This window comes from Symphalangus syndactylus, chromosome 6 (genome assembly GCF_028878055.3).
Source record: "Symphalangus syndactylus isolate Jambi chromosome 6, NHGRI_mSymSyn1-v2.1_pri, whole genome shotgun sequence".
Lineage (NCBI taxonomy): Eukaryota > Metazoa > Chordata > Mammalia > Primates > Hylobatidae > Symphalangus > Symphalangus syndactylus.
The window spans coordinates 83,758,605-83,830,693 of record NC_072428.2 but is presented as its reverse complement, the minus strand read 5'-3'; the positions used below and the strand labels follow the sequence as shown (position 1 = coordinate 83,830,693).

General features: G+C 36.1%; 1 pseudogene; it reads right to left on the bottom strand.

Moving 5' to 3' along the window:
- Positions 1-53,131: 53,131 nt before the first annotated feature.
- On the bottom strand, positions 53,132-66,610 carry LOC129485397 (suppressor of cytokine signaling 5-like; annotated as a pseudogene).
- Between the last annotated feature and the right edge of the window lie 5,479 nt (positions 66,611-72,089).

The following is a 72,089-nucleotide window of genomic DNA, read 5'->3' as shown; positions in this document are numbered from 1 at the left end:
CAATGCTGCTGAAAAAATTGCTTTTCCTTGGCACCTACAAAGTTATCCAAATTTGTCTAAACTACTCTGATCTCCAATCCTCCTTTCATGTTGAGTTTTTCTACTTGGTCCATGTTTATTTGATCTTAAAAGAATCTTGTTCTACTGTAACTATAATTTAAAAATGACTAACTTTACATTTCAGTTCAATTTTATTATATTAAAAATCCGTATATTGAGCCAAGAATTGTGCTCAGCTGTGGTGATGAGTAGGCCAGCAGTGCTCTATAAGAATTGCTCTTAGATTAGAGAAAATAATAACAAGGGGAAGAGGCAGGAAAACAAAAGATTGATTATTCATTGTATTAATGATAGTAATGGTATAACAGAGTTCAGAAATCATTTGCTTTATGTGCGTAAAAGAAGATGCTGCTACTAATTTCACATAAGAAAATCTTCATATTTATGTCTTGCCCATAACCATCTGATTGTCCCATATAAAGCTGTAATCTATAAATCTATCTATATAATATGTCCAAACATTGGCTGTATTGCAAGTTAAATTGTTTTATTTTCTCTCTTCAAACATTATACGTTTTAACTATAACATTTGATTTCTTAAGCCATTCTATTAAGAAGAGTACATTATACATTGTTTTATAAGTGTATTAGAAACTATTTCTATAGTTATCTTTGTTTCAAGCCAAGAATCTGAAATTATCTATCTTCAACTATTTTGAAAGTTCTGAGGAATAAATAGTTATAGATGAATTTGAAACCATCACATTTCCACCGTAGTTTTCTGTTACTAAAGGAGGCACACTGAAATCTGAGATCAGCTAGCACATTTAATTTTGGAAAGTTTAAGATAATATTGCCAAATATTTCTCATATATATATATATATATGAAAGAAAAAATGAGAATAAGAATCTTAAGTTATTTTTCTTACATCATTGGTTATTGTTACCCAATCTTCATCATTTAAATGTAAGTTTGGTTCTTATTTCTTTTTTAAAGCTATTTAAAGTCTTGTTAATGAGTTGTAATATACATGTAATGAATTGCACACATCTTAGCTGTATAGTTTGATCCACTTTAACAATGGATTCATTCAATGCAACCCATATATCTTTCAAAACAGAACATTGTCTTTAACCAAGAAAGTTTCCTCATATCCTTTCCCAGTTAATTCCTGCTTACTCCAAAGAGTAATCTAACCTGATTTGAATCACTATTTGTTAATTGATTACCACTTTTAATTTTTAACCTATTGTAGAATTTGTAAAAGGAAATAATAAGAATATGTATTCTTATGTGACGATTTTTTTCTTAGCTTATTTTTACATGTTATTTTTAATGAAAATTGTATTATTATATTTATCCATGCATTTGCATATCTCATTGGTTTATTCTTTTTTATTGCTGAAGATTTTTTAATTATATGAATTATGTGAATATCAAATAGTTTTTCCATTGCCATTTCTTCTTTGTTTTCAGTTAGAGGCAGGGTCCTACACTGTCACCCAGGCTGGAGTCCAGTGATGCAATCACAACTCACTGTAACCTCGAATTCATGGACTCAAGCCATTTCCCAACTCAGCCTCACAATTAGCCTAATTTTCTAAATGTTTTGTAGAAGCAAGGTCTTGCTATGTTGCCCAGGCTGGTCTCAAATTCCTGAAATCAAGTGGTTCTTTCACCTCAGCCTTTGAAAATTCTGGGATTACAGGAGTAAGCCACCATGTCTGGCCATCCATCACCCTGTTGATAGACACCTGGACTGTTTCTAAATTGGCTATTATAAATAAACCTGCTATGATTACTATTATACAAGGCTTTTTGTGGACATATATTTTCATTACACTAGGGTAAAACTGAATCACAGTGAAGAGGTATGTATAACATTTTAAGACACTGGCTAGAATGTGGCATAGCGGCCCACCTGAGACCTACATCGGGCAGGGGAGCCCCAAACTTCAGCCAAGGGAGGTGAGGTGGTGAGTGAGCATGCTACCCAGCTAGGAAAACCATGCTTTTTCCACGGAACTGTGCAACCCACAGGTCGGAAGACCCCACTTGGGACTCATGCTACCAGAGCCTAGGGTCCCAACCCTGGAGCTGCGCAGATTCTCAAAAGCCTCTCAGCTAGAATCTGCTTAAGCCTGTGAGTTCCCAGGGGAAGGGGCAACCAGTACCACAGCTGTGGCTGCTTGCTGTCTAAGCCTTTTGAGCTCCTTGAGGGAGGGTGCAGCAGCCAACACTGGGACTCATAACTGCCTAACATGCTAAGCTCCCTGGGTGAGGGAAGGGTGGCATCCATTGTTATAGCTCCAGGACACACCCTTCTCCCACTGGAGCCAGGGAGGCTGAACAGCTTAGTCCTAGGAGTGAACCCCACAACCCAACATACCGGCTGTGGAAGAATGAGAACAGAGCACCTCTTCAGGCCTGACTCTGACCCATCCTTACTCACTGTGTGGGTCTCCCACTGCAGGAACCCCAACAACTCCAGCCAGAGGCTCAGGGACAGAACCCTGGGCCTGAGTCCATAGGGGGAGGGCTGGCTGGAGCCTCTGCAGACCAGAAGACTTAGCCTTTCCTCCTGGTAGTTTTGAGGAATTCAGGCGGCCCAGACGAGTAGGTATCCCCCCAGCGAAGCACACTCCCTCCACGAAGGGACAGTCAAAGTGCTTTGTTAAATGGGCTCTGTTCCCCATGACCCTCAACTGGGTGAGACCCTCCAACAGGGGTTATCAGACACCCTATACAGGAGTAATCCTACTGGCATCAGGTTGGTGCCTCTCGAGTTCAGAGATCCCAGAAGAAGGAGCAGTCACCCATCTTTGCTGTTCTCCAGGCTCCTTGAGTGACATCTTCAGGCACAGGAGTGAACCAGAAGAATAAGATCTCAACTGAACCCCCAGCAAACTGCAGCAGCCCTACAGAAGAGAGACCTGATCATCGAAAGATAAACAAACAAAATGAAAACAACAACAACACCATCAACAACAAAAAACGTCCCGACAAAAGTCCCTTCCAAGGGTCAAAAGTCTCAAAGACCGAAACTCGACAAACTCACAAAGATGAGAAGGAATGAACAAAAACACCTCTGAAAACCCAAAGGTCAATAGTGCCTCTTCTCCTCGAAGTGACCACAATTCCTCTCCAGCAAGGGTGCAGAACTGGATGCAGGATGAGATGGATGAATTCACAGCAGTAAGCTTCAGAAGATGGGTAATAAAAAACTCTGCTGAGCTAAAGGAGGATGTTCTAACACAATGCAAAGAAGCTAAGAACCTCAATAAAAGGTTAGAAGGCTGCTAACTAGAATAACCAGTTTAGAGAGGAACATAAATGGCCTGAGGGAGCTGAAAACCATAGCACGAGAACGTTGTGAGGCATAGAGAAGTATCAATAGCCAAATCAACCAAGTGGAAGAAAGATATCAGAGTCTAAAGACCACAAGGCTGAAAAAAGGCATGCAGACATGATTAGAGAAAAAAAAAAAAAGAATGAAAAGGAACAAACAAAGCCTTCGAGAAATATGGGACTACATAAAAAGACCAAACCTATGATTGATTAGAGCACCTGAAGGAGACAGGGAGAATGGGAACAAGCTGTAAAACACATTTTTGGACATTATCCAGAACTTCCCCAACCTACCAAGACAGGCCAACATGCAAATTCGGGAAATACAGAGAACGAGAACATCACTAAGACACTCAATGAGAAGATCAACCCCAAGAAACATAATCATCAGATTCTCCAAGGTCAAAATGAGGAAAAAAATTATTAAGGGAAGCCAGAGAGAAGGACCAGGTCACCTACAAAGGGAAGCCCATCAGACTAACAGTGGATACCTCAGAAGAAACCCTACAAGCCAGAAAAGATTGGGGGTCAATATTCAACATTCTTAAAGAAAATAATTTTCAGCCCAGAATTTCACATCCAGCCAAACTAAGCTCCATAAGCGAAGGAGAAATAAAATATTTTCCAGACAAGCAAATGCTGAGGGATTTTTTCACCACCAGACATGCCTTGCAAGAGCTCCTGAAGGAAACACTACATGTAGAATTGAAAAACCAATACCAGCCACTGCACAAACACATCAAAATATAAAGACCAATGAAACTATGAAGAAACTGCATCAACTAGTGTATGAAATAACCAGATAGCATCATGATGACAGGATCAAATTCACACATAAAAATACTAACCTTAAATATAAATGGCCTAAATGCCCCAATTAAAAGACACAGACTGGCAAATCACATAAAGAAACAAGCCCCATTGGTGTGCTGTATTCAGGAGACCCATCCCACATGCAAAGACACACCTAGTCTAAAAAGAAAGGGACCAAGCAAATGGAAAGGAAAAAAAAATCAGAGTTTGCAATCCTAGTCTCTGACAAAACAGACTTTAAACCAGCAAAGATCAAAAAAGAAAAGAAGGGTATTCCCTAATGGTAAACGGATCAATTCAACAAGAAGAACTATCCTAAATATATATGCACCCAACACCTTGGGTGCATATATCAAGGGAGCATAATATCAAGGGTGCATAACATCAAGGGAGCACCTTAATTCATAAAACGAGTTCTTAAAGAGACTTATAAGGAGACTTAGCCACAATAATAGTGGGAGACTTTAATACCCCACTGTCAATATTAGTCATATCAACAAGACAGAAAATTAACAAGGATATTCAGGACTTGAATTCAGCTCTGGATCAAGTGGACCTAATAGACATCTACAGAAATGCACACATCCACAAATGCAAAACGAACTGAAATAATAACAAATAGTCTCTCAGACAACAGTGCAATCAAATTAGAACTCAGGATTATGAAACTCACTCAAAACCACACAATTTCATGGAAATTGAACAACCTGCTCCTGAATGACTCCTGGGTAAATAATAAAATTAAGGCAGAAATCAAGAAGTTATTTGAAACCAATGAAAACAAAGAGACAATGTACCATAATTTCTGGGACACAGCTAAAGCAGTGTTAAGTGGGAAATTTATAGCATTAAATGCCCAAGTCAAAAAGCTAGAAAGATCTCAAATAGACACCCTAACATCTCAATTAAAAGAGGTAGAGAAGCAAGAGCAAATTAATCCAAAAACTATCAGAAGACAAGCAATAACTAAGATCAGAGTGGAAGTGAAGGAGATAGAGACATGAAAAAGGCTCCAAAATATCAACAAATCCAAGAGCTGTTTTTTTGACACAATTAACAATATACATAGGCTGCTACCTACACTGATAGAGAAGAATCAAATAGACACAATAAAAAATGATAAAAGGGATATCACCACTGACTCCACAGAAATACTAACTACCATCATAGAATACTATAAACACCTCTATGCAATAAACTAGAAAATCTAGAAGAAATGGATAAATTCCTGGACACAGACACCCTCCAAATCTAAACCAGGAAGAAGTCGAATCCCTGAATAGACCAATAACAAGTTCTGAAATTGAGGCAGTAATTAATATCCTACCAACCAAGAAGAGTCCAGGACCACATGGATTAACAGCTGAATTCTACCAGAAATACAAAGAAAAGCTGGTACCATTCCTTCTGAAACTATTCCAAACAATCAAAAAGGAAGTACTCCTCCCTAACTGATTTTATGAAGAGAGCATCACCCTAATACCAAAACCGGGCAGAGACACAACAAAAAAAGAAAACTTCAGGCAAATACCCCTGATGAACATCAATACCAAAATCCTCAACAAAATACTGGCAAACTGAATCCAGCACCATATCAACAAATTTATTCACCCCAATCAAGTTGGCTTCATCCCTTGGATTCAATGCTGTTTCAACATATGCAAATAAATAAACATAATCCATCACATAAACAGAACAAAAGACAAAGACCACATGATTATCTCAATAGATGCAGAAAAGGCCTTTGATGTAATTCAACATCCCTCATGTGAAAAACTCTCAATAAACTGGGTATTAATGGAACATATCTCAAAATAATAAGGGCTATTTATGACAACCCCACAGCCAATATTATATTGAATGGGCAAAAGCTGGAACATTCCCTTTGAAAACTGGTACAAGACAAGGATACCCTCTCTCACCACTCCTATTCAACACACTATTGGAAGTTCTGCCCAGGGCAATCAGGCAAGATAAACAAATAAAGCATATTCAAATAGGAAGACAGGAATTCACATTGTCTCTGTTTGCAGAAAACATGATTGCATATTTAGAAAACCCCATCATCTCAGCTCCAAAACTCCTTAAGCTGATAAGCAACTTCAGCAAAGTGCCAGGATACAAAATCCATGTGCAAAAATCACAAGCATTTATTTACACCAACAATAGACAGGCAGAGAGCCAAATCACAGATGAACTCCCATTCACAAATGCTGCAAAGAGAATAAAATATCTAGGAATACAGCTAATAGGGGATATGAATGACCTCTTCAGGGAGAACTACAAACCACTGCTCAAGGAAATAAGAGTGGACACAAACAAATGAAAAACACTCCATCTTCATGGCTAGGAAGAATAAATATCATGGAAATGGCCGAAGTATTTTATAGATTAAAATGCCCAAAGTATTTTATAGATTAAGTGCTATTCCCATCAAACTACCATTGACATTTTCACAGAATTAGGAAACAAAAAACTACTTTAAATGTCCTATGGAATCAAAGAAGAGCCCATATTACCAAGACAATCCTAAGGAAAAAGAACAAAGCTGGAGGCATCACGCTACCTGACCTCAAACTCTACTACAATGCTATGGTAACCAAAACAGCATGATACTTGTATCAAAACAGATACATAGGCCAATGAAACAGAACAGAGACCTCAGAAATAACACCACACATCTACAATGATCTGGTCTTCACCAAACCTAACAAAAACAAGCAATGGGGAAAAGATCTCCTTTTCAATAAATGGTGCTGGGAAAACTGGCTAGCCATATGCAGAAAACTGAAACTGGACCCCTTCCTTACACCTTACACAAAAATTAACTCAAGATGGATTAAAGGCTTAAATGTAAAACCCAAAACCATAAAATCCCTAGAGGAAAACCTAGGCAATACCATTCAGGACATAGACACGGGCAAAGACTTTGTGATGAAAATGCCAAAAGCAATTGCAACAAAAGCCAAAATTGACAAATAGGATCTAATCAAACTAAAAAGCTTCTGCACGGTAAAAGAAACTAGCTCCAGAATGAACAGGCAACTTAGAGAATGGGAGAAAAATTTTGCAATCTACCCATGTCTAATATCCAAAATTTACAAGGCACTTAAACAAATTTACAAGAACAAAACAAACAACCCATCAAAAAGTGGACAAAGAATATGAACAGATGCTTCTCAAAAGAAGACATTTATGTGGCCAACAAACATGAAAAAAAGCTCAACATCACCGATTATTAGAGAACTGCAAATCAAAACCACAATGAGATACCATCTCAAACCAATCAGAATGGTGATTATTAAAAAGTCAAGAAACGGCCCAGCCCGGTGGCTCATGCCTGTAATCCCAGCACTTTGGGAGGCCGAGGCGGGCGGATCACGAGGTCAGGAAATCAAGACCATCCTGGCTAACACGGTGAAACCCCGTCTCTATTAAAAATACAAAAAATTAGCCGAGCGAGGTGGCGAGTGCCTGTAGTCCCAGCTACGAGGGAGGCTGAGGCAGGAGAATGGTATGAACCCCTGGGGGCGGAGCCTGCAGTGAGCCGAGATCGCGCCACTGCACTCCAGCCTGGGTGAAAGAGCGAGACTCCTTCTCAAAAAAAAAAAAAAAAAAAAAAAAGTCAAGAAACGATAGGTGCTGGAGCAGCTGTGGAGAAATAGGAACACTTTCACAGTGTTGGTGGGAATGTAAATTAGTTAAATGATTGTGGAAGACAGCATGGCTATTCCTCAAGGATCTAGAACCAGAAATACTATTTAACACAGCAATCTCATTACTGAGTATATACCCAAAGGAATGTAAATCATTCTACTATAAAGAGACATGCACACATATGTTTATTGAAGCACTATTTACAATAGCAAAGTAATTGAACCAACCCAAATGTCCATCAGTGATAGACTGGATAAAGAAAATGTGATACATATACACCAGGGAATACACGTGTATCCTGCAACTAAAAGTAAAATAAAATAAAAGACACTGGCTAACAGTTTTTAACAGTGGTTGCATGCTTTACACACCCAAATACTATCTATGAGACATCTAATTTCTCGACATCTTCTCCAATATTTGGTGGTGTTCATTTTCTCATTTTATTAGCCTAATATTATGGTGTCTGTGTAGGGATAATACTTGTGATTTTAATTTGCATTTCTTTGATGACTTCTAATGTTGAGCAAATTTTCTTATTCGTTTGTGAAGTGTCTGTACAATGCTTTGCTCATGATATATTAGATTATTTATTTTTATTAGTGAGTTGGAAGAGTCCATTATATATCCTGGAATCAAGTGCTTTTTTAGACATACGTGTTGCAAAGATTTTCTCCCTGTGACTTGTGTATTTATCTACCTAATGGTGGATTTTGTTTTGCAGAAGTACTTAATTTTGATAAAGTATAATTGCTGATCTTTTGAATTTTTTTTTCTGTTATCATTTCTGTGGAATCTTTGTTTATCCCAAATAAACATATATATGTCCAATATTTTATTATAGAAGCTTTTTATTTTTGGTTTTATATTTAGCACAATTACTCATTTCAAATTAATATTCATGTATAGTGTAAGGTAGGGGTCAAATTTTTTTGTTTGTTTTAATTGTTTTTACTCAAGATAGATACATAGCTGCACCAGTATCACTTACTGAGGGATTATTCTATTTTTAACAAATCACTGTGGCAAGTTTATTCAATTTTAACTGGTTTGTGTGTGTGTGTGTGTGTGTGTGTGTGTGTGTGTAGATATAGGTCTTGACCCTCTGTTGGGTGTTAATGATCTATTTGTCTGTTTTTTCTCTTAAACAACACTACTTTTATTACTGTATCTAAACAATAAGTATATAAGTGAGGTTCTGTTAGATCAACTTTGTTCTTATTTTCAAGATCACTTTGTTTCTTTTAGGTCATTTGGGTTTTCAGATATTTTAGCACCATGTTGTCAAAATCTATTAAAAGGTCTGCTGAAAGAGTCTTCACACTATAGGTCAAGTGTGGGCAACAACTGCCCAAAGATCAAACTTGAACTCAGTGTTAATAAACAAAGTTTTATTGAAACACAACTGTGCCCATTTATTATATATTATCTGGTTTGGGGCCAGATAATGGCTGGTTTTGTGCTACAATGGTATAGGGGAATAATTGTGACAGAAACCACATGGTTTGTGAAGCCTGAAATATTTATTATCTTTCTTTTTACAGAAAAAAATTACTGACACCTGTTATAAGTTAATTTGGAGAAATAAACATACTAAATGAGTTTTCAAATCCAATACTTTTAAATTTCATTTCTTTAGATACTCTAATTTATTAAAGTTTTATAATTCCAGTGTAGAATTCTTGAATATTTGTTGAATGTAACCATATATATATATTTATTTATTTAAGTACATACATTTATACATTTATATGTACATATATTTTGTTTTATATATGACTGTTAAATTTTAGTTTCTCATTATTTATATAATATACTATGCAAAAATACAATTAAATTTTATATTTTGATTGTGCACCTTCACTATTGCTGAATTCATTTATGAGTGTTAGTTGTGTTTTGGGGTGTTTGTGAGTTTTCTTCTTTTACATACTTCTTAAAATTTCTAAGTACATAATTAGGACTTTAAAAAATAAAAGTATTTTTCTTTCTTTCTTTCTACTCCATATACCCTTTTCTTTCTTCGTTTTTTTTTTTCTTTTTTTTTTGCCTTCTTGTGCTAACCAGGCCTTCAATAAAATATTGAATTACTCTGGTAAGACTGGAACACCTTGTCTTCTTCCTTATCTTTAGGGGAAAGTGGTCTCTATTTCACTATTAAGTAAAATGCTAGCTGCAGCTGCAGGGTCTTTTGGTTTTCTCGTGTTTTATATTGAAATTTTAAGGATAAAAATATATCACTATTCCTACTTTATTAAGAGATTTTATCATGAATGGTTGGTGAATTTTCTCAAATATGATTCTGCATCTTTTGCAGTTGTCATATAATGTTCCTCCTTTTTATTAAGGGAATAAATTAACTCATTTATATAGAATGATTTTTTTCATGTTAAGACAAGTTTATCTTGCTCTGATTTTAACTTGTTCTCCTTCATGTAGCCTGTGTGTGTGTGTGTGTGAGTGAGAGAGAGAGAAAAGAAGAGGAAAGAGAAGAAGAAGAAAGAAAGAAAGAAAGAAGAAGAAGAAAAGAAGAAAGAAAGAAGAAAAAAGAAGAAAGAAGAAGAAGAAAAGAAGAAGAGAAGAAAGAAGGAGAAGAAGAAGGAGAAGAAGAAGCAGAAGCAGAAGCAGAAGAAGAAGAAGAAGAAGAAGAAGAAGAAGAAGAAGAAGAAGAAGAAGAAGAAGAAGAAGAAGAGGAAGAAAGAAGGAGAGAGAGAGACTTGCTATGTTATCCAGACTGAACTGCAGTCATGTTATCATAGCTCACTGCAGCCTCAAATTCCTGGGCTCAAGTGATCCAGTTGGCCCAGCCTCCGAGGTGGCTAGGAACACAGGCACACAGCACTATGCCCAGCTAATTTTTATTTTTTTTTGTAGAGACAGTGTTTCACTGTGTTGCCCAGGTTTGTCATGTCATGTAGCTTTAGAATGCGAAAGTTTATATCATTGAATTTATATATTTTTCCTTTACTCTTTTTGCATTTAATGCTATAAAACTAAGCACCAATTAACTCATGACATAAATTTCAATAAGTTGTGTTTTCATCATTCAATTCCAAATATTTTCTTAATTGTTTAAAGATGTTTTTCTTTAAGCCATAATCTATTTAAATATGTATTGTACAATCTTCAAGCATGTGGAAATTTTCTAGATATATCATAGTTATTAATAATTTAATGTTGCTGTTCTTCAAAAACATACTCTATTCAGTTTCTACTATAACAAAACTTTTGAGTTATTTTATGTCCTACTATATGGTTTATGTCACTGAATATTTCATTTACATTTGAGAAGAAAGTGTATTCTAAAACCAATACATGTGGTATTTTATAAATATCAATTAGATCAAATTGTTTGGTAGTGTTCTTCAAATATTCCGTACATATCTCACTGATTTTTTGGCCTAACTCTTTCATCATTTACTAAAATAGTCATACCAAAGACTCTCCCATTACTAATTTATAACTAGGTTTTCTTAAATAAAGAATTGTTATCTTTGCTACATATTTACTTTTTCATGCATTTTCCATTACTTTCCTCAGAATCAGTGTTCTATATGTTAACTCTTCTCTTCATTCTAAAGAAAAGTTTCAACACTTTTTAATTTGGCAAGTCTGCTGGGAGTAATTTATTTCAGATTTTTCCTGAAATGCCTTCATTTATTGATTCTTCCTCTGGTGTTTCTGAATAAATCTTCATGTCTAATGTGTGATCTTTTTAATTCTGTCATTTCAATTCAGCATTTCGAAAATGATCATATCTGCTGAAAAGCATCATTTGTTCTTATTTGTTACCTTGTTTCTAGATTATTTAAGATATTTATGATAGTTACTTTAAGATCATTTTCTGATAATTTTAACTGCTCGTCATTTCTAGATCTGATACTATTGACTACTTTTTCTCTTAACAATTATAATATGGTCTTGCATTTTATAAAGCTTCATTGAATGTCTGATATTGTGTACAAAAGAAAACAAAAGTGATGTAAATAACAGCATTTTCCATAAAAATTCAGTTCTTTCCATAGTCAGATAATTAGTATAGGATTCAGGGGTAAAAGGCCACTGTCTGATGCTCTCCGTATAAGGCTCAGATTGCCTGTTAGCTTTATCGTTGTTTCTTCACATACTATCTCGGATTTCATCAGACCCAATGCTGCCTCACTGGTAGCAAATTTCCCTAATTTCTCCTGTTCCAATTCCCACAACAGATAATCATTCCCTTCGTTAAAATTGCAGCTGTTTTTTTCTTACAAGCATTGTATTTGTCCATTCTCACACTGCTATTAAGAACTTCCTGAGACTGAGAAATTAATAAAGACAAGAAAGATGTATAATTAATGCATAGCTCCACATGCCATACAGGAGGCATGGCTGGGCAGCCTCAGGAGACTTACAATCATGGCAGAAGTGTGAAGGGGAGGCAAGCACATCTTCACATGGCATCAGGAGAGACAGTGAAAGGGGAAGTGTTATACACTTTTAAACAACCAGATTTCATGATAACTCAGTCAACTCAGTCATGAGAAGGGAGAAATCTGCCCCCAATACCCAATCATCTCCCACCAAGTCCCTTCCCTGACATTGGGGATTACAATTCAACACAAGATTTGGGTGGGGACAGAGAGCCAAACAATATCAGGCATCTAACATAGCTTCTTTTTCCTCCCACTGTTCTTTCAAAGATTAAATCTACCACGGAACTTATTTAGTAGAAGCTTGTCACATTTTTAGATTTTAGTTCATTAGGTTTAAATTCTGACCTCAGTTTTGTAATGGCTGAAAATAACTATGGTTTTCAGTAATATGTGTTTTTACTCATTATTTGTTTCAAGTGGTATTATTTTCTACTGATTATTCACCAGACTAGTACTGTTTCAATATGGCATTTAGAAATCAGGTCTTAAGTTAGCCTTTCTCTTCTATAAATTAAAATATTTGTGAAATTATGGAAATGAGAATAAAAGCTACTATTGAAACTACAGTGAAGATCAATTTATCAATACTTCTGCTAGAGCAGTCACTGTGGGGAATAACTTATTTTGTGCTGATATTTATAATTTTCTTGGGTAAAGTGATAGAAATTTGAGAGAAAAAAGAAAAGTCTGTGTAGCACATATATTGAAGATTATAGGCTTATACTTTTCAGAGAAGCAGACAAAATGTATTTGAAATGGAGTAGAAACTGATAAGAATACTTTACAGTTAAGAAGAAGTGGGCTAGCTTATGTAAACACATACTCCTCTTTAGAAGGGCAAATAGGAAGAAATATGATGGAATTTACACATTGGAGGTCATTTTACGGAAAATCCGTATACTTTGTCAAATACGTATTAATCTAGCTACCCTTATTATATACTATGTACATAAGAAAACAAGGAAACAATAAATCAACTAAATTAAATGTCTTGGGGGAGCCAGGCCATATATTGCAAAAGGAATTTGATATAATAATCAGAAGATAACTTAGAAAGTGGATTAAAGTTTTGTAATAAAAATTTATATATATTATATATAAAACTTTATATATGTAATATATAAATATATATATATTAAATATATATTTACATATAATATATAATATATACTATATTTTTATATATTATATATAATATATAATATATTTTTATATATTACATAATATATAAAACTTTATATATAAGACTTTATATATAATATATATAAAACTTTATATATATAAAAACTTTATATATATTATATATAAAACTTTATATATATAAAAACTTTATATATATTATATATAAAACTTTATATATAATAAATTAATCCATAATATTCAAGTAGAAAATTATGAGAAAAGAGAGACAAAAAGAAAAAAATAGAATATAAAAGATAGTTCATTATGATAATGAAGAATGAAAATTATTTAGAAATAAAAACTGTATTAAACTCTTTATTGGAGAAAGTTGGAAGCAGCATCTTAGCTATAAAAAATTAAATCATATATACACTGACCACTGGAAACAAAGAAAGTGAGAAAACAAAATGATTCACATGGAGAAAATTAAGCAAATATTAACTTTCAAGATAAAAATTTTCTTAAAGGTAAAAGATAAAATAATCACAATAGAAAGAAAATAAATCATAAGTTAAATAAATTGAAATAATTGCATATAAAGCTTAAAAATTACTTTTTATTATTTGTAATAAACCATACTTTTTCTAGAAAAAATTATAAAGTACAAAAAAATAAGAATTATTCTTGTTCTCATCACACCTAATTATTGTAACTCTTTTCAGCCACCCATTTTTAAAAAACTATAATCATATCAAATACTTTATTTCCAAATATAGTTATTGCTTCTTGTAATTCTTAAATTCATAATGTCTATGGTAAAGACATTATTTTGTCTACTATTCAGAGCCTCAAACAGTAACTTTTATATAGTAGATATTCCCTAAACATTTCCTTCTTTTTTTTCCTAAACACTTCTGAATGAGTAAATAAATCAATACATATTCATTGGTTTAAAAACTGTTAGAAATATATGAAAACACAAAGAATAAAAGTCTTCTATAGTCACATTGCAGTGATAACCAATGTCAATTTTATATATACATATATATCTGCCCAGATTTTTTTATTACATATGTGTATGTATTTAAAATGAGATATCTTGTATACACCAAAATACATATTTAACGTGGTTTCAGTTTTTCTTCAGTCTTTTTTTGTAAGCACGTTTTTTCAGAAATTCTCAAAGCCCAGCCTGGGTTTGAGAAGGGAGATGTTTATCTTGGAACCATGGCAAAGGCAAAGTCACAAAATTTGAGGAGCCAAACAAAGACCATTGAATGAGCTTATCCACCTTCCTCTAATCTTACACATGCTTGAAAAAGACCTCTGGTGTTTTCTTAAGATCAAAGCTAAATTTTATCAAAAGAAAAGCACAAACAGGAGAGTGTTGCAACAACTATGAATTATGTATTAAATTGGTTATTTTCTTTATAAATACATTACTTTCTATTTAGAACACCTGGTATTATATAATAAATTCATTTTCTTATATAAGATTTTTACTTTGAATACCTCAAATAATTGTTTAAGAATATGATGTAATGCTTTATTGAAATACATGGAAATTTAATTCAGTTTTAAATAATGGGTATTTCTTCCAAGAAAGGAACTTTATAAGATTTTCCATAGGAAATGGCTTATGCATTCTGTATCATCAGATACCAGCCTAGTTTAATGTTTTCCTAGTGTAATAATTTTGTAGTGATCATAAAATATGTTATCCTAAATATTCTTTACTGTAAAAAAATTTTCTTGAGCTCTAGATCCACATAGCACCTAAAGCATCTGATAACACAGTGACTGATTGAATCTGATCTGAATTATAGTATTATGATCAAATGCACTGTGCATCTGACAAATACACTAAAGAATGCATTGCAATGTGAAGCCAGAAGAGATATTAAATCCATGATTTAACTATCTACAATTTATGCTCATAAGATTTATATCTTAACTATCATTAAATAAAAACAGCCATACTGATGGTAGTAAAAAGTGTTTCCTATTTAAGTGTGAATGAGAGAAGACAGTAAAATGAAGTAGGAATCATTTCAGCTCTTTTCTCACAGTACATCACCTTGAGAGGTAATGTGATGATTCTCATGAAGTACCAGAATGTTTTATATGTAGTTTCTCTAGAAATTGAACTGTTAAATCATGTATGACTAAATGAACTCTAATTAATTTATGTCATAGAACATTAATCAAAAACATGCCCATGTATAAGTTGGTCTGTATCTCTAAAATAAAACAGAATGAAAAGTGCAATTTGGAAAAGTAACAAGTTTAACTAATACACATTTTAGAATACACAGAGTAATGTGTATATTTCTTTTATAGATAAGGACATTACAGTAAACATATAAACACCAATTTCAAGACATTGTTTATATCTGGGTTGGGTAAGAAGGATTTTACCTTCCATTAAGGGAAAGTCTATAAATCATAAAGATATAAAATAAGTCCTCTAAGGTAATTCAGGCAGATCATAGAGAGTTAGTGTACTTGTATTTCAAATTTAAATCTAATTATAGTATATAGTAGTCTGTATTAATCCTTTGTTAGCAAAGAATACTCTTCGAGCTATTTTCTGAATAAACGTGCTACTGAGTACATGTGCAAATTTCAGATATAATTTCTACATAAGAAATTATAGCAGGCCAAGAAGTATTTTCTCTAAATAAATGAAATAATGTCTGTACCAAGTAAATGACCTTTCTTTAGTTTTTTCATATTTTATTATCCAAGACCTTCTCATATATTTTCTACCTATCTTTGCATTATTTATTTTGGTAGAAACATTTCTATAGAAATATACCACTCTAGATTTACAGAGATGCTTGTAATTTAATTATCATTGTCTATAAATTCTGACCTGCTCGTAAGTAATGTAATAATTGAGTATATTTAACCCCAATATTCTTTAAACAGTTGAAGTAATTACCATATGCTTAAGACCTACTTTTTTCGTCTACTGGGGCAAAACGATCTCGACATTTACTTTTAAAAAGTTATGTTACTTTGAAATAATTATCGGCATGTAACAGCACTCAAGTTTCCAGTTTTTAAAAACAAATCTCTCTCTGAAGTAGTATCTTAGTTCCTCTAAAAGTCAGCATGAAAATCTCAGGTTAGAAAAACTTAAAACTTATTTCATACAGTATTATTGCCAATACGTGTGTATGTGTGTATGTGTGTGTGTGATGCACGTTTTAATAGAAAATATACAAAGATATCTGGTGTTAAACATGATATATGATTATCATAGTTAAGCCTTTCAGGAGGTAAAAAATTAAATGACTTGTCTTTATAAATACTTGTTTATTGACATGTCACATATCTGAAATTTCAGCATTAAAAATATTCTTTGTGTGGCTTAAATTATTGGATCTTCCAAAACCCTTTTTAAAATAGAATTGATTAACATGGTTTACCTCAGCTCCCCAATACGGTAACATAAATGTATTTCATGAAAATTAGCATGGTTTAACACTTTTCTAAAATCTAGTTTTAAATAGCAGGTTCTTGATACATGGTTGAATGGATAGATACATTTTATAACAAACATTAGGGATCTGAAAGACATTCCAAGGTCATGGTGACAGAATGTCATTATATTAATGAGAATATCAAGAAACATAATTAAAACCCAAGCTTTGTTTTGAGAAACAAGACGAATAAATTAGAATATGTTTGTTCCTTATTTTCTACATAATGCATATATGCATATAATAAGCCTACTTGTGGATGCATGTATACACACATATAGATATATGCACTGACTTTCTAAAAATCAAAAAAAATTCTTCTACCTAAATGTATAAAATACAGTGATATTCAACAGGCGATCTGATTGTTTTATGTGTTTATCAATTAAAAATGTTAAGTGTTTCTTTACATCAGAATACTATAAGTTAACTTTAATTCGAGGTTAGATTATTATTCAAAAATGAAGAAACCCACTTTAAAAGAAGGTACTCACACACGAATTACTCTATCAGTTCATACATATAAATTATACTTAAGATTTTCAATATTTATTTGTAGTTATTCTTTTTAAGGAACATTTTGTTTTTAGTCACCTTTTAGTTTTACATTTCTTATCTATTCCAGTTTTCTAAATTATAATATAAACGTGTGTGTGTGTGTGTGTGTAATGTATTCTCTCTGTTCTAATATCCCTAAAAAATTCAAGTTCCATGTTTGTTGGAAGTGTCTTTTTTCTCTCTGTTTTATCTATAGGGCCTAAAATACAGGGTTGGAACGTAGGGGCCACTTAGAAAACATATGTTGAAAGGTTGAAAGAGTAAAAAATGAATACAAATGGCTCATCTTTATTTGCATTATATCTCAAATACATCTTGATCTCTTTACAACATATAAAATATATTATTTCTATGCAACTATACTTGCATCTTTCCTATTTCTGGAAAGATATGTTACATAAATACCAGTGAAATATTTGTATATTATACTAGGAAAAATACAATTTGACTAAATGTTACTAAAGCATGTATATTTTTGTCTATCTAAAATATCAGGTGTTAATAAAACACTTTTAATTTTAGAAAATTTTCCTAACATCAATACAGTTACATCACTGAACATGTATACTGTGGTCCTATGAAGACATTAAAATGTGATGAGGTAATCCAGCCCATGTGAAAAAGAGTTTGTGAATATATAAAACAGGTTTTGATAGTTGATGCTTAATCTCATGAATTAGTAGTCTTGTCACTTATATAAAATTTTTGTAGAAAGAATAAGCATGAAGATAAATAGTTTACATGAAAAATCAATACTCAAAAAAAAAGTACCTTTGGGCCAGATGGATAATGATGTGAAAGTAATTTAAGACCAGATCTTAAGGTTTCAAGTTTTCCCACCATTAATTTTGTAGGAAATTTTCATTTTTCTTAGTAATACTAGCCAGTATCCAGGTGATTTCTGCATGTCCAACTGCAGTACCAGGTTCATCTCAATGGGGCTTGTCAGACAGTGGGTGCAGCCCACAGAGCAGGGAGGGGCGTCGCCTCACCTGGGAAGCTCAAGGGGTCTGGGAATTCCCTTTCCTAGCAAAGGGAAACCGTGACAGGAGGTACCTGGAAAGTCGGGACACTCCCACCCTAATAGTGTGCTTTTCCAATGGCCTTAGCATTGGCACACCAGGAGATTATATCCCACGCCTGGCTCAGAGGGTCCCACACCCGCGGATCCTCACTCACTGCTAGCACAGCAGCCTGAGATTGAACTGCAAGGCGGCAGCGTGGCAGGGGAGGGGCATCCACCATTGCTGAGGCTTGAGTAGGTAAACAAAGCAGCCTGGAAGCTTGAACTGGGTGGAGCCCACCACAGCTCAAGGAGGCATGCCTGCCTCTGTAGACTCCACCTCTGGGGGCAGGTCATAGTTGAATAAAAGGCAGCAGAAACTTCTGCAGACTTAAACGTCCCTGTCTGACAGCTTTGAAGAGAGTAGTGCTTCTCCTAGCATGGAGTTTGAAATCTGAGAATGGATAGACTGCCTCCTCAAGTGGGTCACTGACCCCCAAGTAGGCTAACTTGGAGACACCTCCCATCAGGGGCCGACTGACACCTCATACAGCCAGGTGCCCCTCTGAGACAAAGCTTCCAGAGGAAGGATCAGGCAAAAACATTTGCCTTTTTGCAATATTTGCTGTTCTGCAGCCTCGGCTGGTGATACCCAGGCAAACAGGGTCTGGAGTGGAACTCCAGCAAACTCCAACAGACCTGCAGCTGAGGGTCCTGACTGTTAGAAGGAAAGCTAACAAACAGAAAAGACATCTACACCAAAACCCAATCTGTAATTCACCATCATCAAAGACCAAAGGTAGATAAAACCACAAAGGTGGGGAGAAACCAGAGCAGAAAAGCTGAAAATTCTAAAAATAAGCGCACCTCTTCTCCTCCAAAGGAACACAGCTCCTCCCGAGCAAAGGAACAAAGCTGGACGGAGAATGACTTTGACAAGTTGAGAGAAGAAGGCTTCAGACAATCAGTAATAACAAACTTCTCCGAGCTAAAGGAGGAAGTTCGAACCCATCGCAAAGAAGCTAAAAACCTTGAAAAAAGATTAGATGAATGGCTAACTAGAATAAACAGTGTAGAGACGTCCTTAAATGACCTGATGTAGCTGAAAATCATGGCACGAGAACTAAAGGATGCATGCACAATCTTCAGTAATCGATTTGATCAAGTGGAAGAAAGGGTTTCAGTGATTGAAGATCAAATGAATGAAATGAAGTGAGAAGAGAAGTTTAGAGAAAAAAGAGTAAAAAGAAATGAACAAAGCCTCCAAGAAATATGGGACTCTGTGAAAAGACCAAATCTACATTTGATTGGTGTACCTGAAAGTGATGGGGAGAATGGAACCAAGTTGGAAAACACTCTACAGGATATTATCCAGGAGAACTTCCCCAACCTAGCAAGGCAGGCCAACATTCAGATTCAGGAAAAACAGAGAACACCACAAAGATACTCCTCAAGAAGAGCAACTCCAAGACACATAATTGTCAAATTCACCAAAGTTGAAATGAAGGAAAAAATGTTAAGGGCAGCCAGAGAGAAAGGTCGGGTTACCCACAAAGGGAAGCCCATCAGACTAACAGCTGATCTCTCAGCAGAAACTCTACAAGCCAGAGAGAGTGGGGGCCAAAATTCAACATTGTTAAATCAAAGAATTTTCAACCCAGAATTTCATATCCAGCCAAACTAAGCTTCATAAGTGAAGGAGAAATAAAATCCTTTGAAAAAAATGCTGAGAGAGTCAACACCAGGCCTGCCTTACAAGAGCTCATGAAGGAAGCATTAACCATGGAAAGGAACAACCGGTACCAGCCACTGCAAAAACATGACAGATTGTAAAGACCATCAATGCTAGGAAGAAACTGCATCAACTAACGAGCAAAATCACCAGCTAACATCATAATGACAGGATCAAGTTCACACATAACAATATTGACCTTAAATGTAAATAGGCTAAATGCTCCAATTGAAAGACACAGACTGGCAAATTGGATAAAGAGTCATGAATCATCAGTGTGCTGTATTCAGGAGACCCATCTCAGGTACAGAGACACATATAGGCTCAAATTAAAGGGATGGAGGAAGATCTATCAAGCAAATACAAAACAAACAAAAAAAAGGCAGGGGTTGCAATCCTAGTCTCTGATAAATCAGACTTTAAACCAACAAAGATCAAAAGAGACAAAGAAGGCCACTACATAATGGTAAAGGGATCAATTATACAGGAAGAGCTAACTACCCTAAACACATATGCACACAATACAGGAGCACCCAGATTCGTAAAGCAAGTCCTTAGAGACCTACAAAGAGACTTAGACTCCCACACAATAATAATGGGAGATTTTAACACCCCACTGTCAACACTAGACAGATCAATGAGACAGAAAGTTAACAAGGATATCCAGGAATTGAACTTGACTCTGCACCAAGCAGACCTAATAGAACATCAACAGAACTCTCCACCCCATATCAACAGAATATACATTCTTCTCAGCACCACATTGCACTTATTCCAGAACTGACCACATAGTAGGAAGTAAAGCACTCCTGAGCAAATGTAAAAGAACAGAAATTTTAACAAACTGTCTCTCAGACCACAGTGCAATCAAACTAGAACTCAGGATTAAGAAATTCACTCAAAACCGCTCAACTACATGGAAACTGAACAACCTGCTCCTGAATGACTGCTGGGTAAAGAATGAAATGAAGGCAGAAATAGAGATGTTCTTTGAAACCAATGAGAACAAAGACACAACATACCAGAATCTCTGGGACACATTTAAAGCAGTGTGTAGAGGTAAATTTATAGCACTAAATGCCCACAAGAGAAAGCAGGAAAGATCTAAAATTGACACCCTAACATCACAATTAAAAGAACTAGAGAAGCAAGAGCAACCACATTCAAAAGCTAGCAGAAGGCAAGAAATAACTAAGTTCAGAGCAGAATTGAAGGAAATAGAGACACAAAAAACCCTTCAAAAATCACTGAATCCAGGAGCTGGGTCTTTTAAAAGATCAACAAAATTGATACACTGCTAGCAAGACTAATAAAGAAGAAAAGAGAGAAGAATTAAATAGATGCAATAAAAAATGGTAAAGGGGATATCACCACCGATCCCATAGAAATACAAACTACCATCAGAGAATACTACAAGCACCTCTACACAAATAAAATAGAAAATCGAGAAGAAATGGATAAAGTCCTGGACACATACACCCTCCCAAGACTAAACCAGGAAGAAGCTGAATCCCTGAATAGACCAGTAATAGGCTCTGAAATTGAGGCAATTATTAATAGCCTACCAACCAAAAAAAGGCCAGGATCAGACAGATTCACAGCCGAATTCTACCAGAGATACAAAGAGGAGCTGAAATCATTCCTTCTGAAAGTATTCCAATCAATAGAAAAAGAGGGAATCCTCCCTAATTCATTTTGAGGCCAACATCATCCTGATACCAAAGCCTGGCAGAGACACAACCAAAAAAAGAGAATTTTAGACCAATATCCCTGATGAACAGTGATGCAAAAATCCTCAATAAAATACTGGCAAACCAAATCCAGCAGCACATCAAAAAGCTTATCCACCACGATCAATTTGGCTTCATCCCTGGGATGCAAGGCTGGTTCAACACATGCAAATCAATATACAGAATCGATCATATAAACATAACCAAAGACAAAAACCACATGATTATCTCAATACATGCAGAAAAGGCCTTTGACAAAATTCAGCAGCACTTCATGCTAAAACTCTCAGTAAACTAGGTATTGATGGGACACATTTCAAAATAATAAGAGCTATTTATGACAAACCAACAGCCAATATCATACTGAATGGGCAAAAACTGGAAGCATTCCCTTTGAAAACTGGCACCAGACAGGATGCCCTCTCTCACCACTCCTATTCAACATAGTGTTGGATGTTCTGGCTAGGGCAATCAGGCAGGAGAAAGAAAGAAAGGGTATTCAATTAGGAAAAGAGGAAATCAAATTGTCCCTGTTTGCAGATGACATGAATGTATATTTAGAAAATCCCATCGTCTCAGCCCAAAATCTCCTTAAGCTGATAAGCAACTTCAGCAAAGTATCAGAATACAAAATCAATTTGCAAAAATCACAAGCATTCCTATACACCAATAACAGACAAACAGAGAGCCAAATCATGGGTGAACTCCCATTCACAATTGCTTCAAAGAGAATAAAATACTTAGGAATACAACTTACAAGGGATGTGAAGGAACTCTTCAAGGAGAACTACAAACCACTGCTCAACGAAATAAAAGAGGATACAAACAAATGGAAGAACATTCCATGCTCATGGATAGGAAGAATCAATATCGTGAAAATGGCCATACTGCCCAAGGTAATTTATAGATTCAATGCCATCCCCATCAAGTTACCAATGACTTTCTTCACAGAATTGGAAACAACTACTTTAAAGTTCACGTGGAACCAAAAAAGAGCCCGCATTGCCAAGACAATCCTAAGCCAAAAGAACAAAGCTGGAGGCATCATGCTACCTGACTTCAAACTGTACTACAAGGCTACAGTAACCAAAACAGCACGGTACTGGTACCAAAACAGAGATATAGACCAATGGAACAGAATAGAGCCCTTGGAAATAATACCACACATCTACAACCATCTGATCTTCAACAAACCTGACAAAAACAAGTAATAGAGAAAGGATTCCCTGTTTAATAAATGGTGCTGGGAAAACTGGCTAGCCGTATGTAGAAAGCTGAAATTGGATCCCTTCCTTACACCTTATACAAAAATTAATTCAAGATGGATTAAAGACTTAAACATTAGACTTAAAACCATAAAAACCCTAGAAGAAAACCTAGGCAAAAACCCTAGAAGAAAACCATGCCCTTCAGGCCACAGGCATGGGCAAGGACTTCATGACTAAAACACCAAAAGCAATGGCAACGAAAGCCAAAATTGACAAATGGGATCTAATTAAATTAAAGAGCTTCTGCATAGCAAAATAAACTACCATCAGAGTGAACAGGCAACCTACAGAATGGGAGAAAATTTTTACAATCTACCCATATGACAAAGGGCTAATATACAGAATCTACAATGAACTTAAACAAATTTACAAGAAAAAATCAAACAACCCCATCAAATAGTGGGCAAAGAATATGAACAGACACTTCTCAAAAGAAGACATCTATGCAACCAACAGACACATGAAAAAATGTTCATCATCACTGGCCATCAGAGAAATGCAAATCAAAACCACAATGAGATACCATCTCACACCAGTTAGAATGGCCATCATTAAAAAGTCAGGAAACAACAGGTGCTGGAGAGGATGTGGAGAAATAGGAACGCTTTTACACTGTTGGTGGGACTGTAAACTAGTTCAACCATTGTGGAAGTCAGTGGGGCAATTCCTCAAGGATCTAGAACTAGAAATATCATTTGACACAGCCATCCCATTACTGGGCATATACCCAAAGGATTATAAATCATGCTGCTATAAAGGCACATGCACACGTATGTTTATTGTGGCACTATTCACAATAGCAAAGACTTGGAACCAACCCACATGTCTATCAGTGATAGACTGGATTAAGAAAATGTGGCACATATACACCATGGAATACTATGCAGCCATAAAAAAGAATGAGTTCATGTCCTTTGTAGGGACATGGATGAAGCTGGAAACCACCACTCTGAGCAAACTATTGCAAGGACAAAAAACCAAACACCGCATGTTCTCAATCATAGGTGGGAATTGAACAATGAGAATACTTGGACACAGGATGGAGAACACCATACACCAGGGCCTGTCCTGGGGTGGGGGGAAGAGGGAGGGATAGCATTAGGAGATATACCTAATGTAAATGATGAGTTAACGGGTGCAGTACACCAACATGGCACATGTATACATATATAACAAACCTGCACGTTGTGCACATGTACTCTAGAACTTAAAGTATAATAATATTTTTTTAAAAAAGTAATACTACTCAGTATCTCATTGAAATCTTCTTCTAAAATAAATCAGGCAGTACCCTGTGATCTCTATTTCTGTGTTAATAAGTCACATTGAAAGCATTCTGATAAGAGAAAACCTTGGACTGTGAGCTCACCAAACAAAATCAATAGCTCTATATTATTCTCAAGGTAAAACAAACCTGTGGAGAGACAAACAGTATTGCTGACTCAAGAAATCTTTACCTCTCAGACTTGTACTCAATTTTCTAAATATGATTTTATGTTAGTGATTGGCTAACATTATTAACGAAATAATTTTAGATTGTATAGTTTACCCTGAAAAATGGAGGTTTGTTTATAAAATTCCTCCACAAAGCTGTGATGCTTTGTTTATGCTTCATTTATGCCCAGTTTTTTTTACTATGTATTAGAATGGATTCATCACCATCTAAGACAGTTATAATTTGCTCTAGGCAAGATGGTGAGCATTTTTGGGCATAGCTCCCCTTTCTTCCAAGGCTCAAACTATGCACAGCAATAACCACAAATGAGTATGTTTCTAGGAATGATGCATTCTAGGATATAACCCATCCCATTTATCACATTAGTATTATTTCCTAGTAAACTGACTATTCACCTGCATACACATACTAAAAGGTTAGACAAGAGCAGGGAAGCTTCTTACTAAGACTTTGAGTGCATATATACCATTTATATAGTGCATTTATAAATATGGTATATTTGAAGTCTTGTTATATCTCCAAACATATTTAATTTACCCAACAACACTGGTACTCATATTTTGTAAAAACTGAAACTCAGAAAATTTAAGCCATCTGTTGAAAATCACACTGACAGTAAAGGCCAAAACCATTCCACTCTAAGCCTCACAATGTTAACCAAAAGATTACAATGGAAGTTCTACTTTACTAGTTCCAAATTGGTTTGAGTAGAAAATAAAATCTAGTAGTAGCCTTACAGGGAAGATTGATTCTTTTACTAATAATAAGAATAATTATGCAGTGAATAATTGAGGAGTTTATATTATCAAAATCAAGGTTTTGTATGAATTAAAATGCCACTAGTAGGTTTCAAGAAAAAAGTATAAACCCACAAGAACCAAAGAAAATGGGAGAGATGATAATAACCATGAAATTTAAGATGGGAAGCACATTATTAGTAGAACAACAAACAGAAATAAAAAAATGCAAGAAACAACCAATTTCAATAAAAGATAATCGAGAGCCTTAAAAGTTTATGGCATCAAGTACTTGTGCAAGTAAGGTTGAGGATGGCTGAAACAGGAGAATATTTTGAGATTCTATTTAGGTTTAAGGGTGTGTGTGTGTGTGATATATATCTTTATAATTAAATACAGTCTGTTTATGAGATTCCAATAATGTTATTCATGCCTGGTAAATAGAGGAATTATGTCACTATAACACAGAATATATTTTGGTTTACATGAGAATTTTCATATTTTATGCCAAGTACCAGTAGTTCAACACAATGCACACTGTCAGCTGAGAGAAATAAACCAAAGAAATGTTGTACATATATGATGCAAAGTCACCCCACATTCCTCCCCTTTGCCACAGGCTTTGTGCTGTAGGTGTTTTTGGGTGGTCTTTTCAAATCTTTCCACAACTCAACAGCTCCAACTCTTCTTTACATTTCCATCTATGGAGGTAGCTTTATAGTATTTTAGGTAAAAACATATATTTATCATAGTGCTTCATTATTTGATAATTTACTACGTATTTAACTGTACTTGTAGTTTTCCTTAGGAATTGTTGTTGTTAGCATTCTGGTTTTTATTTTCACTGATATTAAGTAGGCTGTTCTTAATTTTATTTTTTCTTCATAACTCTATGTCTCATTTTGCATGAAGAGAAAAGTTATAGCAGCATATAAGTTACCTTGCATACACAGCAAATAACATGTCCAAACTATTGTGGGGAGATTTTCAAAATAAACATAAAATTTTAAAAGGGTGATAAATAAGCAACAGCATACATGGTGTGATTCCATTTCTATATGAAGGAAGAAAGATGAAATCACATATAGACTTGCTTTTGTATCACAGCATACATATTTTTAAGAAACCTTCCATGTAGAAAAGACAATGGCAGAAACCTATGAATAGTTCTGCATATTTCAATATTTTCTCCTAAAACAAAATAGAACAAGAAGAAAATAAAAAATTCACTGAAACCATGCATTCAGCTTAAGTTGAAAGTAGAGAATGCCCAAACTTAAAAATAACTGAAATAAAAGTTTGGGAGAAAAAAGTAGAGAAGTCACCAAGTCTTAGTGCACAATGTCAAGTCTTTATAGCAAAAGGGGTAGCCCATAAGAAAGAGAAGAGTAGGGGTAAAGAAAGAAAGAGAGGAAAGAAAAGTGCTAGGAAGAGAGAAGAGCTACCAATAGGACTTAAAGTTATTCTGAAACTAATGTCATTATGAGTGCATTAACTATAATGGTGACAAATTTTAAAAAAGGTGCTCTGGAAAGATAACAGCATTATTTACATAGAAGAAATTTAAAGTTCTCCCTATGTGAAGTGGCAGTCTTTGAAACACACTGCAACTGAGAAAGGAAAAAAAAAAAAAGAAGAGGTACCAATTATGGAAAAATAATGAAATATAACTAACATTTTAAGATCTGTTCCTAAATATTTTCCTTAAAAAAGTAAGTACCTAAATCTACAAATTGAAAAGGGAAACAGGAGAAAATTAATTAGAATGATTAGTACCTATAAGTATCCTAGTAAAGCTATTAAATGTGAAGATAGAGATTTAAAAATACTGAAGCTCTTCAGTTAAAATGATCAAATAATTTACAAGGAAAAAATAATTAGATTGATGTTCAATGTTTCTAAAGTGACATTCAAAGCAATCCCATAATGTAGTAGGATTTTCAAAAAATTAGTAAAATAAAGTGTGAACCAAGTATTTTGTATCTAGTTAAGAATTCCTTAAATAGAAAGGTTATAGAAAAATTTAAGCACACATGAGTTTAGGGAATGCTCTACTAATGAGACCTTTTAGAGAAACTAGAACATGCTCCATCTAAACAAGAGATGCCTGGGGAAAATTCAGCCAGAGAACTAATAGTGAGCATTTTAATTTATGCAATTTAAATTTAATGCTAAAACAAAAGTAAGGATGAAGGTGGACTACTAATGTACAAGTTCCTTATGTTTTGATAAAGTATAATTTTTTAATGGAAGGAGAAAGAAAATATAAAGAAGAAATTTGAATGCATGCATTGATTGTTGTATAGACAATGGGAGGTAAAGGAAACCATTGAAAACTGACAAACCAGGTAGTAAAAAATAAGCATGACAACTGGGAACTAAAGGCATTAAAAGGCCATAAGTCTAAAGGTAATAACTAGAACAAAGTTTAATCCTTCCAAAATACATCAAAGAAAATTTGATCTTATTATATGGAAAAAGTAACTAAAATTATAACATAAAACACATAATTGTAAAGTGTTATGACAGAAATAAGACCAAACATATCAGACATGTCAATAAACGTGAACAGCCTTAGTTCACCCATTAAAAGAAAAATATTTTCAATTTGCTCATTGCTCATAAACGGAGACTTAACTACATGAGTATGTTATATTCAAGAGGCAAACCCCAAAAAAGTGCCTTACAAAGGCAAAATATTAAGGGATGGACAAAGACATATGAGGCAAATAGAAACAAAATAGAAGGGTTAACAATTTTATCAGACCTACTATAATTTAAGCCCACAAGCATTAAAGGTAAAAGGAGGTATTATTAGAGCTAAAAGTTCAGTTGACACAAAGATGTTAATAAATCACAATAATGGGGATAAAGGAGAAAATAACCTAAAGAAATTACCTTCTTGGCTATCTAAAATAGGCATACAAAATTACTGTAATTTAATTATTAACGTTTTTTTCTACATGGATATGGTGTAATAATTGAGATTTTGCATATGTGAGGATTAAGCAAATTAATACATATGTTTTAATGATGAAACGAAAAGTTATTACCATTGAAGAATGTAGTTGCACATAAATAAAAGGGAAGGCCCTAAGGTATTGGTCTGCGCATGACCAGTAACAGTAAGAACTTACAATTTTCTATGTCAATGACACCGTAAGAAAAAAGAGCACAACTATTTTCCTGACGTTGGTTTCTAAATATAGGCTCAAGTAAAAGAAAACAAGGCTACTTACCAAAATGGTTGATTCCAAGACTGAGGCAAGGGAAGCACAAGTCTGGAATATCCTGTTGTAGAAAAGAGGTAGAGAGGAGTCAAAATTAAAAAGGGGCAGTTCCAACAAAGAAAACATCATTTTGGTGAGATTCATATATGTTTGTACTTGTAGTTATACTTCATACTCATTAGTGCATTTGTTCCCATTGTATGAATATACCAAAATGTATTTCATGCACTCTCTGTTGATGGGCATTTGAATAGTTTCCAGTTTGGGTCTATTAAAATTATGTTGCTATGAACATTTTGTACATGTCTTTTGATAAACATGTACACATTTCTGTTTTGTTCATATTTATAAGAAGGAATGCTAGGTCAGAGGGAATAAGTATATTCCATTTTGATAGGTACAAGTAATCATTTTTCTAAAGAGGTTTTACCCATTTACTTTCCAAAGAGCAGTCTATGAATTCTAATTACTCTATATTCTATCCAAACCTCACACTTTTCTGCCTTTTTATATTACCTATTCGGATTTTTAAAGAAGTCAGTAAATTGAGATACATTATCTCAAGTAATGACTGTTAATTGGCAGCTGACCTCAGCGCAATTATACTCTGAAAGTCAGGAGACAGTAGAAAATTTATCTTTAAAAAGATCTTCCAGCTTCTGTTCCAGACTTCTTAGAGCCTATCATTAGCATAACCAGAATGATTTTAACAAAGCATTGTCAGGTCATGTAACTTCTCACTTCAAAACTGTCCAAAAGTTTTCTATCTTATTCTAAATAAAGCAAACAACCCACCCCAAAAATTCTTAATATAATGAGATCTTAATGAATTAGCACCCTTTTATAATTCTGACCTTCTTTCCACCTCCTTATATGGCCCCAGACACCTAGACCTTTTCTCTGTTCCGTGACCACACACCAAGCATTCTCCTATCTCATGGTCTTTGCAGTCTGTTTCTTAACATGAAAAACATTTTCCCCAGATGTTCACATGGCTTCTTCATCAGGTCTTCTCTAAAAATTATGAAACATCAATCTTCCTATCACTTTCTACCTTTTTTCTTTTTTTTTTTTCTGGAAGCAGAGTGTTACTCTTGTCACCCAGGCTAGAGTACAGCAATGTGATCAGTGCTCACACCAGCCTCAATTTTCAGGGCCCAGAGTACAAAAATGCAGGTCCAATTTTAAAAACTTTAAAAAAATATTTAAGTTTTCTGGACTCAAGCAATCCTCCCGCCTCAGCCTCCCAATTTGCTGGGGCCACAGGCACATGCCACCCCATCTGGCTAATTTTTAAAAAACTTTTGTAGAGACAGGGTCTCCTTATGTTGCCCAAGCTGATCTCCAACTGCTGGGCTCAAGCAGTCCTCCTGCCTCCAACTCACAGTGTGCTGGGATTACAGGCATGAGTCACCAGGCCCAGCTACTTTCTCTCTTTGTTGTATTATTCTATTCCTTAGAATGTATCTCCATGTAACATCTTAACTTTACTTCTTGATATTATGTGTCTGTCTCCCTTTATTAGTCCATTAAGCAACGCTTTTTTGTCAGGTTTTAAAATACACTACTGTATAGCCATGGGTTAGAACAACAACCAGCACATAGAAAATCGTGAATAAATTAACACATTAATAAGTTAATAAAACCTAACAAAACATTGGTCTTCAATGTTTTGATATTATTTGTATAGTTTTAGTTTTTCTTTGGACTTATACTGCTTTGCATTCATATTGATTTTTGGCTTGACGAATTTCATAAGTTTTGGAAATTTTTCAGCTTGCATTTCTTAAAACATAAATTTTTCTTTTTCTCTTTCTTTCCTTCTGGAACTATAGAGACACGTAGTTTAAACTTTTATGCCATATTCCTATGTCTCATGCTTTTCTCTGATTTTTATTTCTGCAATTTCTCTGTATTTCTATCTGGACATTTTCTATTTCTCAGTCTTAAAATGTTATGAATCAAAAAAAAAAAATTTACGAATCTTCCCTTCTGTTATCTCTTAAACACCAAAATATATTCACTATATTTTTCATTTCTATGAAGTGTTTGCTTCCTATTTTGTGGATTCAAATTATCACATGAAATTAATTTCTTACTTATTTTATTAAAATTGTCAGTTACATTTAAATCCCCTTTTGAAAATTCCAGTGCTTCGATCACTTGTGGATTTGCTGCTTTATTTATGCTCTTGATTTGTGTCATTTGGTCCTTATTTCCTCTTAATTCTGGTAATTGTTTTAATTTCACATGCATGATTAATACTAAAGACCCTAGATAATTTTTTTTCTCCATAGTGGATTTAAATTTTTTTTCCTATAGGCAGATGAAGTTTGGGAAGATTATCTTACCCCAGATCAGGTATGCCATTTTTTATAATCCCAGAGTGTATCACTTTTGAAGTGAAACGTAAATAAAAACTTGAATTCTTACTGTAGTTCTGCATATGGTCTCACGCTCCGCGACTGTCTCACCGCTTGCCAATAGGTGAAAGTCCCATCTGGGTCGCCAAAATGTGTCCGGAATTGGTGGGTTCTTGGTCTCACTGACCTCAAGAATGAAGCCGCGGACTCTCGTGGTGACTGTTACAGCTCTTTTTTTTTTTTTGAGGCGGAGTCTTGCTCTGTCACCCAGGCTGGAGTGCAGTGGCGCGATCTCCGCTCACTGCAAGCTCCGCCTCCTGGGTTCACGCCCTTCTCCTGCCTCAGCCTCTCGCGATCCACCCGCCTCGGCCTCCCAAGGTGCTCAGATTACAAGCGCGAGCCACCGCGCCTGGCTGTTACAGCTCTTAACGTGGCGCGTCTGGAGTTTGTTCCTTCTGATGTTCGGGTATGTTCAGAGTTTCTTCCTTCTGGTGGGTTCGTGGTCTTGCTGGCTCAGGAGTGAAGCTGCAGACCTTCGCAGTGAGTGTTACACAGCTCTATAACGCAGCGCGTCTGGAATTGTTCGTTCCTCCCGGTGGGCTCGTGGTCTCACTGGCTTCAGGAGTGAAGCTGCAAACCTTCGCGGTGAGTGTTACAGCTCATAAAAGCAGTGTGGACCCAAAGAGTGAGCAGTAGCAAGATTTATTGCAAAGAGCAAAAGAGCAAAGCTTCCACAGCGTGAAAGCAGACCTGAGGGGGTTGCCAGTGCTGGCTCAGGCACCCTGCTTTTATTCTCTTATCTGGCCCCACCCATGTCCTGCTGATTGGCAGAGCCCAGTGGTCTGTTTTGACAGGGTGCTGATTGGTGCGTTTACCATCCCTGAGCCAGACATAAAGGTTCTCCACCTCCCCATCAGATCAGTTAGATACACAGTATGGACACAAAGGTTCTCCAAGGCCCCACCAGAGCAGCTAGATACACAGTGTCGACTGGTGCATTCACAGACCCTGAGCTAGACACAGGGTGCTGATTGGTGTATTTACAATCCCTGAGCTAGACATAAAGGTTCTCCACATCTCCACCAGACTCAGAAGCCCAGCTGGCTTCACCCAGTGGATCCTGCACTGGGGCCGCAGGTGGAGCTGCCTGCCAGTCCCGCGCTGTGTGCTCGCACTCCTCAGCCCTTGGGTGGTCGATGGGACTGGGTGCCATGGAGCAGGGGGTGGCGCTCGTCGGGGAGGCTCGGGCCGCACAGGAGCCCATGGAGGGGGTGGGAGGCTCAGGCATGGCGGGCTTCAGGTCCCGAGCCCTGCTCCGCGGGAAGGCAGCTAAGGCACGGTGAGAAATAGAGCGCAGCGCCGGTGGGCTGGCACTGCTGGGGGACCCAGTACACCCTCTGCAGCCGCTGGCCCGGGTGCTAAGTCCCTCATTGCCCCAGGGCGGCAGGCTGCTCTGAGTGCGGGGCCCGCCAAGCCCACGCCCACCCGGAAATCCAGCTGGCCCGCAAGCGCAGCATGCAGCCCCGGTTCCCGCCCGCGCCTCTCCCTCCACACCTCTCTGCAAGCTGAGGGAGTGGGCTCCGGCCTTGGCCAGCCCAGAAACAGGTTCCCACAGTGCAGCGATGGGCTGAAGGGCTCCTCAGGTGCCGCCAAAGTGGGAGCCCAGGCAGAGGACGTGCCAAGAGCAAGCAAGGGCTGTGAGGACTGCCAGCATGCTGTCACCTCTCACTGGGATATCAGTTTGTCTTCCAGCAGCACTCAATATTCTGGAAAAAGTGGTTATTGTTATGGTCGTTTTGGAATCTGTTTTATGCTTTCTGAGCCTCTCGCCCAATACATGAGCTCTTAACAGTTGGTAAATAGGCCGGGCAAAATGGCTCACGCCTATAATCCCAGCACTCTGGGAGGCTGAGGTGGGTGTATCACGAGGTCAAGAGATCAAGACCATCCTGGCAAACATGGTAAAACCTTATCTCTACTAAAAATACAAAAATTAGCTTGGCGTGGTGGTACCTGCCTGTAGTCCTAGCTACTAGGGAGACTGAGGCAGGAGACTCGCTTAAACTCAGGAGGCGGAGGTTGCAGTGAGCCGAGATCATGCCACTGCACTCCAGCCTGGCAATAGAACGAGACTCCATCTCACGAAAAAATTAATTAATTAATTAATAGTTGGTAAATAAAGATAAGATTATGTGGAGAATTTCAAGGTTACTCAATTTTCTTTTCCCAATAATGACACTCTCGTAGTCCCTGACGTCCTTGTTTTCCTCTTATTTAAATACATTTTTTAAAACTTTAACTGCTTCTAGTTCATGCCAGGACAGTTAGTTTAAAGCAAGTTAGGGTATTATTGCTAAATGTAAAAATTTCTCTGAAGATATATTTTGGATTAAAATATGCAAGTATTTCAAATAAAAGAAAGCTGTGGTCTGAAAAATGAGAAAAAAAAATTCTCCTTTCATTTCTAGGCCAAGAAATATTAATGATAAACCCAAACACCCTTCTTTCATTGACAGATTTTTAAATTTAATAGCAGAGAAGGTACTGATACCCAATAAGTATCATAGAAATTTAAAGTCCTTTTTTTTTAACATAAAGTTGATAAGGAAAAAATTCTATTTTTTTCTCACTGTATAGCTATCTATCTTTTCTTTTTTTCTTTCTTTCCTTTTTTTTTTTTTTTTTTTTTTTTTTGAGACCGACTCTTGCTCTGTCACCCAGGCTGGAGTGCAATGGCATGATTGCAGCTCACTGCAACCTCTGCCTCCTGGCTTCAAGAGATTCTCCTGTCTCAGCCTCCCGAGTGGCTGGGATTACAGGTGTGAGCCACTACACCCAGCTAATTTTTGCATTTTTAGTAGAGACGGGGTTCGCCATGTTGGCCAGTTTGGACTCAAACTTCTAGCCTCAGATGATCGACTGCCTCGGCCTCCCAAAATGCTCCCAAATACAGAGATATCTATATATCACTAGATAGTGATATATAGCCTCCCAAATACAGGCATATCTATATGTCTTTATAGTGAGTAGAATAGAATATTTCTAAAAAGAAAACAAAACAAACAACCACAACAAAAATAGTTCTCTGTATAAAAAAAGGTAAAACAAAAAGGAAGACTGGCTACATAATCTTCAGGGCCCAGAGCACAAAAATGCAGGTCCAATTTTAAAAACTAAGAATTTTAAAATACCTATAGCAGAATATTAAACATGTTTTAGAGACTAGTATATATTCCTCCTTTATTTCTAAAATTCATAAATAGAAAACGATTCAAACATTTACCTCATTGTAATGTTCTAAGTGATTTGTATGGTGCACAATATGTATACATGCGGTAACACTATCCACTGGGGAAAACATTCTATACTATAACAATATGTACATGAAGCACTTATTCTTTTAAAAGGATATATGTTAGCTGGTAGAAAAATAACTTACACTGCTCTTGATATAGCAAAAAAATGTGTTTTCTATAGTAAATATAAATCTTCTTGAGAGCTCTTCTGAGAGCTGCCACTTATGTGCATGGAGCCACTGTTTTCATTCTACTATTAATACTTTATTTTGAGCCCAAACATTCACCAATGTTATCACTTCTTTCTCATATCATGATACATTTTCTTGGTAAAAATTAAGTTAAATGTAAAATCATACAATGGAACATTACGACTCCTCCAATTTGAAATAAATTTGACAAAACTAGGTATCAACCATTGCTTAATAATTTAAAATAATTAAAAATTTGCTTAATAATATTGCTGATTACTTAACATTCTTCCCATTCATCATGCTCTCTCATACTTTTGAAACTGGTTTTTCTATTCCTTTCGCTTGGAATGCTTTTATCATCCTCATCTAACTCTCAATTCCTTGGCCATATTTCAGATTTGGTTTAGACATAAATTCATAAAGTTGGAACTTGCTGGCTGTGTTCTGGCTGACTCTCTAGTTCCATAGCACCTGCCCGAGCATTGATGGGCCATTGGATATAGAATACTAGAATAATGTGTCTTGTATTATCAGTACATCTGTTCCTCATGGCAGATCCCTGCTTTTGTAATCTTTGTATTCCTAGCATATAGTAGGTGTTCAACAAATAGCAGTTTGACCAAACTGACCTAAAATACACCAATTTTGTTTGTAATTTTATTCATCAAACATTTCTCGAATACCTAGCACTTTTCAAACAGTGGACAAATACCAGTGAGAAAGACAGATATGGTTACTGCCCTTACATAACTAAAAATACCAGCAACAAAGATTAAAAATGAAAAAGAAATCTACTATGATCATAGCTATAAGGAGAGGATAGGGTATCAACAGGCGTGTAACAGTGATCTTTGGATTCCAAGATTACTTAGCATAAAATGATGTTGTTAAACAGATGTCTTTAGTATTTGTATTAAAAAAATTATCAGAAAGATTGTGCAATGATCAATCTTGTTAAGCCTATTGTTTTATTCTTAGTGATGTTATCCCCCTTTTCAATTTTAGACTTTATTTATTTTAAATTTATATTATTAACCAGCTTTCCAATGAACCACGTTTACTTTATATCTGCTCTTTGACAATATTAAAATGTATAATATGTTGATATGAAGTGCAAAACATATTATCTTATTGTTAAGCCTTCTGTTTTAAGATGTAGATGTAATTTTAATGACATATATCAAATGATATATAATTAAATGATTATACATCAAATGATTACAAAGAAGCTTTGTTAGAGAACTCCATTCCAGTGTTAGTATAAAGTAGAATCACACGAAGTTGTAAGTGACATAGACTCTAAGATTATCTTGTCCAGTACTATAATATTTATATCTCTGTCTATTTGCATACCTATAGATGAAATATTTATTTTCAAATCTGACTTTACTTAACACACATAAGTGTGCTCATTTTTACTACTCGGGCATAATTTATATTAAAAAATTGAACAATTTATTGTCATCCTCATAAGTAAAAGGAGCATACACTGTCTTGACTACCAATGATCTCGGAACAGAAATAGCATCTTGGCGGACGTGTTAAATGGGAAATAGTGCTTTTTTGTTTCCTATACTTACTATTCTTTGTCATCTTATGTTATCCAAACCTGAGATGCCTAGACATGAGTAATTTTAGTAACTCAATCTCACTTATTTTGGAGAAACTGCTATTCAGCTTTGGAAAATTAACTTTTGTTCATCAGCCATATTGCTTGAGATGGAGACAAGTTTTCGATCTTCATGAAGAAAATATTTGGACACATCCTATGCATTATTAGCTTCCAAGTACAAGGTTTTTAACTAGTTACAAATTATAGTGAAGCAAAGTCATCCAAAAAAAGGAAGAAAATTCTAATTTTTAGCTACAGTAAGATGATCCACATGAGATAGGCTACCTTCTGTGCAAACCTGTAAGTGTTCTCTATGAGTTAGTAGTTAACTAATTACCTATTAGTAGTTAATAGTTATGATACTAGTTATTAGTAGTTACTAGTTAGTATTACTAACTAGTACTAGTAACTACTATTAGTTACTAGTTAACTAACCAGTGAGTTGTGGCCTTGGGATAACTTTAAAGTCTTCAAATTCTAATACTTAAGTTTATTTCAAATGTGGACTTCTGAGTTATTTTTCAGAGATACTATGAACAACTTATTTATTACTTTTTCCTAGGTTTCTTAAAAGACTGAGACCCAGATGAATAATTTCATTTTCCCTACCCATTGGAGAAGGTAGAAAACTACCAAATGTGCGTAGTCTAGCCTTTGATCCTGGAACACTAGGACACAATTAGTTTAGAAAAATAAATATATTCCAAATAAGCTAAGATTATTTCTTCCTGAGAGCAAAGGAATAATATAGCAAGTTAGGTTTTCTATATTAATTTAAAAGCCCACATGGGCATGGATATTAAATGACATGTCTCTGTTAAAATTGTAAATACGTGGCAAAAATCTTCTTAGCAGTGATAAAACATAGAAATACTTCAGTTTTTAACCTCAAAAGATATTACTTACATGTGCATATATTAGTCCCTGTACCATATCTGAGCTATAAAGAGTGTCAAATAATGTCTTCTATAAATAAAATAGAACCAATTAAAAAAAAAGCTAAACAAAAATGTAAACTATTTATAAAACATCCTGTTCTAAATTATTTTAAATATTTAAAACCTCTAGTAGAAACTACTATTAATATCAATTTTGCTTTCAGTCTCTAGAGACACAAAAAATAAAAATCACAGAAAAATAAACTTGAAAAAAAAGTTCAGATTTCCAGAGAATAAAATTAATACTTCAGATATTCTCCCAGAGATTTGTACTTGTATTTTCTTTCTAAGCATATCTTTTGGTTGAAATCAACGCTTACATATAAACCTGTCTATGTAATTTTCAGGGCTCAGTGCAACATAAAAGCTCCATGTTAAAGAATTATTAATAATTACAAGATAGCAACAGCAGAGGGTTAAACTAAGCATGGTACCATCTTCGTATTGGGTCCTGTGTGATTCTGAGGTTACTTGCCTAAGAAGTGGGCCGTGCTTATACTTTCTCTCCATAGTTGCTTCTCATTCTATAATTGCTTCACTTTTATGCCCCTATTTCCATTTCAAACTCATGTTGGGGCTTATTACAAAGTATATGAATATTTATTAAAAATATTGAAAATGTTCATAATTTTATTTATTTATTTATTTATTTATTTTGAGATGGAATCTCGCTCTGTTGCCCAGGCTGGAGTGCAATGGCGCAATCTCTGCTCACTGCAAGCTCCGCCTCCCGGGTTCACGCCATTCTCCTGCCTCAGCCTCCCGAGTAGCTGGGACTACAGGCGCCTGTCACCACGCCCGGCTAATTTTTTGTCTTTTTAGTAGAGACAGGGTTTCACCACGTTAGCCAGGATGATCTTGATCTCCTGACCTCGTGATCCGTCCGCCTCGGCCTCCCAAAGTGCTGGGATTACAGGCATGAGCCACCGCACCTGGCTGAAAATGGTCAGAATTTTAACGCAAGAAAATATGTTTGAATACATTGGTTAATGAATTGTTGGTCAGCATGTATAGTTGAGAAAATTGTCTTCGGCTGATTCATTATAAATACTGCAGGAAATAAAACAAATGAAAGTCTTTTTTGGTTAGTTCGTATCAATTGCCCTTGTATGGATTTATGTAGATGAAATCATTTAGTGTTTGTAGTGTGCATTGATAATCTTGAACAAATTATTTGTATCTAATACTGTTGTAGTGTGGGCTAAGCTTTGCTAAGTACCCACAAAGAAATTAAGACCAATAAAATGCAATGAAGAAATGAGCACTACCTATTATATTAATGTGGAAAGTACTCAAATTTGATCACAAGTAGAACATTTGAGAAAACTGCTATTTAAAGTTCCCTATTAAAAATTACATTTGTCCTATTTTTAAATTTTGAGGCTGGGCATGGTGGGTAACGTCTGCAATCCCAGCACTTTGAGAGGCCGAAGCGGGTGGATCACAAGGTCAGGAGATCGATTTTTCTTCCAAATCTGGAAGAAAAAAACATATTGGATAAAAAGGAATATACGGAATAGAATAAGGCTATACTAAAGAAGCTCACATTACTTCACTCAATAAGGACAAAGCACAGATTCGAAATTCTGGGAAAATAAAGCAAACCTGATCCTAATATAAAACAACCGTGGCAAACCATACTTTTTAGCTGAAGTGTAAGAAAATATAATCAATTTCGACAAGATGTGGCTTGCATTCTTCAGTAGGTCAGAGATACGAAATTGAACCAACAGAGAAGGAAGTTCGCCATCACATACTACTGGCTATGCGAGTGGCTTGGTTACAAGTCATTTATTAGTTTTCACCTTGTTTAAAAACTTCAATATTCATCCACATAAATTTTATTAACCTAGACAACATAAAGGCAAAGCTGTAACTCTCAGAAAAAGAACAGTGGGAAGGGAAATTAACATCTGAGAGTCAAATCAAGAGATACTATCTGAAACAGTACAAAAAATGGAGGTTGAAGAATTAGTAGAAAGAAATAAGGGAAGATGAATATGATCCAGAGTCTCAGCTGTTAAAACAATAAGTCAGGAGATAATTTCTAATGATGAAAAATTTAAAGACCTGTAGAGCATACTGTTTAATAATTTGGAGGTAATAAAAAAGTTTTCTGGGATGTGTCCCTGGGCAGGGGTGAAACTATTCCATTGAACTATGGTTACTTTAGTACTGTTTTATTTTCTACTATGCATATACACATTGCTATATTTTAAATATTACAGAAACAAATTAATGCATGATACACATCCACCTTTTTTGATAGTTTAATATGAGATTGTTATTACTAATATATCTAAAATATAGGTAATAACTTATTTTTAACCATAATACAATAGCTTTCCTATGTGAATTTCAATTTTTTTTTTTTTTTTTTTTTTTTTGAGACAGAGTCTCGCTCTGTCTCCCAGGCTGGAGTGCGGTGGCACGATCTCAGCTCACTGCAAGCTCTGCCTCCCAGGTTCACGCCATTCTCCTGCCTCAACCTCCCGAGTATCTTGGACTACAGGCGCCCGCCACCATGCCCGGGTAAGTTTTTGTATTTTTAGTAGAGACGGGGTTTCACCATGTTAGCCAGGATCATTTTATAATCAAATAATTGAATATATTTTACATTTTTTTGTATATTCTATCATGATTGATGAAAATCTGATGTAATCGACATGTATTTTCACTCTGGAAACTTAGTGTTCTGCAAATTCGAAGTCATGTATCCAGGTATAGTCTTATTTACTTGTATTTTCCACCTTTTCAAAAGGGGACTTAGCAGACCCTTCCCATTTTGATATTTTTTCTTTATTTTAAGCTTTTATAAGTTAGTTACCTTCCAACAGTAGTTATTTACTCTTCTCCATATTTTTTCCTATTCTCTCCTTATCAAATTCTGTAATTCATATGTTGACACTATTGGAATGTTACATTATGCCTCTTTTCTCTCAAAATGAACATTTTAAAGTTTTTATTTAACTCTAAATAAGATTTTCTTTCCTTAATTTCTAATCTTTAGGATTTTTTTTTCTTTTCCCTCATAAATGCTTAATTTTATTTATATTATTGTTGTTGTTTAGGGACAGGGTCTCACCCTGTTGCCTAGGCTTGTGGTACAATGGCACCATCATAAGCTCACTGCAGCCTTGAAATCCCAGGCTCAGTTGATCCTCCTGCCTCAGACTCCCAAACATTTAGGAATACAGGTATGCACCTGGCTATACATGCTTAGTTTTAAAAGTCACTTTTGCCTTCTCTCCACCCACTCCCCATCTATTTTTTTTTTTCTCATTTTTTTATAACATCATGTTCTGGCTTTATGTAATCAACGTGTTCTTGAATCTTTCTGAAAATATAAATTTAAGATGTTTAAATTTTTGTTTGAGGGCTTTAATTCTGTCTTCATTCTTTTTATTGCTCTTTATTCTTTTTGACTTTCCTTTTTTTGCTCTGCTGCTGATTTTTATCATATGTATAACAATCACTATAGATATCCCCATTTAAATGTATGGACAGGGACATTTTCTAGGTAGCTAGAATAGATTTCCCCTATTGTTGAAAGGAGGAGAGCACCATATACATATGTAAGGATGCTGACTGACTCACTTCTTTTTAGGATGAATAAACTAAAATTCTGGATTTAAGCCAAGGGCCTCTCAAAGGTCAGAAGGCTTTAAACATTGGAGCCAGCATCTACCCTAGGATCTCTAATTCTTTTAGGACTTTTGATAAATCTTTCATGTGTCCTTTAGGTCTCCACTGATCCAGATAAGGCGTAAGTTACTTAAACTCCCTGTATAATCAAAAATGGCCAGATACAGGACAAGGGGTATAAATAGAGTGAAGTCAACTCTTCCAGTTGTTCCCTATATGGACAGTCTATTAACCACCAACACCCCTCGCCCTCTTCCTACAGTTTTATACCCCATTTGATTCTCCTGCAGACTCATATCCAGGTACATTTTTGGTCCTGTTCTGACCAGACATGTTCACTGCCTGCCAAAATTGGCTGCATATTTTCTTTTGCCATTTTCTCCCCTACTTCATCAGTAGAAATGTGTCAACAATCTATTTTCTTAGACATGGGTTAAATGTATTACCCAACCAGAGTTGCTCATTCCCAAACCACCCATGCATCCCCAGATTTCTTGGCTGGCGCAAGTCCATTTGCTTACCCTCATTGTAAATGGACCTTAGGAAGGATAAAAGACAGTGTATATTCTCAGAGCACTCTTTGATGATTGTCTTTGTTCCTATTTTATGCACTCCTCTAGACAAGTTACATTTTTCTATTTATTCCCTCCACAGTTATTCTTAAAATTAACAAAAAATACATGTTCTAACCTCCCATCAAAAATGTATCTAATTCCATTTTTAAATAAACTTCATTATTATAAAGTCATTGCTTATTTATATACAATGCAGTAATTTTCACTCTCTTTTTAAAAGTTATCATTAGCTCTGTCATCATTTCTTCCGAAATTCCTTTCCTTCTTTCTGGTTCTTGTTATTTTTGTAATAGAAAATTGTTTATAATTCTGCCCACCACAGTCTGCAAGTAGTGAACTTTCTCATTTATTATTTTGTCTAAAAATGTTCTTTTTATCTTAATTTTGAATGATACCTTAGCAGCATATGAATATCTAAGTGTTAGTTATTATCACTGAGCAATGGAAAATGTTTTCCAGTGTCTCTCTGTTGCAAATATAAATACTTTTATTGGTGTAAATTTTATCTCATTTTTATAATGCCTGCATTTTCTTCCTGTTTTAAAATTCCTCTATCTTTTGATATTCTGCATTCTGCACTTTCTATTTTAAAATTCTTCTTTGTTTTGATATTCTGCATTCTGCACTTTCACTATAATGTGTACATATGTGAAGATCTATCTCTGTATCTATCTACTATTATATATATAATGTGTGTGTGGCTATATTTACATACTTTTTATATATATACGTCTAAATATATACACATGATTTCATATATATATATATATACAACTTTATATATAAATTACTTAAGCTTCTTCAGTTTGAGGATCAATATCTTTTAACAATTCAAGGAAATTATCAGCTATCTGTTCTAATATTGCTTCTTACAAGGCTCTCAAATTTCTTAAAGTTCTATCATATTTATATTGTACCTTTCATCCTATATTAGTATTTCTTAACTTCTTTTTTCCTATTTTTAATTTTCTTTTAACACCTATTGTTTATGTTTATGTTAATGTATTAATAGCTATTATGTACTTACTTTTCAGAATTTATTAATAATTTCTTCAGTTTTAATGTGTTTTTAAAACATTTCTGCTAAAATTTTTTACTTATAGCAGCTCTATTTTCATTTCTAGAGATTCTACTGGATTTATTACAAATCACTTGGCAATTTTCTTGGGGTCTAATTTTTTTTATTTCATTTCTCCTTTTATACCTTAAATAACTTACCTCAGTATTCTGAGAAATACTCTCTCAGATTTTTCAGTTTCTTAAGTTCCAGGGATGCTATTCCTCCTTGGCTTTCTGGGCATATCTTCTGACTTAGTATCATTGTGGATTCTTTCATTATTATTATTATTATCATTACTATGGATGTGAACTAATCTTCAGTGGAAATTGCCTAATGTTTGGAAATAATGTGAGACCTGGATTGTGAAAAACAAACACTGTTTAACAGGTTTATTTTATTAATATCTTAGCTTGGTAATATGAATTCATACTCTAAATTTTCATAGCATGGATTAGAACGTTGATTTCTTTCACAAGTAAAAAATGTTCTTTCTGTGTTTATATTCCCCTCTGAAGAACCTTGGCCCTAGGTGGAGATTAGCATCCTGGATGTCTTTATAGACAGTGCATGGAGAGTTCTAGTCTCTTCTGCTTAGGGACAGCCTCGTGAGAATCTGTGTAGGAGTCTCCCTTGCAGTTCCCTACTATGTGCACAGGCAACACCTTGTTTATAATTTGCTTTTATTTTATCCAGTATTTTAGGATCTTATAGCAAAAACAAAATTTTGTATTACTTCGGTTCACCATGTTGCCACATTGTTCTCTATGGTAGCTAATATCCTATTTAAACTTTATAAATCTGTTTATTATGTAAAGAAAAATGTGGTTCTAGATCCTGGGTCAGCAAACATTTTTCTTTGAACGGTCAGATAGCAAATATTTTAGGCTTTGTCAATCATATGTTCTCTGTTTCAACTATTCAACTCAGCCATTATAGCATGTAAACAGACATAAACAATACACAAACAACTGAGTATGACTGTTCTAATAAAATTTCATCCATTAGAGGAGGTAGGTTAAATCTGGGCCATGGGCCATTGTGCTGACCTCCGATTGAATCACAGATTCTTACTCTTTTTTTCTTTTGATTCATATTAGTGTTGGTGTCATTTGGTTGTCCTTCTATTTTTTATTTTTTTATTTCAATAACTTTAGGGGTACAAGTGGTTTTTGATTACATGGATGAATTGTGTGATGGTATGAAGTCTGGGCTTTTATTGTACCCATCAGCTAGTGTTCATTGTGTAGATCACTGATTCTTATTCTGATTTCATGTTCAGAATTCAGGAACATCCATTAGCCTCACTGAAAATGTCCACAACATAACTATGAGAGAGTTTTTGTAAATATGTGAGTCTGCATATATGTTAATATGTGTGAGTCTGAATATATGCAAATGTGAGTATGTGTGTATGTGTATGTTTGGTGTGTGAATACATAGTTGTGGATTAGAGTATGGGATCATTCATATTCACCTATAATTATTTATTTTCTGTGGAAAAAGGCTACATTTTCAAACATTTTAAAGATCCAAGGCTCTGAAAACATTAGTTAAATCATGCAAATATCCCTGAATTCTAAAGCTCTAGAATTGTCTGATAAGCTTTTCTCTTAACATATTCCCTTTCTCGTATAAAACAAATCTACTAGATTTTAAATAACTTTAAAGTAATATTCTGGGACGCTTTTTTTTTTTTTTTTCAATAGGAGATGTGGGAGAGGGAGGCTGATACAGCTTAATACTACCATTTCTTTTGATAATTCTAGAACCATGCCATGACATATAAATAATTTAAGGTCAACTTATTTAACAAAGTACTTCCTCTCCCCCTAATTTTAACTGCTAATTTTAACCTCCTATCATCAAACCACTTGATGTTCAACTGCCGATGGAAAAACTAATCACCACCCATCTGGATGCACTCTATTATGTCCATATATATGTTGGCTCCAAAAGTATAAAAATAGTGCAACCATAGCTTTACCTTCTGAATAGAACATAATCTTTTTTTTTTTTCTTTTTGATCACTCGGGCTAAGACAGAGACACAAATAAATGCTAGTGCTTATTTCTGGCTTTTAGCCAAAGTTTCTGTTTAAGGTAGTTTAGGTCATCACTGGCAGGCATTTTTGGTTGAGATTGTTTCTGAAAGAATAGTTAAATTAGTAATGGTCTAAAATTTATTTCTGAGCTCTTGTAATGGTTTCTCATTTCTATGTATTATTAGATAGTTACTCATTAATAATTATAAGTAATACATTATGATTTTGCTCATCTGTAAATATAGTTGGAAATATCAAATTAATATTTGGAAGCAATATAATAATAGCTATTGATAAGGTATAAAAGTCTACCTTGGTCAACAGTCTGACAGTCAAAAATGAGTTCTAAAATACAATTTGAATATTATCTTTTTGAAAAAAAAACAATGAAACTAAGGTATTCTTAGAATGATAGATTTTCAGGATTATATTTTAAATTCTTCCAATAACCAAACCATACTGTTTACACATAAGAAATCATAAACATATTATTTCCTTCAAATTAAATAGAACTAAATCTGGAAATCTAGCTCATCCAATTTTACCCATTGGTACCTCTAGAGTAATTTCAGTCAGGTTATTTAGATATTTTTTAAAATTTATTTTGTTGTTCTTCTCATTCAGTTATGTCACAGGACCTTTAGGGTGTTGCTTCACCAGCCAGATACCTCTGTGGTGGGTGGCACCTTTGCCTGAGTTTTGCTTGGGCCTGCTGTACTTCTCCCACCCACTTGGCCTGACAGGCTGCACTCAGCTGTCACTACCAGCCGAGATCCCATGACCGTCAAGGGGAAGCAAGGCACAGAACCATGAGGGGTACATGAGTGAGTGAATGCAGGCTCAGGTCACTGCGCACAGCCAGGCACACTGCTTGTGGTGGGGCAGTCAGCTCCAAACACTGGCAAAAGCACCAGTTCCCTGCTGCAGCTGGATCAGGCCAACCACAAGCAGCTTCCACTGTAGGCACTGGGGAACATGGTGGCGGCCAGAAGCTTGTAGACACCAGGAACCACAGAGCCCCAAAGAGGGTGTCACAGCCCTGGCTGAGGGAGCTCCTAGGTCTGGACTCCACAAAGGGCCACAGCTATTCTTTCTTTCTCATTCCCCACAACATGGTGAGGAGGGGACGTGTTTCAGCCCTGTTGTGTTGTAGATTTTTCAGTCTCACCATTTGGCGGGTCCCAACTTCTTGTCCCACAACCAGGAAGAATGAGGTATGTGAACAACTAGAGGGTGAGCAAGGTGAAGAGGTACTTTATTGAGCAACAGCACATCTCTCAGGAGACCTGGAGTGGCTAGTTCCTATCCACAGTCAGGTCATTGCAATAAGTAGACAGCTCTCAGCAGAGTGGAGACCCACAGTGGGTAGCTCCTCTCCACAGGAAGATCATCCCATTGAGTCTGCAGCCTGCAGCCCTCAGCAGAGAGGAGACCCAGAATGGGTAGCTCCTATCCACAGACAGGTCATCCTGACATTTCTGCAACCCTCAGCAGAGAGGAGACCTGGAGTGTGTACCTCTTATCCACAAGCAGGTTGCTGCAATGAGTATACAGCTCTCAGCAGAGAGGAGACCCACAGTAGGTAGATCCTCTTCATAGGCATGTTGTCCTATTATCTGCCTGAGTCTGAGTCTGGGATTTTTATGGGCTTCATATTGGAGGAAGTGCATGCTGATTGGTCCATGGGCAGCCATAGGAGAGTCCAAAAAAGGCACGATAAATTCTCACTCTTATCCACAAAACTGACAGCCCAGCACCCAGACTTCAGACTGTTATTTGCTTGAAGGTGGAGTATCAGCAGAGACCTGCCCCTTTCCTCCTAGCAGCCTGTCTGCCTCCTGCTGCCATTCCTGGCACCTAGGCTGCCCAGGCCAAAGGGTACCTGCAGACCCGTGTGAGCCACCCTCAGTCCCCCCTCAGCCTCCATCTTGTGCTCAATTGCATTCAAAGTTTGGAGGGGGCTGAGGCAGCAGGGGCCTGGCATGTCACTGCCACCCCAAGCATGTGTACACCTGGCCAGGTCATGGCAGTGCCTGGGTTTGGCCACAACTGTGCTCCAAAATTGGAGTGGGCACTGGCACTGGAAAAAGGCCAGACAGTGGGAAAAGGCCAGGCAGCAGGAGCAGGCACTTCTGAGCCTGTAGGGGCAGAAGGGTTCCTTAGGCCCGCAAAAGCATAGGGATATCCAGGTCCACAGCCACAGCTGGGCAGCTACAGCTGTGTCCAAGAGTGTGGGGTTCCTGTCCCACCAACTCAGAAAAGGGCAGTGCTACCACCTGTTCCTGGATCCTGCCAACTCCATGGAGCAAGCAGCTGCAGCCACACCTCCCTCACTGCAGCTGGCATCATTGTGGCAGCTGCTCCCGACAGGCCACTGCTGCCATCAACTCCCCCTCTGGTACATCTAACTGATGTTAGGACAGGGACAAATGACTGATCTTATCTGCTTCATGCTGACAGGGGGTGTTGTTTTGAAGAAAATGGCAATCAGATCTCTCTCTGAGGCCTATCTAAGGGTCTCTGGTAAAAAGAGAGCCATCATCCAAGTCTCCAGTGTATGACTGCTTGGAGTTTGATGACCACTAATTAGAAAAAAAAGAGGTTAAATATGTGAAGGAAAAAAATCTAGTGCCAAATATAACAGAAATATGTAGTAAAATAGACTAATTATTCTGAAAACACTGTTGTGGGAAGAATGGTTTCGCCCTGGTAGAAGATATTACATCCTGTACGGGGGCCATTAAACTTTAAAAGAGAAATAACTCTTTAAGGGAGTAGATAATCCCTTGAGAGTTCAGGATTAAAGGGTCCTTGACAATGATGTCTTATGGTAAGAAACAGAACAAAAGTTAGAACACTAAACATAGGATATCCACGGAGGGTTATTAGCACTTATCTTTTGTGACTTTTAACTTCAGGTCCCTGATTTATTCATTTTTGTATTTTGGGTGCTCTTCTAGGTCAACAGAGGTAATTTCATCAGTTTCCCCGTCCTTCATTCAAGTATAATGAATCCCAGAATCTATTCCAGTGACCCATACCACTGTAGGAATAGAAAGAAGTACAGTGTAAATTTCCTCCCATTCTGGGCCTAGAGAGAGAGAAAGGGAAGGAAGTGCCTTTACTAGTACTAAGTCTGCTGGGTTGAATAGAGGTGGCCCTAGTTCTTGGGATTAGGCCTCTGAAAATTGTTTCAGTTCATGTTGGAAACCCGCCAAAGAAGTTATATGTTTAATTAAATCAGAGATTTCTTGGTATAGCAAGAAATCATTGGTGAGGAAAAGACATCCATACTTCATTTCAAAGAGACTTAAACTCAGCTTCAAAGGAGAATTTTTAACACATAGTAGGGCTATGGGGAGAAGAGTAATCCAGGGGACATGAACATCTTGAGACAATGTTCTGAGGTGCCTTTTGATAATATCATTTGTGTGTTTTACCTTTCCTGAGGATTGTGGTCCCCAAGCACAATGAAACTGGTATTGCATACCTAGTGTCTTTGAGATGCCCCCGGGTGAAAGCTGCCTTGAACAAGGGGCCATTATCACTCTGGAGGTAATTAGGAAGCCCAAAGTGAGAAATGATTTCATTAATTAGTGTTTTTATCACCTCAGAAGCTTCCTCTCTTCGACATGATAATGCTTCTACACAGTTGATGAAGGTATCTACCCATACTAGGAGGTACGTGCTGCCCCTTGTCTTTGGCATATGGGTGAAATCCATCTGCCACTCTTCCCCTGGGTAGCCTCCCATTCTCTGGGTTCCAGGAGGAGAAGCTATGAATTGAGGTGATTATTTTTAAAGCAAGTCTCACAAGCATTAATGAACTGTTTGACCATTTTTAGCAGGTTTTTACCTGAGACCAAACTTTGGGCCACTTGATAGGCTTTATTGTTACCTGGGTGGAAGGCTAAGTGGAGGATTTTAAAAACTTTCAATTGGCTGGAAGCTGGTAGGTGAAGCTTGCTGTCCTGTGATTGCAACCATGCTGAGGACTGAAGTGTGTATTCCTGAGAGGTAGCCTATTATATCTCCATGGAGGAATACTGAGGTTTTATTTCTTTTATGGAACTGTCCCAGATCAGAGAGGCCTCAATTTGATTAGAAATCTTGGGCCTTCTCACTGCTGATTCAGCAGTTACTGATTTAGTGTTACTGCCACTTTCTGTGGAAAGAAGACCAAGGATAATAGTCTGATAATAGTCTGGTATTTAATGGGAGGCCCATTGGCTGTGAGGTAGTGTCATGGGCATGGAGGACTAGGAAAGCCCACTTAGAATCAGTAAAAATGTTAATTACTTTCTCTTTGCTTAATCCAAGTTCCCTTGTGATGGCAATTAGCTCAGCTAGTTGAGCACTTGTGCCTCACGGGAGAGACACACTCTCAATAACATCATTCAGGGTGACTATTGCATACCCTGCTGTACTGATCCCTTGCTCTACAAAGAAACATCCATCCATAATGAGAGTCCAGTGTGGGTTCTGAAAGGGGGTTTCTTTGAGGTCCTCTCTGGCCACATAGGTTTGAATTACTATCTGTTTACAGTCATGTTCAAGCTCCACAGCTTCCTCTGGGAGGAAGTCGGCTGGGCTTAGGGAGGAACAGGTTCTTAACTGGACTGCAGATCTCTCTAATAGCAGAGCTTCATATTTGAGGATGCACTAGTTCATTAGCCAGAGACTCCCCTTAGAAGACAGCAGCCCTGCCACATTATGTGGGGTATAAATAGTTAAGTTATTCCCCATGGTTTACTTAGTAGCCTCCAGTACTAGCAAAGCTACCACTGCAACTGCCCAGAGTCAGGCCAGTCATTCTTTAGCTACCAAATCAAGCTCCTTGCTTGTACCAAATCAAGCTCCTTGCTTCGGTAGCCTACAGGCTGCTGGGATGGACCTTGGGCCTGGGTTAGAACACCCAGTGCCATTCCCTTTCTTCATTTCTGAGAAATAAAGATTGAACATCTCCCTAATGGGAAGAATAAGGGCTGTGGCCTCAAGCATGCTTGTTTTAATTGGTCAAAGGCCCTTTTAGCTTCTGGTTAAGTTAGGGAGTAGGTCTTAGCTGTTTGAGTTTCCTTCATTGGATGATATAAGGGACAAGCTATTTCACCATACTGAGATGTCCATAGCCTGCAGAATTCTCTAATGCCAAAGTCTCTTCAGTTGTTTGAGAGTTTGGGGAGGGAAGAGGAGAAGATGGGCTTAAATTTTTCTTTGCCTAGTATCCTGATCCCCTCTGACAAGACTAGACCTGGGTACATCACTGAAGTCTGACAGAGCTGAGCCATAGATTTTGAGACCTTATATCCTCTGTTAGCCAGAAAATTAAGAGCCTTATTCCCCTCCTGAAAGATTACCTCAGTTGGGACACAGAGGAGAATGTTATCTATATATTGTAAAACTTTAACCTGAGGATAAAGGAACAAAGAGAGGACTTTGGACAATGTCTGCCTAAACAGGTGAGGGCTGTCTCAGAACCCCTGAGGTAAAACCATGCAGGATAACTGGTTGGTCCGGTAGGAGGGACCCTCAAATGCAAACAAATACTGGGAATCAGGGTATAACAATGATATGGTTTGGCTATGTCCCCACCCAAATCCATTTTGAATTGTAGCTCTCATAATTCCCACGTGTTGTGAAAGGTACACAATGGAAGAGAATTAAATAATGGAAGAGAATTAAATATCTTTGGTTGATATAACCTACTGATGATGTGATCATTAGCATTAAATTTGAATCACAAGCTTATTATATTTATATTTTCCCTTAATTCCTCATGCACTTTATAAGTTTTGGAAAGTGAGGATGGTCTTGGCCAACTGGAGGAAAAAATTAAAGAAAAGTGTCCGTTACTATTTAGATACATTTGAAAACCTGTCCTCTCGGTCAGTATTTCAGGACTTCAGATTAAGAGATATTAAAAGGAAGGAGGTCTACCAAATAAAGAGTGAAATAATTGAAAGGGTTGTAATAAATGAAAGTGTTTAACTTAACCACAAACCTCCATTTTTCATTCATTCATCTGTTCATTAATTCATTTGACTAATGCTTATTTATTACCTACAGAATTTTATAATCTATTCTAGGAAGTGAAAATTAATAAGTGAATGAAAGAGACAAGTGTCTAATATTATATAAAGTTTATATTAAATTGAAATAAGTCAAATCAAGAGGTAATAAAATTCACGAATAATATTCAAATGATCATGAGTGTTCTGGGGAAAACTATAAAGCAGAGAAGGAAGATAGGTTGTATGTATTAGGAGGGCCCAGGGGAGACAGAGAGGAATCATATATGTATTAAAGCAAAGGCAATGAGGAATGGTGTGGGAATTCTGGTTTCTTTGTGATGACCTACAGAAATAGGGTAGAGAATTGTAATAATACTAGGCTGGTGGCCTCAAGGCTGATAACGCCAGTGATCTTCAAGACATAAGGAAAACCCTTGGTAAACATTTGCCTCTCTTTTGTCTCTCAGCTTTTCCCAGTGACTTGAGGGAACTCTTTTTTTTTTTTTTCTTCCCTTCAACTCTGCTTTAGTAGAATTCTTATCTCAGTTCTCGGTTAGCACAGGTCCTATCATAGTACTTACTTATTGGGTATCATACTTACAGTTCTCGACATTTTATATGTCACATACTGCTTTAAAGCCTGTAGAAAGGTCTGCTTTTTTATTCTACTAGTAAGCTAACAATTTAGCCTACCACAATTTTATAGATACTAGCAGGAGACAGGGACTCCTGGGCCAGAGATGAAGGAGCACAGCACAGCAGGCAACAAGATGTGATTAGTATTGGTCAGGAAATCATCAACTTTATAAGAGGGATGCTGTAAGACCTGCCCTATCTTTCCCCTTGAAGGAGACATTATCTTTATTAACCTGGTAAAAAAATTAATCTACCTTCTGCACTGGAAGGAAACACTATTTCTCTTTTCAAAGGCTGTTTGCTATACAAAAATCCTTGAAAAAATGGTTCAGAACAAAGCTCTCAATGGCTGTTTACAAGATGTGTACAATCACCAGAATCTCATGGAGAACTGTCTGCCAATGGCTACATGATTGCTCACTCAACAGTCTTATACAAATTACCAAAATTTTCATGCTTACCATTGAGATTTGCAATTCTGAGTCTCTTCTCTCCTGGTCAAACTGTGTTGACTCCTGAATCCAATTTCCTAATTCTATGGTTTGTCCAAATCCACTCTCCTATATATCATATTCATATTATAAAATTTAATTAAAATTATATTAATATAACAGATAATCTTAATCTTATAGAAATTGTGAAGTAGCCGAAATTTTTATTTCAATATTCTCAAATTTTCCTACCATATATTTTTTTCTTTATGTCTTGATAATATTTGTTTTATTATCGGCTTTCTTGCCTTAAGGAAAATAATGTAAAAACAATTTATTCTAGTGTTAATAAAATAATAGACTGATTTAATTACCCCTTCAAGAACATTTGCACTTTAACAAGTGTACAGTCATAACCAAAGTAATTGTTATTATTTGTACAAGTAATAAAGGTTAATTGAAAAGCTGTGTTGAGGCAGAATAAGCTTTTTGTGTCTCCATCTAATTCAGAAAAAGATTCCATTCTGTGTGTGGCCTCAGGTGCATGAAGCAGACCCAAGAGACCAGGACCTGTTTTATCCTGAGCATCTCTGCTTTTATCTATGTTATATATTGGACCAGCACCAGAAATTTCACTGAATTAAAAGCTTTGTAGCTAAAGATAGAAAAAAAATCATCATCAACAAAACAAATCTGAAGGTCACTGGTCTAATTTATTTATGACTTGGAACTCACCATACCTTGAGTTCTTTCATTTTTACTCCTGTCATTTGTTTAAACATTATTAATTAAGGCGGCATCATTTAGTACAGATTTTCTATCTATGATTTATCTTAACCAAAGAGCTGTTTTCTAATCTGAACTTGCATTGGTAAAATCTGGGAAAATATTAGTTCATGGTGATTAATGATTCTATATTCTAGACAACAAATGCTGTTGTTTACATAGAGTATGTAAATATATTTTAGGATATTCAGATTACGTGAGGAAAATATTTCTTTCAACTTGCTTAAGGGGCATTTACTTCTAATTTCTATATAATTAGAGAAGATGCATTTTCTATTTGTTGTCACAAAATGTAGTGTCTGTGAGTACTTAAAACTTCTGACAATCTAAGAGTGTGAGTTTTGATTTGTAGAATAGTGTCAAGTATCATGGGCATTATTGGTGGGGATTTGCATTATGATTTTCCAGAAAAAAAAATGGCTCTTGTTTCTATGACTGTATTCCCAGAATACCCAATTACTTCAGCTCAACAAGAAATACCAAACACTTCTTTCAATCTTAGTGACTCTATCATTAAAACTGCATGACAGACATTTTCTTATAATATGCAATAGGGAATTAATATTCCTCAGAATTAAAATATTGCTTGTCTTTTCTTTAGGGTTTTTTCTTTTCTAAAAAATGCATTAAAAATGGGTATTTTTCCCAAGCAATTATGTTATTAAAATTCAAAGCTAATTTAATTTGATTACTATTCTTAAGGAAAAGAAACTTTAAAAAATTATTAAAGCTTTGTGAATGTTTTTGATGTTCACAGAAATTTAAATATTCACAGTCTACAGCAAATTCTCCCCAGTCAGCCTTGCAGCACTGTCCCTCACCTTGAGGGCATGTTTGGCTTTAGTCTGCATGATCATTTGCTAAACACATTGTTGTGATCTGTCTACCTTGGTTGACAGCCTTGAGTCCTGTCTAAGGCTAGGCTGCATTCCTCCAGGAGTTTCAGAAATAAATCACTGACACTTCTTCTACTGCCTACAAAACCTAGGAAATCAATAGGCTTCTCTCTATGTGTGGCCTTCCAGAAGATTTCTTATAAAAATTGTCAAATAAGTACTGCTTGATAACTGAACTAGGTCTAATATCAAGCCTGTAAAGCTGCCATTCTGGAACATACTGTAAAGTAAATGCTAATGTAAATTTGATCTGTACATTTAAAAAACACCATATGTTCTTCATAGAAATTCCGTTCTAGTAAGGCCTCTATGCCCTAAAAAGTATATAGCCTTCTAACTTTTGTCTCAAGAGTATTCTGACACTTATTCTGTATATGTCTAAGATTTCTCCTCAAAAATTTTAGCAAATGTTTGTGTATTTATTTGCTTATATTTTGTCTTTATTTCATCTTTATTATATGGTACTGAAATAATTTGTTTCGTGATTCTTTAATCTTTAATAAAAATATAATTTTCAGAAATTTTTATATTTATTTGTATATTTTATATCTATAGTTTAAAAATTTACCAGCATAAATTTTATTTATAAAACTATGTTAATTTTTCAAGTGAATTTTCTCTAGTTTACATTTATCAATTTTATTATGAATTTGCTGAAGATTGAACCATTTAACCATTCTTTTAATAGTGATTACACTTGATTACATTTTTTCTGGCTTATTAATTTGCGTTTTGTATCTATTTTTAAAAATTTGAGCTGAAAACTAATGAATTTTAAAACTTGTGAAATGCAGCTATGCTTAAAAGGAAGTTCGTAACTTTAAGCTTGTGTATTAGAAGAAAGTACATGCTGAAAATACATAAATTAATTATCTAAGAAAGGAAACTAAATAAAAATGTAAAATAAAAAATTAAATAGATAATTAATGATATTGAAAAATATACAAACAATGGACAAGATCAATCAAACAGTTGATTTTTAAAATCACTAACAAAACTGATGAGGAAAATAAAACTACTAAAAAGGTTAAAAGTATCAAGAACTTTAAAAGATGTAATTGCTGTTTATAGTCTGTATTACTATAAAAATTTTAAAAAGGTATAAATTTATGCCATAACTATAAAAATATACCATGTACATATTTCTAGAAAAAATGCATTTTACTGAAACTAACTCAAGAAGATTTGAAATCTGATATTATTATAACTATTAAAAAGTGTAGTGCATAATATCAAACCTTTTCTCAAAGGAACTATTGAATCAGGTGGCATTACTGGTGAATAAATAATGTTAATCCTACAAATACTACTGCAGATAATAAAGCTTTGACAAGATCAGCATAAACTTGTTATCTAAACACAATTCAGTTTATACAAGTGTAAATATTCCTCAAGTTACACTGTAGATTCAATGTAATCATAATGATTCAAAGCTTTTTGCGTTTTTATGTGCAACTTGACAAATGATTTTAAATTTATATGAAATTTCAAAGGCCAAGAGTAGAGATTTTTAAAATAGAAGAAGAATGAGGGAAATGTGCTTTACTGGACATCTAAAGTTTGTAAATCAGTCATTAATCCTGGGTCTTATTGGTGATAAATGTGTATGAGAGAGAGAGAGAGAGAGAGAGGAGAAATAGATTAGAGAAACTGAAAATGGAGTGGAAAAACAGATCTGGGAACTGATTTAGAAAAAAAATTAGCTACAAAAGCGTTGGGAAGGAATGGTCCTTTTTAGTAAATGGTGCTAGATCAACTGGATAAATTTGTGGAGAAAAAATAAAACCTGATGAACCACACCACATACACAAAAATAAATTGTGGAAGTGTTGTAGATCAATATATAAAATGCAAAATAATATATTTTCAGAAGTTAATATTGCAGAATATCTTTATGGCCTTGTGGTAGACAAAGATTTATTAAATAAGACATTACAAATGTGCTGAACATAAAGGTATGGACTGATAAACTGATCTACCTCACAGGTAAGAATTTCTGTACATCAAAAGAAACTATTAAGGGAATGAAAGTTCCAGGCACCAAATTAAAAAACAAATGTATTTGCAACACCTGTGAAAGTTTGTGCCTAGAATATCTAGTGAATCATAAAGTAATATATGATTAATAATGAACTAAAGTCTATTAAAAATAGGTGCAAAAGACTTGAAAAGGCATTTCACAAAGAGACATTCAAGTGGTTATTTAATATTTGAAAATTGCTGAACTCAGTTATTAAGGCAATAAAAATTAAACCTGTAATGAGATACAAATGCAAAACACAACAGAATGGCTAAAATTAGAAATCTGAACATATCAGATGTTGGCAAATATGTGGAGTAAGGGAAACTCTCAAACATTACTGTGGAGTGTGTACATGGATTCAAATTCTGTGGAAAAAGTACTTTTCCTGCTAAAACTGAACTTAACACCCAGTGATTTCACTCATGGTTTTACATCTAACAGAACCATGTGCAAAAGATGAGCTCCAAGTTATACATAACTGCCTTCTATATTAATAAAAATTAGAAACAACCCAACTTCCTCTGAAAAGTAGGATGAATAAATAACCTGTGTTTTATTTACAGAATGGGGTACTACGCATCATTAAAAAGCAGGAATTGCAGTCATATGCAACAACACACATTAATCTTTAAAATAATGAGTTTGAAAGAAAGAAACCTGACCAAAAATATACATCCTGTATGATTTCACTTATATAAAATAAAGGGCAAAGCTAAAGAATGGTGTTTAGAGATTAGAAAGTAATTGTTACAAACCTCAATATAAGGTGTAAAATTGAATGAGATAATGATAAAAATTGAGTGAGGGTTTTAGAGGAACTGTGGTGCACTAGACATAATCACATATTTACTTTGTGATATATCATTAAGCTGTAAAGCTCTCTTTTGTCCTCATTTTAGTTTACTGTATGCAATACACAATAGGTTAAGAGGGAAAAGATGCAATGGGAGAGAGGAGAAATGCAGAGAGAGAGAGATAACTAGGATATACAGATGGTGTTTCTTTTTAACTTTCTTAAAATATTTAAGTGTGATTTATTACTTTTAGTATGTTTAAATTAGATTTTTCAGATCTTAATTTAATCCAGGTTCACCTTTAACAATATTCAGAAAACTGTAAAAAATGGCTTATTAGTGTTATCTCTTAATAACATATATTTATTCAAAAGAAAACTGCAAAACTGATCATCAGCACCAAATGTATACTATTTATAGTTTTGGCCAGTTACTATCATTTTTTACTTTGTAAATGTCCATGTTTCTTTTTGGTTTCCCAAGAGAGTCCTGAAGATAAGAATTAAACTATGTTATCAAGAAGCACTGTAATTTTTATCAAGTATAATATTAAAAAGAGAAAACATCTTCATGTCTTAGTTATTGGGTCCTGCCTCTGAACCCAAATGAAACAATGACTGACAACTGATACTACTGTTAAGTCCTTGTGTTTTCGTTTATAAGATTTTTACATTATTAAAGCCAAAATAAGTTATACCAAATGAAATTTGACAGCTAAATGACTATTTTCCAATTCTAATTAGATATTAGATATGTAATAACATTTCAGATTTAAAATCTTTCTAATATTATTTTAGATTAAAAGTCCTTCTTTGACAGAAAGAACACCTATGCATGCACCAGCACGATGGTGGGCATTTGTAGTCCCTGGGGAAGCTGAGCCCAGACTTTGAGTCCAGCCTGGGTAACATAGTGAGGGCCCATCTCTTAAAAAAAAAAATAAGTAAATAAATACAAAAGAAAGAACACTTACACAGAAGTGCAATATGTAGAATGGATTAAAATAATGATGTTTTTCATTTTGGAGGCAATGACCAATAGTCAGAACCTCAGCTCGCCTTCCATGATGCAGGTGCACAGTTTGAAAACAATTTCGTGAATGCATTTTCTAAATGTTAGAAGTTTCAAAATTTAAAATTTCAATATAATCTTAGAATCAGTACAGGCAATCCTTCACTTGGAAATAAAAACATAATTTTGAGTGACACATCAGCTTTCTGATGATGGCAATTGGTTTATTCAGCTTTTCTATACATTTGATTTGTGACATGACCTTCTGGGGTTTTCAGCTGCTTTTAAGAACTAGTGCCAAATAGCAGCTTCATGTAAACCTAAAAATGACTCTAAAACTGAAAAATCCGAGTTGATTAAAGGCTAACGACAACAGGAACTATTTTTAGTAGAGGGTAAAATTTACTAGTTATTTATTTGATTTAAATGTATCCAAGAGCTAGCAAAACATATTACTTTGTATTTAATTATCTTGCAAACTGGCAGTATAAAGCAAACAAAATCTGACAGAGTATTTTCCAGATCATAAAATCTGTGCGTTTCATTGAAAGGTGTTTTTTTTTTATTTTTAAAAGCTGGCTTTGCTTTTATTATTTATGTTTTCTTTATTCATTTGAGTAGCACAAGCTGTGCTGTACTAAAGGGTTTGGTCAGCATTCTTGGCAGGCAGCAGATATAGATTTAAAGAATCTTTACCAAGTTACTATTTCCACTCTCCTAATCCTGCTCTTTCACCTGGTTTAAAGCAATTTTTTATCCAGCGCAAGTGTAAAGGTGATGAGAAAGCAAATAAACAGTGTGAAACCTAACTATGATTTTGTTTTAAACCAGTGCTTTACAACACATTTAGATAAGTTAAATTTTTTTTTCCTCATATTCTTTCTATATTCTGATCATTTGGTATATGCTGATCTTTTGTTACAATATATTGCAAAATAATTTGACAAAAACAATAGAGCTGATTGGTATTTTGTATGTTCATATATAATCAAAAAGCCTTAATTTCTGTTTCAGCTTTTGTTCATCATTTCAACTGTTGAATTTTTTTATTCCTTGAAAGTCAGAATATTTTCAAATTTCTGACTATTTAACTAATAACCAATACTCATATAAATAGTTATAATCATGAAAATTAAGTCTTATTTATTGAGTACACATGATCATTTTTTTAATAAGCAATTACTTGAGAAAGAAATGGTACAATTTATACAACAGTTTCTGTGATGAGTACAAGATTTGTTCCCCGTTATTTCATTTTCATATACTTCCTTAATATTTCCAGAAGAATCCCTAGAAAATGTCCAAACTTGAAAGAGATGATAGTCATGTAATTTATTTTTCCACTTTGGCATGTACTGAAAGCAGGTTTGTCACTTCCTGCATTAGAGTGAGCATTTTAATATTTTTTTGTATTTCTATACATTACTTTTCCAGCTCTTAAAGCCTAGACATTATAAAAATAATTCCCCAAAGTATCACAAATATTATAAAAATAAATATATATTTATTCCCACATGATTGTTCTCTTCTTTTTCTTATATTTCCAGAATTATTCCAAAACACTAGTCATTGAACTCAAATTCTGAAATTATAAGATGTATCAGGTTCTGTATCTAAAAATAAGAACACCTGATGGACGTAATCTTTAAAACAAATTACTGAGAAATTCAGCAAACAAAAGTCTGCAATTAAATTGGATGATAATACTCTGGAAATGAGGCCTCAAGTGAAGATGAAACACTGAACAAGATTCAGACCTTGGAGTTAAATTCACCCAGCCGGTGATTATTGACAGAGATGCTGACATTTCAATTTATGGCTCTTTTAAAAAATTGTAGTTAAGTGCATATATCACTATTTTTTTTCAGTGGGAATAATATGAAGCAACATAAAAAGGAAACAACCTCCCTTCATTTATTATTTCTGTCTTTGGAAATCCTGTAGTAAATAAAACACCTTAAAATTATGTAGATTGAAGAAGTTCTGATCTGTACAATGAAGTTTAAGCTCTGTATCACCTACATATTTTTCTTTTACTTTTGTTTTATCAATTCCAGTATGCTTCTCTGACATGGGCCAATAAATAGGTTCCTTGCTGGCTAATTTAACACCTGCACATTGGGCTTAGTATAAACATAAAATCTGAATAACTTAGATGGCTAAAATTTCTTACACTGGTTTAGAAGATTCTACCTAGCTCTTAAGAACCCATTGCAACGAGGAGCTCACATAGTAAATTCTGGACTGAACAAATGAGACAAAGTAACTATCACCACGTGATGGTTTTAAGGGACCACTGTTCCTTCTATATTTCTGGATATTTTATGTAAAGGGTTCCTCTATTATCCTGCTTTAACCCATGTCATTAAATGTATATTCACTAATCTCTATTAGAGAACACTTAGGAAAGTCTGTGTTGATGGAAACTCAAAAGGTATTACGAGATGTAAAGTGAGCAGAATATCCCAGAAAGTGAGTAATCTAATATATGTGATAAAATGTCAACACGAAACCACCATTAAAAAGGAATATGTAAACAAGTACAGCACATCCTAATATTGTACAATTGATTAAGCATGCCCAGGCTAAAGGGATAAAGTAAAACACAATCAAATAAGTTGAAATCACTTTGTTACCACCTGTTTTTCCCAGTGAACCATCAAGAACCCAGCAAGATTTCAATTATAATATATAGATCCTACAAATTGAATTTAAATAAAGTAGGTGAATAATAAAAGAAAACAAGACTTTGAAGAATATTGACTTATCCTTTCTCAGAGAAGAATAGAGAAAATATTTTTCACACTCTGAACGATAATTTTACAAATCAAGTCATTCTTGTCATACTCAATTAATCAGAATCGAAATTCAGTTGGGGCATATAGCACTGCTCCAAGAACTGAATTCTCTGCCAGCTGCAGAAATGGTCTGCTGCAACCTTAAGACCAGTTTTACCTAGTAGCGGGTTAAACCACCTGCCATGACTCTAAAATTAGTATCACCTATCACCATCACTCACCAGAGTTTACTGACTCCCAAAAGATTTTTTAGTGCCCATGAGCTTTCTTTCAAAACCATATGCAATATTTATCTTCCTAATAAAACCCTAACCTTTTCTTTGTTCTTCAGACATATCAAAGACCACCTGATCTACATGTATGCTCTGAATTGCAATTTTTGCTTCTCCAAATAAATGTTAAATTTAGACATTAATCTCTACACTGTATGTTGACTTTGACAAGACTATTTCTACATACTTAAATTTATTTATTTATTTCAATTTTTTTACAAGAACACCAAACATCTTTTATTAGCACAAAAAGTAGCTGTAACAAGGCACATCAAGCAGAAACATGCATTACTAGTCAAAGGGTTAGTGATGTATACAAATGCAGCTTTGCTTTTTTTGTAGCCTTGGCAATAGCCATAGGGATGTAAAATCACATTTCGTAGCAGCTTGTGTAGAAACTATGGAGCGCTCACCAGGAGTACAGAGCACAGTCACAAAAATACATAAGAATGGACTGGCTATTTTATTGCCAAATATCTAGAACTGTACATTCAGTTCTGTTACTTAGAAGTGAACACTAGAACTTGAAATAACTTCAAGAACAGCTCACTCCAGTAGTGATACATACTATTCTAAATGATAAAAAGGAGCTAAGCAATTTATGGATACAATGGTTACGCAGTACCTTTTAAATCTAAACTTTAGATTTCAGATTTCCCATTAAGAATTAACTGCACTGAGATTCTATAAATTATACTTAATTCAGCTATGAGAGTTTACAACAAAGAGATAACTACTGCTATCCAAATTATTAATTATAGTTTAACAATAATCTCAACATCACCAACCGCTGAAGTTCTTATTTTCTGACTTATTCGGGAATCTTCTAGTTTCATTTTTTTTTTTCATGGTTCACAAACTAATTATGGGCATATGAAAATATCCAGCTTTTATGAAACAACAATTAGACTGCACGTCGAGTTAAAAAAATCACATGGAAGAATACATTGTAGCAGCTATTCCAAATACTTGTTTTAAATTAAAGCACTCACTAAAAAATCAGTATTTAGGGCCTTTAAATAAAATTCTATTACTAACTTTGTAAGTCTGAAATTTTAAGAATGACTATTCAGAAAAGCTGGTTTACTTACCAGTACCTTTTGCAGAGGAGAAAAAGAGTGTAACTATAAACTACTCCAACACTGAATTGAACTGCACTATGCCCTTGCAGCCAGAAACTTGCATTTTTTTTTTCTTAAAAAGAAGGCAGTCTTTTATTTTTTTGGGCTTCCAAAGCTTTAATTATAGCAACTACAAACATCAGTACTTCTGGAAGAGTATAGAAAAACTCTCAGAGAAAATAATTTCAAACCGTCACAATGCTGAAATACTCATCCAATATTAAGCATTTGTCCTTCAGAAAGAAATAAAATTCTTCATAATAAATGCCCCAGCGTTGCCTTACTGAATTACTACAGCCATTAAAAACTGTTAGCTAAATCACCAAAATGTTTTTGAGTCTTACTGAATACCTGTAGTTCTATCCTGTTGTTTCAATAGGCACCACGTTTATCTGAATAAGTTAACAGCAGATCTGAATAAGTAACAGCACCTGACAAATACAAACACTAAGTTTACGTACTGTATGAAAAAACCCACCACTGATGTGTGTGTTGCTATCGGTGTGCTATCTCATCCACATGAAAGCAGACCTAGTTAATACCCTGTGAGGACAGGAGAGTTGACTTTGGCTTGACTGGTCCTCATTTTAACTTCTGAATCCAACTTTTTGTTTATAATGATACTTTTAAAAATTCCTGTAACATTGATGGTAAAGGGAGCCAATCAATCCATCATATGTAGTTCACCTGCAGATTACCACATGGCAGATATATCGCAGGCTAAAAGGAGAAGTCCCATCTAGAGATATAGCAAGCAACAGTTCAAAAAACATGCAAGACCTAGGATCTTTATAATGTTCTAAAAGTTCTGTTACAATGTAGAAGTGAAATCCACACGAGTCATGGACATCAAAACTAAAGTTGTGAATCCGCTGCTCAATTTGCGTATGCAGGGATCTGTTGTCATGGCAAAAGCTCAGAGAAGAGGTTGTCCTTGTGCTCAGAGCCCATGAGCAAAATTTGCCTTTAGGTTTCCCTTGGGAAAGGTCCATCACTCCACAGTAACAGGGATTCCCTGTAATCTCGAGCAAACAGGACAGGAGGCAGTGTATGTAATCAATGTGTGGACTTTCCGTGCTCCCTGTCTGGTCACATGGGCATGGCTGTCTCCAGATACATGACGCTGCTTCTCCCTCAATGACTGCAAACATAGGGTGGTCCTCTCCTCTTCCAAGTCACAATTAGCTTGCAGAACTGCAGAGTTGTTTCCTCTTATTTCAGTCATTCCAGGAGTTAACTTTGGTCTCAGCTTATCTAATGGGTTAACCTGTGGAGTAGCTTCAAATGTATGTATTTGTGCATTAAGAGGGGAATCAACTTCTTCAATACTAAGCCATCTTCTCCATCTTGTCGTCTGTAGAAACTAGAGATGGATCAAATGTATCAAAAATGTTGAATGTGGACTCACAAGAGCTGTATGCTGTTGAATCAAATGCCATTTTTGGGCTAAATGTGAACCAGTAGGAAAAGGACATTTCTCATTCATTAATTCAGAAAGACAGATTTTTCTTTATTGGAGAAAAGAGGTTTGACTGCAATATTTTAAATAATTTTGTACATGAAAGAAATTTTGTGTACATCAAACCATCAGAAAGCAAAGGTGTCAGATGTGGAATGTTCCACTTGTGGTGTCATGTCAGTTCTCAAAGAGTTTCTATTTAGGAGAATTTTGGATTTTGGATTTTTAGAATAGCAATGCTCAATCTGTATATCATGGTGGTTTTAACCCATATTTACCATATGATTAGAGAAATTTGTCATATTTTCTATTGTGTTGTGTTTCTAGGTAGAGTCTGAATATCCTATGTATGAGTATTATGTCAAATATATTATTGAAAACATTTTTCCAGTTTGCCTATTGACTTATATGCTCTTAGTAGTTCAGTTTATAAACAAAAATAATTATTTTTTTCTATAATTCTCTACTGATTAATATTTTTTGCATGATGTACCTAAATCTTGGTCAACCCTAGTGTCACAAAGATGTTAAGTTTTCCTATGAAAGTTGTATTTGTTTATAGATACATAGATAAAAACAAAGTTGTATATTTTTATCTTCTATATCTGTGACTTTAAATATATTGTGACAACACTCTGAGTTCATGGTGTCATCTTATTGTGACTTGGCACACAGTTTAGAAATTTACAGAGTTATTGGCATATTTCTTCTTCTGTCACTTTAAAAACTGTTGTTTTGAAAGAATTTGTCCAAGTCATTCTAATTTTCAAATTTATTAGCAAATATAGAAGTCGAGGCCAGGCGCGGTGACTCACACCTGTAATCCCAGCACTTTGGGAGGCGGAAGTGGGCAGAAAATGAGGTCAGGAGATGGAGACCATCCTGGCCAACATGGTGAGACCCAGTCTATGCTAAAAATACAAAAATTAGTGGGGCTTAGTGGCGTGTGCCTGTAATCCCAGCTACTCGGGAGGCTGAGGTGGGACAATCTCTTGAACCTGGGAGGCAGAGGTTGCAGTGAGCTTAGATCATACCACACTACATTCCAGCCTGGCAACAGAGCTAGACTCTGTCTCAAAAAAAAAAGAAGTTGAAAACCACTTCATATTATCTTCTCTTCAAATCTATCATGATGTTCCCCATTCAATCCTAATAATTATATCCTGTGTTATCTTTTCTTTCCCTGTTATTTCTTTTTGTACAAATTATAAAAGCTCTTATCAAATATAACTTTAAAAAAACAAACTTTTGACATCGTTGAATTTTTCTATTATACATTGGTTTTGATTTAATTAATTTAAAATGCAGAGCATTTTCAAGTGAAAACACAAAAAATATTTAAACATATTTGCCTTAAAATAAATGTGCTTATTCATTTTTGTGTTTCTTCCAGTTTTTCATTTACAAATGTAATTTTCTTTTACTGATTTTTTCTGAAGCAATCTCATCTCATTTTTTGAGATTCTCATTTGGAAATAGCAAACTACAGGATTTAGCTGCTTTGTGAGCATGCATCTAAGTCATACTTTTATTGTGTACAGGAATATTATTCTATTATTTATTTCTTCTTTCCTAAAATAATTTTAGATGAGTTCGACCTAAACATTTTCTGTTTCTCAATTTTATATTAAATTAGCTTTCCTAAAACATGAAGAATGAGACAGAGTTCAGAATAATTTTTCAAACTTAAAAAAAGTTATTGGAATAAAGGTGTTCCTAAAATTTTTAAATATTTTATACTTTTAGGTTTGAAATGGTAGCCCCTCATTTATTCTCACAATTTTAAATTGCCACCCTTTCCCTGTCTTTCTCTTTCTCTATTTTTTAATCACTCCTGCTACAGGTTTGTCAATTGTGTTTATAGTTTAAAAGAACAAACATTTTTATGTATTAATATACTGTTTGTCCATTTCCTGTGTCATTGATTGCTTTTCTTATCTTTATTAGTTCTCTTCTTCTGCATACTTTGCATTCAATTTACTTGTTCTTTTCTAGCTTTGTAAGTGGAACATTCAGATAATTGGTTTTAGGCTATTCTTCCTTTCCATTATAAGAATAAAAAATCTATACACTTTTATCTAAGCATAATTTTAGTTCCTTGCCACAAACATTGATGTTTAATATGCTCATCCTGATTTATTCAAAATATTTGCAAATTTTACCTATGATATCTTCGATCCAAGGGTTATTTAAAAGTGAGTTTTTGTTTGTTTGTTTGTTTGTGTTTTTTTTGTTTTTTTTTGGTTTTTTTTTTGCCAGTAGCAGGGGCTCTACATTTCTCTGAGATGGAGCTCCCAAAGGCAACCGAAGCCTCCATAGCCACTACCACTGCATTGGTACTGCCCTTGCTGGCCTCAGACTGGGTAAGGAGCAAAGACTCCGAGGGCTTTAACAACACCTCAAGCAAGTCACAGCTGCCCTAAGGAGAAGAGGTCACTCTGTTCCCCAAAAAGCTCCCCATGCCCCTGGTCATCACCAGGCAGGGCCCCTCAGCTAGGGCCCACATTACAGCTACCCCACTCTAGGTTGATCACACCAAGCAGCTCTACATTCTTCTGGGGTAGAGCCCCAAGATACTAGTGGAAGGCCCTCTGCCACAGCAACTGCCAGAATCCCTTCCCCTGCTGCCTCTAACCTGAGGAAGAAACAAAGCCTGAGTTCACCCAAGGACTGTGGTGTGCAGCCTGGGAGTGCCAAGTTGAGATCTGCAGTCAGCACTTCCGCAGGGGAGGAGCCCATACTTCCAGAGCACTGAGAGGGAGCATGGCACAAACATGAGGAAATAGAGAGGAGCCACATGGCTAAGCAAGAGCCTATCTACTAGCCATTATGCTTATGAGCCATCTATTGGATCACAACCCAAACTTCAACAACAAAAATACTTTGCTAATATACCACCCTGTGAAATCATTGTCCAAAACTCAGATATGAATAGAGACCCTGTACAAAGTATTAGCCCCCTGGAAACAACCAGAAAAGAAGTCAACTGATGGTACTCAAATTATATCACATTAAAGGAACATCAACCCACACAGATGAGAAGGAATCAGCTCAAGAACTCTGGCAACTCAAATGGTCAGCATGTCCCCTCTTGTCCAAACAGCCACATTAGCTCCCCAGCAAAAGTTCCTAACTGGGTTGAAATGGCTGAAATGAGAGAAATAGAATTCAGAATATAGATAAGAATGAAGATAATTGAGATTCAGGAGAAAGTTGAAACTCAGTTCAAGGAATCTTCAGAAAATAATGGTACATAAGCTGATAGATGAAATAGCCATTATAAGAAAGAAACAAACTGATCTGATAGAACTGGAAAACACACAAGTATTTCATAAGGCAGTTGCAAGTGTTAAGAGCAAAATAAACTAAGCTAAGGAAAGAATTTCAGAGCTCGAAGACTGGTTCAAGGAAGTAACTCTGTCAGACAAAAATAAAAGAAATAACCAAAATGAACAAAGAAAACCTTCAGGAAATATTGGATTATGTAAAGAGACCAAATCTATGATCTATTTGTGTCCCTAAAGAAGATGGAGAGAAAGCAACCAACTTGGATAACATATTTCAGGATATCATCTGTGAAAATTTCCCCAACCTCATTGGAGTGGTCAACGTTCAAATTCATAAAATGTAGAGAACGCCTACAAGATACTACACAAAAGGCCATCTCTAAGACACATAGTCATCAGATAATCCAAGGTTGAAAATGAAAGAAAAAAAATGTTAAAGGCAGCTAGAGGGAAAGTGTAGGTCACCTACAAAGAAACCCCATCAAGCTGACAGTGGACCTTTCAACAGAAACCAGAAGAGGTTCAGCATTCTCAAAGAAAAGAAACTCCAACCAAGAATTTATATCCAGCCAAACTAAGCTTCATAAGCGAAGGAGAAATAGATCCTTTTCAGATAAACAAATGCTAAAGGAATTCACTACCACCAGAGGTCCTGAAGGAAACACTAAAAAGGAAAGATGGTTACCAGCCACTAGAAAAAACACACTGAAGAATACAGACCAGTGACCCTATAAAACAACCACACAAACAGGTCTTCATAGTAATCAGCTAACAACAGGATGACAGGATCAAATCCACGCATATCAATATTAACCTTGAATGTAAACAGGTGGAATGTCCCAATCAGAAGGCACAAAGTGACAAGCTGGATAAAAAGGCAAGACCTAATGGTATGCCATCTTCAAAAGACTGATCTCACAAGCAATGACACTTATAAGCTTAAAGTAAAGGGATGGAGATAAATCTAAAAAGCACATGAAAAACAGAAAAAAGCAGGGATTACCATCTGCATTTTCCAACAAAACAGAGAACAGCATGGGAAAGACCCAGCCCCATGACAATACCTTCTACCCGTTTCCTCCCACAACATATGGGAACTGTAGGAGTTACAATGCAAGATGAGATTTGGGTTGGGACCCAGCCAAACCATATCATTCTGACCCTGGACCCTCCCAAATCTCATGACCTCACATTTCAAAACCAATCAGGCTTTCCAGCAGTCCCTCAAAGTCCTAACTCATTTCAGCATTAACTCAAAAGTCCACAGTCCAAAGTTTCATCAGAGACAAGCCAAGTCCCTTCCACGTATGAACCTGTAAAATAAAAAGCAAGTTAGTTACATCCCAGATACAATGGGGATACAGGCATTGGATAAATACTGCCATTTCAAATAGGAGAAATTGGCCAAAACAAAGGGGCTATAAGCCCCAGGCAAGTAAAAATTCAAGCAAGGCTGTCAAATCTTAAAGCCCCAAAATGATCTCTTTGACTCCATGTCTCACAGCCAGGTCAAGCTCATGCAAGAGGTGGGTTCCCATTGTCTTGGTAAGCTCTGCCCCTGTGGCTCTGCATGGTACAGCCTCCCTCCCAGCTGCTTTCAAGGACTCATGTTGATTGCCTGTGGCTTTTCCAGGTGCATGGTGCAAACTGTCACTGAATCTAATATTCTGGAGTCTGGAGGAGCATGGCCCTCTTTTCACAGCTTCACTAGGCAGTACCCCAGTGGGGACTATGTGTGGGGGATTCAATCCTACATTTTCCTTTTTCACTGTCCTAGAAGAGGTTCTCCATGAGGGCCCTGCCCCTGCAGCAAACTTCTGCCTGAACATCCAGGTGTTTCCATATATCCTCTGAAATATAGGCAGACGTTCCCAAACCTCAATTCTTGACTTCTGTGCACCCACAGGCTCAACACAACATGGAAGTTTCCAAGGCTTGGGGCTTGTAACCTCTGAAGCCATGGCCTGGGCTGCACCTTGGCCCCTTTTAGCCACAGCTAGAGTCACTGGGACGCAGGGCACCAAGTCCCTAGGCTGCACACAGTGGGGGTCCCTGGGCCTGGTGCACAAAACCATTTTTTCCTCCTAAGCCTCTGGGCATGTGATGGGAGGAGCTTCTGTAAAGGTCTATGACAAGCACTGGAGACAGTTTCCCCATTGTCTTGGTGATTAATATTTGGTTCCTCATTACTTATGCAAATGTCTACAGCCAAGTCGAATTTCTCCTCAGAAAATTAGTTTTTCTTTTCCAATGCATCATCAGGCTACAAATTTTCTGGACTTTTATGCTCTGTTTTCCTTTTAAAACCAAATGCTCTTAACAGTACCCAAGTCACCTCTTGAATGCTTTGCTTCTTAGAAATTTCTTCTACCTTATACCTTAAATCACTTCCCTCAAGCTCAAAATTCCACAAATCTCTAGGGCAGATGCAAAATGCCACCAGTCTCTTTGCTAAAACATAGCAAGAGACACATTTACTCCAGTTCCCAACAAGTTCCTCATCTCCATGTGAGACCACCTCAGCCTGAATTTTATTCTCCATATTATTATCAACATTTTGGTCAAATCCATTCAACAAGTCTCTAGGAAGTTCCAAACTTTCCCACATTTTTCTGTTTTCTTCTGAGCCCTCCAAACTCTTCCAACCTCTGCTTGTTAACTAGTTCCAAAGTTGATTCCACATTTTTTAGTATCTTTACAGTAGTGACCCACTTTATTGGTAGCAATTTACTGCATTAGTCTGTTTTCATGCTGCATAGACATACACAATACTGGGTAACTTTTTTAAAAAAGAGGTTTAATTGACTCACAGTGCCACATGCCTGGGGAAGGTTCACAATCATGGCAGAAAGCAAAAGGCACATATTACATGGCAGCAGGCAAGAGAAAATGAAAACCAAGCAAACGGGGAAATCCCCTGTAAAAACCACCAGATCTCATGAGATTGATTCACTACTATGAGAACAGTATAGGGGAAATCACTCCTCTGATTCAATTATCTCCCACCAGGTCCCTCCCACAATATGTGGAAATTATGGGAGCTATAATTCAACATAAGATTTGGGTGGGGACAGAGCAAAACTGTATCAGGTATCTAATTAATTTCTAATTTGCTTCTGTTGTGGTCAGAGAACATACTATGTAAGAGTTCTCTTTGAGCTTGAATGACATTTACATATCAGTAAATGTCCCATGTTTAATTCAGAAGAATTTGTACTCTGCAGGTGTTGGAAATAGTCTTAAATAAATATTATCAGATATAATGATCAGTAGTGACAATCAGGTGTTCCATATTCTTTAATAAGGTTTTGTCTAGTTGGTCTGACAGTGGTGTTGAAGATTCCAACTATACTTATGAATTTTTCCCTTTAGCTTGCTAGATAATATTTCACTTAGTTTGTGGTTCTATTATTATTTATATATCTAGGGAATGCACATATACAAATATTATGTTTTCCTGATATATTGACCCTGTAATTACTATGAAATGTTATTTGCCTCTGGTAATATTCCTTGTCTAAAATTCCATTTGTTTTTATATTAGGTAGTCACTTTAGTCCCTCCATCTTTATTTACTACTATTCATGTGTACCTGTACAGAACATGTATACAGTATCATGTAGAATAGTTTCACCACCCTAAAAATCCTGTGCTTTACATATTTCTTCCAAACTACCTCCTCCCAATTTTCTAGCAACCACTGATTCTTTACAGTCTCCATAGATTTGCAAATCTGAAAACAAATATTATTTATGTCCTTTTTTACTCCTGTGCTTTTAAGGTTCCAGGGTTATTGTTTCTGTTGTATCAGTGGGTGCAGTTAGTAATTAAAACTTCATTATTTTTCCCTTTTAATCATCTCCTATTTTCATTTAGACCTTTTGTCTGCAAGACAGACTAAAGTATTTTAACAAAAAAATATTTTTATATAGCTTAATCAGGAAGATATACTATGTTTAAAAATTATTTAGCACAAAATTTGAAAATTTTAAAATATTTTAAAATGGGCTTACATAATCTCCACCCCATGCTCTTTAATAGTCATTTTCTTCTCCCCTCTCTTTGAGTGTTCAGAAAAATAGTCAAAGAGTGTCACAGAATCCTTAGGGTGTCACTTTTCCAGCTGGAAGCCTCTTTGGCTGGTGGCTCCCTTGCCTGTGTTTTGCTTGGGCCCACTGGACTTGCTCCACCCACTCAACCTGGCAGGCTGTGCTTGGCTCATGCAACTGGCCTAAATCTTATGCCTGCCAAGGGTGATCCCAGTGTGGAACAGTGAGATGTGCATGAGTGAGCAAGCATGGGATCTGGCCACTGCACACAGCCAGGCACACCAGCTGCTGCAGCATGGTAGGCAGCTCCAGGTGCCAGCACAGGTGCCGGCTCTGTGAGAGGCTGTATCTGGACAAGGCATACCTCAAGCAGCTTCAACTGTAGGCTCTGGAAAACACTGTGTTTCCCAGAAGCTTGGAGATGCCAGGAACTGCAGAGCTCCAAAGAGGGTGTCACAGCCTTGGATCAGGGAGGCCTTGGGTCTGGGCATCCTGAAGGGCCGCAGCTCTTCTCTCCTTCTCATCACTTGTAGCATGGTGAGCATGGGGGGCGGGAGGGCAGGGGACATGTTTCAGTCCTATTTGTGTTACAGTTCTTTCAGTTCCACCATTAAGTGGGTCCCAAGATCTTGTCCTACATCCAGGAAGAATGAGGTACATGGAAAACTGAAGGGTGAGCAAGCCAAAGAAGTGCTTTATTGAGCAATAGTACAGCCCTGAGGAGATCCAACTTGGGTAGCTCCTTTCCGCAGGCAGGAGTTGTCCCGTCGAGCCTGCAGCCCTCAACAGAGAAGATACCTAGAGTGGGTAGCTCTTATTTGCAGGCAGGTTGTCCTGATATCTGCAACCCTCAGTGGAGGGGAGACCTGGAATGGGAGGCTCCTCTCTACAGGCAGGTTGTCCTGATGTCTGTGGCCCTCAGCAGAGAGGAGACCTGGAGTGGGTAGCTCCTATCTCCAGGGAGGTCATGCTGACATCTCTGTGAGTCTGGCTGAGTCTGGGGTTTTTATTGGCTTCAGAAGGGAGAAAGTGCATGTTGATTGGTCCATAGGCAGCCATGGGCAGGCCCAGGAAAAGCACCATGAGTTCTCACTCTGGACCGCAGACTCCACCCAGAATTAACAACCCTGCCCTCATGCCTTAGGCAGTCCCTGGCTTGAAGGTGGAGCTTAACTGGGGACCTGCCCCTTTCCACCCAGGAGCCTGTCTGCCTCCTGCCCCCATCTACATGTCATCTACAGCGCCCAGGCTGTCCATTCCAAGAGGCGTCTGCAGGCCCCTGCCAAGCTGCCCTCAGCCCTTCCCTCAGCCTCACTCCCATGCTTGTTGGCACTTAAAGTCCAGAGGGAGCTGAGGCAGCAGGGAGCTAATGTATCAGCACTGCCCTAAGCATGCACACACCTGGCTGGGCCATGACAGCAACCCGGCCTGGCCACAACTTTGATCCAAATTTGGAGTGAGCACCATGAGTGAGGAGATGCCTGGCAGTGGGAGCAGACACTTCTGAGCCTGCAGGGGCATGGGGGCTTCCAAGGGCCTGAGAGTGGAGGGATACCTGGGTCCACAGCCACGTCTGGGCAGCTGATGCTGTGCCCAAGAGTGGGAGGCTGCCACTCTGCCAACTCGAAAGGGAGCTGGGCTCCAACCTGTTCCCAGCTCCAACCGGCTCCAAGGAACGCGCAGCCTTGGGCACACCTGCCCTGCTGCAGCTGGCATCTTCATAGTGGCCACTCCAGATAGGCTGCCACTGCCATTAAGAAGATAGAAGATGATTAGGAGTTCCCCATGGAGACTGAACGTCAAAAACTGCCAAAGAAGAATGTACAATTGAAAGAAGAGAGCAGACATTTTGATCAACTTTGCAAATGAGAAGTTCCTTTTCAGGGAATCACTGCTTTGAGGCTCCAAACAGCTCACCTGATATGAATATCCAGGCTAGGATCATCACCACAAATCAGCAGTTTAAGTATGTTCTTTAATTGTCCATTAGAATGCTCAACCACCCGTGTAACTTGTGCTGATGTGGAGTACAGAGAATCCAGCTTATATCTCATGATTTGTCCTAGCAATATATAGCTTAGGTCGCAAACTTGGGGCCTTATCAGATACAATGTGCTCAGAAATCCTAAACAGAAAACAAATGTGATCTTATATGGTCTGAGCATTGCAGCAGAACCTACAGGGATGGCTAGGCTAAACCCAGAGAAAGTGTTTCCTGCAGTCAGAACCCAG